Genomic DNA, 72,089 nt, shown 5'->3' with positions numbered 1-72,089 from the left:
TGGGGCTCCTTGGGAAGAAAATGAGGTGAAAAGGTAAGGGAGAAGGTGGAGCAGTGGTTCTCAAACTTTCAAATGCTCTGACCCCTTAATACAGTTCCTCATGTTGTGGTGACCCCCAACCATAAAATTATTTCTGCTGCTATTTCATAACTTTAATTCTGCTACTGTTTTGAATCATCATGTAAATATCTGTGTTTTCTGAGGGTCTGAGGTGACCCCTGTGAAAGGGTTGTTCCACCCCCCAAAGGGGTCATGACACACAGGTTGAGATCCACTGGGGTATGGAGAATAATGAGTGAGAAAATATGACTACAATGCTTTGTATACAAGTAAGAAACATCCCCCCCAAAATGAAAATCTTGTTAAAATTTTAATAATTTTGATTTTTCTGTCTGTAACCTATTTACTTGACTTTAAGTGCATTTAGCTATGCATAAGCTGTTTTGAAGATGTCCTTTTAATAATTTAATGCTTATTAAATTATTTTAATAATTAAATATTTATTTAAGTATTAAATTAATTTAATAATTTAATACTTCACTGTTAGTTGCTCTATAAGAAATCTGTTTGCGCATCACAGATTAATAAAACAAGGCAATTTCTGGTAAGTTGACTTTCAGGATAATGGACTTCTCTAATGAAAGACATGAAATCCAGAGAAAAATATTTAGAAGTTTACACCCTCATATATCTATCCTAATGGCTTATGAAAGTATTGTCCAACTTTGGTTTCTTTTGTTGTGATCAAAACCATAGCTGGAAGTAACTTGGGAAGGAAAGGATTTATTTTAACTTATAGGACACAGTTCACCATCAAGGGGAGTCATGGCAGAAACTAAAGCAGAAGACATCAAGGAAGGCTGCGCTGGGTGCTCCTGGGTTGATGGTCAGCTTCCTTTCTTACACAACCCAGGCACACCTGCCCAGGGGTGGTACCAGTCACAGTGGGCTGCACACGAAAAAGCAATGAAGAAAATGCCCCCACAGACATGCCCACAGGCTGATCTGGTGGAGGCGGTTCCTCAGCAGAGATTTCCTCTTCCCAGGTATGTCATTTTGAGCAGTTACTTTAAGCAGTAAGATCAGCTGTTCCAAATGTAATTTGAATATTGTTTTACCGAGAGTAAATGTATTCCATGTGCTTCATCTCGCAAGTTCTCTGTTCATGCTTCTGAACAGCTTAGGAATCGAACTCCTTTTAATTCATGTGTCAAATGTTATGTATGCTTGAGTCACGGGGTCTCACTGTGATGCTTAGGTTAGCCTTGAACTTACTCTCATGCCCACAGTGTCTGTGAAATTGTGACCACCTGCTTCATCCTCCAGAGTGCCTGGAATTGCGAGTCATGAACAGCCACAAACATCTACATGTTAGGCTTTTTGTTCATTTCATTTTTATTCATTTAGTGATGGTAAAGCTCTCAGAACTTTTTTATTTATTTATTAATTCATTCATTTGTTTATTTATTTATTTATTTATTGGTGTGTGTGAGTGTGTGTGTGTGTGCGTGCATGTGCTTGCATGTGTCACCATTAGTACAAACTAAATAAATGAAAAGGGCAGAAAATACACAACATGAGGTCATCAGTTAACAGGACTTATTATTCCTTATTTAGGTCAAATGATGTTCATTACTTGACCCACTGGACATTGTTGTAAGGCTGTTGCAAATGGATGTGTGTAATTTGCTGTGGGAGCAATCTTCTACCATTAAGTCTTTCTAAACTGATGGAAACAAATTTTTGTGTATTATAATTACACAAAAAAAAGTATCAAAGTAAATCAAATGAAAACTAAGTAAGTGAATAAAATATTGATTAAAATTTTTAAATGAGAGTCCGGATGTCCAGTACCATTATTTCCTTTGGATTGAGTGCATGTTGCATTCTCTGAAATGAATTTTTTTTTTTTTGAAAAAGGTTTTCTATATATCTCCACTACATTGAGATTCCTTCCAGAACACTGTTTTCTTCCTGTGAAAACACGAGAGGAATTAATCAACTCCTGAGAATCAAGGGAGGAACAGAGGAAGGAGCTGGAAGAACCGGGTGGTCGACCTATGAGGGAGGGTAGGTTTGAGTTTGTAATTTAGTTCAAGTAGCTTCAAAACCTAGCTCACAGCAGGAATCCAATCCCCTATGAAAATTTTCTAGACGTAAATGCAACCAAATTTAATTGGAAAAGCCTTGAATTTGGGAGCCAATCTTCTAGAAAATGCCAAATTAAATGGAAAAGTGGTCTGGTTTATCTTGGCGACAGCTTCACGCTTTAGGAAATCGCCTTGAAAGGCCGCTTCCTCCTGAAGAGATAAAGCAACCCGCATGGCTGTAATATCAGGCAATATTGTTATAACCCCACTTACAACAATAAAATATTGCTGCATGCTGTAGCTACAGAAGAAAATATAAAAATGGCTGGAGTAAATGCAATGTGTTTGCTCTCAAATATTGAAGTACAAAATTGTAAGCATTCTTCCATTCCAGAACAGTCACCAACAACACTATGGCTGGATTGTTTTGTTTCTTAATAAAACACCTTTACAAGCTCCAACACATACCATGGATAAATGGGGCATAGGCCATTGCTGAACCATTTTTCATTTTGTGGACACCTAGAAGTTTGTCTTGTCTATGAATTGACTGGCTTCTAAGGAAAGAGTTTTCTTCCTAGTAATAACCGAGGGCTTGTTCTTCCCAGAGCTTTGAGACAGCATGCCTTCTCTGAAGCTATCTTTGGCTGTCTCCACAGAATCTTGTACTTTTTCTCCATTTTAATTCTAAGACCTGTCAATAATGTCTTCATGGCATACATAGCCCATTGTTAAAAGTTAATCTACACTGTCTCTGCAGTGGCTTGACAACACAAATGGGAGCTCTTCATGCCAGGACCGGGTGAAAACACAGCACTGTTTTTGAAGTGACTTTGGACTCCCACATGCACCCTCCCTTCTCCATTCCCCAAATGTCAGTCATGGTTGGAACACAACATTTTTAGCTCCTCCATACTTTCACATATTTGAGAAAAACAAATCAACTTTACAAAAAATTCATCTTAGCTGGGTATAGTGGCTCACACCTTGAATCCCAGCACTTGGGAGGGAGACAGAGGCAGGCAGATCTCTATGAGTTTGAGGCCAGCCTTGTCTACAAAGCAAGTTCCAGGATAGCCAGGGCTGTTACATAGAGAAAACCTGTCTCAAAAATGAACCAACCAACCAAACAAACAAACAAATAATTCATTTTTATCTACCTATGACAATGTAGGAGATGACCCAGGAACGTTATTAGGATATCATAAACTGATGGACATGGCAGATGGAAGTTCTCAAAGGTGAAATAAGAAGGTTTAGCTTCTTCCTATATAGACACAAAGATATCTGAATATTAAGCCAGGGAAGCAAATAAAAAAATTAAATAGAATTTATGGGCTACAGAGATGACTAGTGGGTAAAGGTGCTTGCTACATAGGCCTGGCCCACCTGAGTCTGACTCTTGAAACCCAGTTAGAGGTGGAGAGAAAGAACTGAGTCCACAGCTGTCCCCCAATAACCACTTACATACTGTGGAGTATCCATGCACTCTAATAATGTAAATTGTAATTAAACATATAAAGATTATAAATAAGTAAAATATAGGAAGACAATTTGAAGCAAACAGCGAAGTTATTTATGATATTATGTAACAAAGGGTAAAATACGGAAAGATGTAACAGAAATATCTGCATCTCCTAACTGCTGAGAGACCTGTGAGTTAACCGTTCAGTATAAACACTGAGATGATGACATCTCCTTCTCATTGGAATCCTTATATGATACAGGACTGGTTATGATTGACAGAAGTGAATCATAAACACAAGAAAGTGGGTTTGAGAGACTCAGTTCTTGGCTTCTATCATGATGAAAAGAAGAACTCAGGCCATGATTGGATGCTTGTCATGTCTAAACCAGATACACAGAGCAAATATGCAAGAGTTAAAAAAAAAAGAAAGAAAGAAAAAGAAAAGAAACAAACCTAACAGATAATGGAATGCAAATCATATGTGATGACTTCTTGACTTTGTTAAGAAAATGAGGCAGAAAGTGTAGAATTTCACCAGAGGGCAAAGGGTGCTAGAAGAGAAATCTCAAGGAAATGTTAAAGAATTACAGCGTTGATGTGGAGTGAATCAATACCCAAGCATGCAGCACAAATATCATGATAAACTACATGAGTGACAGTGAAAAATAAGTGGTGCTGAGATTTGATATACATGTCATTTTTGCTCCACAAAATGAATTGCTTGACCAAGATAGAATTGATTTTTGAAAAGAAAATAATTTTAAAAATAAAAAATTTCTGAATAAAATAAACATGAGGCATGGCAGAGACATTAGCTTGCTTTTATTAAGATTATGCTTTTTATCTATCTAGATATTTATCTAGCTAGATAGCTAGTTATAAATAGATAAATATAGATACATATATATATGCATTAGATATCTAATGAATCATATATTATTGTGCTATAATTCATATGTAGTGTGCCATTAGCACTGTAGGCTTAATAATTACATCCTTCTTCAATTCATATGCTACAGGTCTACACCTAATGTTGCTCTATTTGGAGGTAGTGTCTTTAGGACATTAAGGATAAAGTATGTCACAATTCCAAGAAACTAATCTGATCAGAACAGTGTATACACAAGAGGAAAAGGCACCAGTAATCTCTTGTGCATATAGATGGTCTTGAAGACACAGCCAGAGGTCACCTTTTAAAGCCAAGCTGTAACTCTTAGGAAAGGAACTTTTGATCTTCATGTTCCAACTGATAGAAACTATGTTTTTTATATGAAAACGTATTGCTTTTGGGAGAAACATTGTTCCCTGTGTAAGGTAACTCCGATTAAACCCTTTTGTGTAAATACAACTCTCTTTCTCTCTCTCTATGTATATATATATATATATATATATATATATATACACATATATATATATATATATATATATATATATATATATATATATATACATGTATGTGTGATGTATGTATTCATGTATATGTATCCATATGTGTTTTTCAAACATCCTTACCACTAGTTATCAACTCCAACCTCTTCCTCTGCCCTACTCCTTGCCTCTTTTCCTATTCATCTCCCCCTCTCATTTATGGGCCTGCAGACTCTGGAGGACAGTGAGTAGGCTTTCTTTAAAATGTGTGGCTCTAGATAGGTTTATCATGCTCTAGTGGTATACAGACAGCAAGCATTAGCGTCAATAGGTTATTAAATTTTTAAAAAGTAAAGAGGACTAGAGGTGGGAAGGCAGAAATTTGAGATGAATAGGATCAAAAGACAGGGTGTGAAATTCTCAGACTTAATACAGTATTTATTTTAAAAGATAACAATAGGAAAGAACTAAAAATAACTTTAATTAAGCTTGGCATGAGGTAAAATAGATTAATTTACCAAAGAAAATTATCAGTTCCCTGATAAATATTATATTAAACACAGCAGGTTAAAAAGATTTGTAATGTTTTTCAAAGGTATTGCAAGCCAACAATTTATACTGAATGACATCCATTTTGGGAAAAAGTCAACTGCTCAATAGAAATCATTATCAGGAGACTCGCAGAAATAGCATTACAGATTTATCACACAAAAATACCTCAAATGTCCAATTAGCTTTGTAGAATATTGTTACAGAGGCTATATTTGAGACAAGAGTCAAATGATAAAATTTACTTAGAAATGGGAGAATACATTTATGAGATATATCCTGCAAACAGATGACTGTATCTCATAATAACATATCATACCATTGACAAATGCTAAGACAATGAATGTGCATTCCACAAAATATAAACAGATTAGTTCATGTGTATGTTAATTACCTGTTAGAAATTCTATAATGTATGTAACCATACTTCATAAATTTATTTTGAACATAATGAATACATACAATCTTGCCCATTACTGTAGACTAATTCACAAGTTCAAAGTCACCTTACAATCTTGATTAACTTATTATCTGATGTGTTTCTTGAGCATCTTTGTTATAAATCTGTAATTATATGAGTCACCTACCTGTTTATCAATAATATTGACATTTATTTTTGAAGTCTTAACCAGCTATTAAATGGAAAATAAAGGGACTTCAAATATTTTTATTATGAATATCACTAAGCTATATGAAAACATCCATGAATTATTCAAGCTATTAGAAATAACTCATGAACCTGGAATTATTTAAAAATAATGTCTCCTGAATGAATAGTCTGTGTAAGTTTTTTCTATTAGCCAGTTTACTTTGGAAACTGTACATTATTGATCAACCACAAACTATCATTTATTGGACAGTCACTTGGTGTTTAGTGTATCACTTGACTTGGGTTTGTTTACTCATAACTTGAAGAGATCAATGGCCTGAGAACAAAATTGGGGGTAAGAATATCCACATGGGAAGCCAGATTTCAAACATATCATGTAATGAAAACTTGCACAAGACTTTATGTTGGAACTTTAGTGACTCCATCTTGGTCTGACGGGTTAAAAGTGCATACTTGTTTTGCTCAGCTTTGTTGAAACAGGACAAACAGGTTGTTTTGCCAAGAAAACTCCTTGAGAACAGGGAAGTGGTTTGACTGTTCCTTGAAACTGAGGTGCTTTTGGATAAAGAAGTCTGTAGCAATGTAGTATTCTTTGCTGATTCTCCTTTGTCTGTTTCTAAGCTGTATTTAAGTACTAGGCCGAATAAACTCCTCCAGGCTGCAGTATTCACTGACAGCCCTCACAGATTCAACTCTTTTTCTTGTCTCTTTGTTCTAATCCTCACACCCCATTTCAGGTACTGTTCCACAGGTCGGCTGGTTCTGACAACTTTAATAATATCTTTGTAGGACTGGCTTCTTTCAGTACTCCATACAATTCCTATGAGCCAATGGCTGACAACACCTTTCTTTCTGTGTGAAAATAAAAGTTATAGAGGAGCATGCATGGCATTTATTCTCTTTAATATATAGTTCTTATTTAACGACTCAAAAACTAAACTTATGGGTGTTTTTGTTGTTGTTTTGTTTGTTTTATTGCTTTTTTTTTAACTTAGAAAAATGTTAGAACACAGTAGCACAGCTACACTGGCACCTATTTGATGCTTGCAATGGGATAATGCCAGTTTTTTTCTTGGCTTGTCTGGAGCAGCCTTGAGCTCAGACATTCACAGTCTCTGTTTTAGCTGGATCCACAGGATGGTGTTTAATTCTCATCTTATTTTTAGGAACGTGTTTATAGTCTACCAGTAACATTAGTTTTCAGATCATAAAAATGAAATGGAAAGGGTGTGAAAAAAGCATCTTGAAATTTTAAAACCGATCCAGTTTAAACATGCAATTAAATAAGACAGATTGTGTTCACATATGTCAAGTACTGAATGACATATTTTAAGTAATACTGTCACTGTTATCTTTAGTTGTCAGATTGACACAATAAGGAAGAAGGTGCCTCGATGGAATTGCCTACCTTGACTTTTGTGGTCATGTCTTTGGGGCATTGACTTAATTGCCAATTGATACAAGAGCGTCCAGCCTGTAGACCTGGGCTGGATAAGAAAACAAGCTGAGCAAACTTGAAGAAGCAAACTCTAAGAAACAGTCCTCCATGGTCTGTACTTCAGTTCCTGATTCTAGATTCCCACCTTGAGACCCTGCCCTGCTTTCTCCCAATGAGAGACTGTAACCTATAAGGTGACTTAATCTGTTCCTCTCCAGACTACTTTTGGTCATGACATTTATTGCAGTAAGAACAACAACAAAACAAACTAATGAAAATACTGAGTTAAACATAGAATGCAGAAAAAAATGTCTCAATTGTCACTGTTCTTCAGATATGTCTTTCACTATGTGGACTGCTATGTAAATGTTATTTTCTCATCACATCTGCCTATATAACAATTCTATTCAAAGATATTCTGAAATGATCTGCAATTTGGCAGTATATCTGGGAAGAAGTAAGTAATTGGGTAGATACAGTTGCTTACTGATTATCTTTTTCAACCAGTGAACTTGAGAGTTCCTCATTACATTCGGGCCATTTTAGCTTTTCGTCTAGAACCCAATTTCTCTTCTTGCATTTTGAGGGGTAAAAAGAAAAAGGATGTCATGATGCTTGGGAATTTTGTACATCTCTCCCCCAGAAATAAAATGAACAATAACAACAGCAAACACTACCACTGACCCCCTATAATGCTATTGTCCTTCAATCTGGACATTTGGATTTAAGCCAATCAGCTTTTCTTGTGTCTGGACTTGTGGCTAACCTTGTTTATGAATGGCTAGTCCACTGATAGCGATGAGTCTGTGTAGTTAGAGTTTTCCTGCCTGGCCCAGTCAGGACAAATCTCTCTTACCCGCCAGTCCCATGGTTGCTCAGACCCAACCAAGAAAGCATATAGAAACTTATATTGCTTATAAACTGTATGGCAGTGGCAGGCTGTTTGTTATCTACTTCTTCTATCTTAAATTAACCCATTTCTGTTCATCTATACTTTGCCACATGGCTCGTGGCTTACCAGTGTCTTTACATGTTGCTTCTCATGGCGGCGGCTGGCGGTGTCTCCCCAGCCTTCTACTTTCCAGAATTCTCTTCTCTCTTGTCCCGCCTATACTTCCTGCCTGGCCACTGGCCAATCAGAACTTTATTTACACAGAGCGATATCCACAGCACTTCCCCTTTTCTTTTTTTTTAAGGAAGGTTTTAACTTTTACATAGTACAATTACATATAACAAAACAATTATCAAGCAAGAATTACAGTTACAATATTAAAGAAGATATCCTATCTTATATTGATGAGTCTAAGGTTTTATATCTAACTTATCTTGTATCATAACTGAGCAAAATTATAACTATCTAGTCTTCAACCACATCAAAGACCTCAGAAGGATATAATATTACCTGAGAACCAGGAGAAGGATGTAAACATTTTTCAGGAGTCTTGCAGGGTAGACAGAGACAGCTGGCAGCCTGGACAGTCACCTAATGTTCCTTTGTAAAGTTGGGGCATCTGTCTTCAGCCCACAGGGCTAGAGTCTCTTGGTTATTTTTCTCAGTGTCCTGTAGAATGTCTGGCAGTTTCCTCTGTGAAGCAGGAACCTGAAGGACCATTTTTTCAAGCAAAGTTCAGTGGTCACCTTTCTATGGGTCCTGCATGTCCAGTTAATCAAGCAGTCCAGGCAAGAACAGTTTCTTGCCCAAATGGCTATTTTTGCCAAGGTGAAGATAAGATATGAAGTGTCTTCAATGCCCATCGTTGTCTCTGAAGTAAATCGGTGTTGCCAGGAGCAGACATGTCTCACTGTCCAGAAAGTCTAAATTTTAAAAATATTTTAAATGCCGTATTCTGAAGGTCTTTGAAGTATTTGAAGATTACCTATCTATCTGAAATATCTCTATGTATACCTAGAAGACTTAACTAACATGGCTATGAGTATGATTATCACAGCTGATTAATTATTAATCTATTTTTAATTATCCATTACAATTTTAAATGAGCTATACAAACACAATACCTTAAACATGAGTAGAAATATATACATAGTATAACAAAATTAACTTTAACTTTGTATCAATAGACTAAAATCTATACCAATGTAAAACATTTTAAACAAGTTGTTGCTCTTTAGAAATAAGTTCCTTCCTTAATCTACATTTTCATCCTATTATATCTATATCATATCCCCTTTTCTTCTTTAGAAAGAGATCGCATTTATAATCAACCTGCTTTAAAGAAAAATATTGGTTTTTCTCTGTCCCACACCAGAGGACTCTTCTGATTTGGGACACAAGAATCTCTTAACCTTTTCTTTTAGCAATATGTCTGGGTTTAGAGAAGGAGTGAGCCAATTCCATCTCCAAAGCCAGCTTGATAATTTTGGGAATGTGGGCATAGTTTTTCTTACTACTTCCTGCTGGAGGGCGGCGCTACATCTTATGGGGACACAAAGAAAATTTTAGGATTATAGAGTAGTCCATTAGGGTGAACCTCTGAGCCAGTTGCCTTGAAACCATTCTGGATGTCAGATCATCTGGGCCATGGTGTCATCGGAGACCTTTCAGGTGGTCTTGGCTGATCAAACCTGATGTATCTTAATCTGGAACAAATCCACAGCCTCTGGCTTTCTGTGGAAACAAAAGCAGAGACTCTTTTCCAAAGCAACATATCCTTATATCCAAATTTTGAAGTCAAGTTACCTTTAAAATTTACATATTTATCTAACTCAACAGCTTTTACGATCAAATCTTTTTCTGCAGTTAAAAGTCCCAGAGACAAGACAAACCAGATTCTCTGTGTAATATCCATCTTTGTAAGACTGAAATGCCACTGTGGCTGCTGGCTCCGCCCACCTCAGCTTCCCAACCTGGCGGTGGTACAGTTTACCACCAGCTCTGGGTCTGGAGCCATGTGTACCATCAACTGTCAGAAGCAGTTCTATCAAAGCAGTGCATAGCCCAGAAACTTTTTTTTTTTTAAACTAGCAAAGGCTAAATCCACCACACAGCAGAGTAAAGTGCTGCTTGTAGACTCCTCATTCCCGCCACACTGCAGGTCAGACGCACACGCCAGAAGCCCACCATAGTAGCTCAAACCGGCAGGCTGCCGCTAACTTGAGAGAGACAACTAGGAAGCTGTTTTTAGCTCCATTTTAGAATCTTTTTTCTCAGGTTTTAGGTGGAAACTCTTGCAAATACGTTGGGCGCCATTAATCTCAGGGTCGTGGGTTCGAGCCCCACGTTGGGCGCCATTTGTAGTTAGAGTTTTCCTGCCTGGCCCAGTCAGGACAAATCTCTCTTACCCACCAGTCCCATGGTTGCTCAGACCCAACCAAGAAAGCATATAGAAACTTATATTGCTTATAAACTGTATGGCCATGGCAGGCTGTTTGTTATCTACTTTTTCTATCTTAAATTAACCCATTTCTGTTCATCTATACTTTGCCACATGGCTCGTGGCTTACCAGTGTCTTTACATGTTGCTTCTCATGGCGGCGGCTGGCGGTGTCTCCCCAGCCTTCTACTTTCCAGAATTCTCTTCTCTCTTGTCCCGCCTATACTTCCTGCCTGGCCACTGGCCAATCAGAACTTTATTTACACAGAGCGATATCCACAGCAAGTCTGTAACATCTTGATACCCCAAGGACATTGTCTTCTAGTAGCATCTTCTCAGTGCTGGTCTTACTCTGTTAATACTGATTACTTCCTGAGAATATTCAGGAACATGGAAAAATATCTGAACAAATTAAACACAGGCTTTAAGATTTATTTTTATATAAACTCAGAATACATCTTCCCACTGTTATCTTCCTTTAAACTATTGATTTTATTAATTTTATTGTATTATTATCATTTTGAGACTAAGTCTTATGTATTCTAGGCTGGCTTCAGAATAAGTATAAAATCATGAACTCCTAATCCTCTGTGCATTGTCCTCCTAAGTGTTAGAATGCTGAGAACGGACCACCAGGCTCATTTATGCAGTGATGGGGACTGAGTCTTAGCTTTTTGCATGTTATCAACTGACTGGATCTCCAGCTCTACCTTTAAAAGCTTTTATAAAATTGTGCTTCAATTATCAAAGGCAGACATGAAATAGGATTTTGATTTTGAAATGCAGGACTTTAGATCAGTTATATCATTAATACAATGTGGGGACTTAGACACTTTTCATACCTGCATGACAAAAATGATCAAAGTATTGGGAGTATCCTGCTTGTTCTCCCTGTATACTTTTATAGACAGGTTCATGGGCCTCTTGTGATGATAAACTGGGTTTGGGGTATAGAAGCAGAACTAATTAGGAAATTAAATTTATACAAGGTAATTCTTAGAGCTTGATTTTTGTTGTTTTCAGAAGACTACTAAAGATACATTTATTTGCTTATTTATTTATTTTATGTGGGGGGCCACATAAGTTTATGTGCACTGTGTGCATGCAGGTGCCCTCAGAGGTCAGAAGAGGGTATTGGAGCCCCTGAAAGTGGAATTGCCTGCTATGATTGCTGAGAACTCTGGTCCTTTAAAAGAGCAGGGAAAACTCTTCATTGTGAAGTCATCTCTATAGTCCCAAGAGTAATCCTTAACATAAGAGAAAACATGGGAAAACAGATGGCCATATGATTTGGAAAACTTTGGGACATGTGAGGGGAATTAGAGGAATAACTTGTCAAAGGGCAGAATTCAGAACACTTTTCCAATGAACTCTGGCAATTTGTTCTCTGCTTGATCTCAAGAAGGCTCAGCAGAGGCACAAGACTCATTAAAGCTCTTGAATTTGGGAGTGACTTTAATTTGAATTCCATACCCTATGGAGTCTGCACAGATCCAATTTCACTAAAATTAATTTTAGGCCACACTTTTGTAATTTTGCATGTACTTTCCAAGTTGTGCCCTTTATCAGGTACTTACACACATTAATAGGTTTGTGTGTCCCATACTTTTCTTTGATGCTCTGTGATTTAGGAGCATTCATATTCTTGTTACCTCTTGATCAACAGGGATCCAGTCTTTGAACAACAACTTCCTGGCTCAGTCAGTGGTGTTCACTATTTCTGAGAAGTCATCTTTTCCATAGTTCCCTACTTCCTTAGACTCTGATTATCCTATGAGGAAATCCTTACAGCATTGCAGATAATGTCCTTACTTTACTTTGAGAGGTTTATACAATGCCCAATGATTAAGAAGAAATGTTTTCTAACCCCTATTAGTATCACTAGTGTTTTCTTTGTAAATTTTATGCTAATAGCCCCATGTATCTACTCAGGTAGATTATATGCTATATAGCATCAAGAATAAGCCCCAAGGAAAGCTATGGAATTTGGGTTTTAATAGCCTGTCAAGCCTCATAAGTTGTAATAAGTGCCCAGCTGTGGTGAGGTATTTTGGAGCAGCCTGTATTTTAATGGGAGTAATAAGAATAAAAGCAATCACAGTATTTGTCAATTTTGCTATGAACCTAGAGGGTCTTTAAATGATTAATGTATTTTCCATACCTGGCAATATTATAAACTATTTTAATTTGTGTATGCTACTAGATCACATGGCAATTGGTTTGATTAAAGTCTATAAAATATCTTGTTAGTGATTGTCAGTTGTTTTAAAAATTCAGATTCCCAGAATCTGTCAGACAGAAGACATCTCACCATATTATCCCTTTGTTTCTAGAATCCAAATTCTAATTCAACACAGGATGAGCCAACATTCTACATTGCCTAGGACATATTACAATTTTACAGAAGTGATGAAAAACCAAATTTTACTGCATACTATCCACAAAGGTAAGATTACTGGTTTCACAACTAACCACCACCCTGGGTTTCAGTAGTGGGGCACACACAGGAACCATTCTCTGTGAGGGAGTTTTTCCAATGAGTTGACTGAAAGCTTCAAATAAAGTTAGATGATTGTCTACACACATGCTTACACCCAGTCTGAATCAAGTAATGAATCAAGAGTCACAAAAGTGGTCACTTATAACCAAACTTAGTGAGCTATCAAATTCTTCTGGGCCAAATATGAAGAGAAATCACTATACTGAATTTCTTCAGTTTAATAGAGTGGGAAACTTATCAAATCAATAGTCTAGTATTTTAATTCAAAATTCCTCACAGTCCCTTGTTTTATGAATTTGAACCAGTCATCTATGGGCTAGTTCAAGTTTATTAGAAATCCTGAACTTTGTAGGTCAGTGAGTAGAAACTTCCTTATACTAGTTAGACATTTTTTTTTTTAATATAAGTAGTCAGTGTCCTTAGGACTCAGACTTTGCCCCCAAAACAAGTACTACAGTATGCACACACTGCACATTTTCAGGATAACACAAGTGCTATGGCTATGCATGTTTCGTAGAATATTTAACTGTAACAAAAATATGAAAAAAATCTCATTTCACTCATATTTTATTTAGTGTGTATATGCCAGTGTGTGGTTGATGAGTTTGTGATACAAATGTGTGTGAGTGTGTGTTATGGTGTCTGTATTGTGTGGGGTAGTGTGTTGGTGTGTGTATGTGTGTGCATTATGTGGTGGTAGTAGTGTGTGTGTGTGTGTGTGTGTGTGTGTGTGTGTGTGTGTGTGTGTATGTTTTGTATGTGTCACCAGTAAGCCTTTGGGATCTACCTGTGTCCATCTCCCCAATACTAAGATTACAGCTGTGCATCACTCTGTCACCTTCTCATGTGGATTCAGAGGACCTGATAACCGGTCCTCAAGCTTGTGCAACCTCAATGAGCTAATGTGTTGTTCTATCCACTTCAAGGATATGGTGATAGAGCTCAGCAGACAACTTGATGGCATTTAGAATCACCTGGGAGACAGCCCTCTGAGTCTGTGAATGATAAACTTGATTAAGGTAGTAATATTTGCTCGTTATGAGTGGTACCATTCCCTAGGCTGTGATTCTAGACTGTATAAATGGAGGAGAGATGAGCATAAGAACCCATTGGTCTCTGCTTCTTAACAACAGATGTGATGTGACCCACAGTCTTGAGTTCTTTTTGCTGTGAGTTCTCTACCATGAGAGACTGTAATCTATGAACTTCTTCTTCCTCAAGTTGCTTTTGTCAAGGTATCAAAGCAAAGGAAAAATAAACTAATATAAAGGAAGAATAACTGTTTGGTAGTTACATTTTAAAGTTGAAAATGCTTCAATTACTAAGAAAAATAATTCATGGTCAAAACAAATATACATTTATAACACACACACACATATCATCCTTTCAACTAGCAGATTTCTAGAAATGTAAGTTCAGTAGTTATCTACAAATATAGAGTGAATTTAACAGAGGTATAGTTAGCTTCTGATATTCTGGTATATGTGTAGATGCACACAAGTTTATGCATATACATGATTTCTTGAATATCCTCTACTTGCTAGAAAATTTCATTGTGTCTTTCCTACTTCATAACATTGTATCCCTACTGCTATGTGAAACAATGTATAAAACTCCAGGAACTTATTCTGGAGAAAGGCAGTGTGACCCTGCATTGATTAAAACCATAACCATTTCAACATAGAAGAGTTGACTTGATAGTAAGAAATAAAGCCAACACAAAGTTCCTGATGAAGGAAAGTTCTGGACCCCTGTGGTCAGACCTCATATGGACAGACACTGTTTGACCATTGAAAAAAGCAGAGGAAGCATGTTCACCTGCCAAGGTGCCTGAGCAACAGCAATCTCTGAAGTTATTCTGGAAAACCCCAAGGGACTGGTTTTATCTGTCTATGCTGGGACTTAGTTTATGACACCCATCAGGTGCACTTCGCATCAGTAGCATGGTGTGGAATCCCTCAGTCTAGCGTACATAATGAAAACCTGATATCAGTTGCCCCAAGGAATAGAGCTTGGTGCTGGAGGCAAGGGTCCAGAAAGGACCTGGTATCGGGCAAATGGATTAGAAAAGCACAAGTGATCACCAAGATGGATGGAATGTCTTCAGCACAAAACGCTAATCTGCTAGAGACTCTGGTGTGAATGTATCATTTATACCAAATGCAAGCATGAGGAAATTAGCAGAAGAGAATGATCCTGAAATATTCATGGCTGAATCTCTTGCTGTGCTTTATCATTTACTTTGTGAGAGTTAATTTTGTAGACAGTCTTATTTATAAAATCACCTCATGAATAATCAGAAGCATATATATATAATGTGCCATTTCAGTATTGTAGAAGTTATACTTTGATCTGCTTAATTACTTGCAAAGCATTGAGGGAATTATATATATATATATATATGGGCTAATTATTGATACCTGCGATTTTTCACTTAAACTACATATGCCCTTATAACAATGTGGTGATGAACGCTAACAATCTCAGCTCTTTGGAAGCTGAGGCAGAAGGACTTCAGCTATTTCAAGGTAAACCTGGGCTACATACAGAACATGTTTCTAAAACAAACAAATGAAAACAAATAGCAATGCCCCTAGACAGAGATGGACAATATATTGCTTTGCACGCATCATTCAGAAATTAATAGTAAATAATAATGTCAAGTGTTTTTGTTTGTTTTGTTCTTTTTAATAAAGGGAATTAAACCTTTGTTGTTGGTTTTTTGTTTTTGAGTGCTGGGATTAAAGGCGTGTGCCACCAATGCCCGGCCGAAACCTTTGTTATATTTGATAAACAATGTACATCATCCATGCAAATAAGTAGCATAGTCAATCGATTTTTTTCATTCCCACCTCCAGCTTACTATGTTTTATACAAATATAATTACATTCAGTGAAAAGAGGAAAGGCTTTTCTCTTACAACTAAGTAACAACTACCTTTTCAAGATCTTTTACATATATAAATCCAGTAAATAAAGAGATTCAACCCAAACATATTGCTTTTTCTGTCATATTATAAACAAACAGCTGAGTGTATTTAAAATGAATAAATGCTACACTTTTCTCTGTTGTACCTCAATATCTTTAACAAATTCCACTTTGCTAGACTTTTCAGTCATGTCATGCAAACAGATATTCTCCAAGGAATGCTTCTCTGTCTGCTTACGTTTCTTCCTCTCAGGAACAAGGTCTACAGCAGCTGAGACTGGCCTCACACTTGGCTATGGAACAAAGGTTGCCCCTGGATTGAGTTGATTCTTGTACCACTACAACCCAAGTGCTAGGTTTACAGACAGGCCAGTGTACTTTGCCTAGCTCCTGTAAATGTTTTTAAATCAAACTGTGCTTGTAATGGAAATAAAAAATATATATTACATCCACTTTATAATACACCCTCCCTATGGGAAAAAAATTTTCAGAGTTCTCACAATTTTTTTTTTAACAATTTTACAAGGCACACATCAAAATTAAACACCTTCAATCAAAATGTTCCAAACATCCAATATAGTAGATAACCACTTCCTAAATGAAGCTCAAAGGCATTATGTTGCCTAAATAAATCAAAAGAGAATATACTATAAGATTCCAGTTTTATAATACCCCAGATTTGAACAAATTAAAGTGATGAAGAACTGGTACTAGAATTTGTAGTTAGAAGGGGTGGACGACAGAGGAACAGTGTTATTGGTAAAAGTATTAAGGCAACTCCATGTAGTTAAAAGGGAGGTTGATTTGGGAATTTTGCTTACAACAAGTAAAGGGATAGGTTACAGGATCCGGGAGAGGTATAGTGCAGTCCAGCCGTGTTCTCTGGAGAACTCTGCTCAGTCTACCATCCAACATCCAAGATTCCTAGGAACCAAGAGAGCTGGCACATCTGGATCTCAGGTCTTAAGACCTGCCCTCCAGTGCGGGCCATAGGTAGGCATAGCAGTTACTGGAAGCCTCAATGGGGGTAGTACTTCCAGGTCAAAGCTGGAACAACTACCCACTACACTGAATAAGGGAATTTTTGAAAGTGGTGAAACTGTTCTGTGTCCCAGTTGCAGAAAATTATATATTTCTTAAATTCAGAGAAATATAATTCCCCAGAGAAAGGCAAATTTTAGTGCACATTAAACAAAACAAATAATAGCAACAAAAAAAAAACAATAAAATCTAAGTAAACAGTAAAACAAATGTCTTTGACAAAACTGGAGTATTTAAGAAAAGTAACTTTCCAATCTATGCCAACCAAATACTTGCAATGGCCACAGAGTTCTTAATCCTACTGTATTATATGTAATCAGAAAAATACTTAATACTAATTAAGTATTCTCTTGGACATTTAAAATAAATCAATTATAAGGACATTCTATTGGTTCCATGTGAATCTGGGTTATGTTCCAATAACTTGGTGTTCTAGCTATAATCCAAGCACACTGGTTAAACATTAAAAATAAAATAAATCTAAATTAAATTAAATTATTAAAATTAAACATTAAAAATTCTTAGTCATACCTGTTTTTCAAAATTAATAGTGATGGACAACACTATGCTTTCAAATCTATTTTCTTGTCATTCAAACTCATTAAATTCAACATTAAATTATTTATCTAAAAACTACACCTCAGAATGTGCAATTACAGCTGAACAGAGGACCAATACATAATGTTGGAGACAACATAGAATCCCCTAAACTTAGTCACACCACTCACTACTTGGGAAGCATTAGAAATTCAGAATGAACAAGGTGTAGGAAGAACAGAAATGCAAGTTAGAGGTCGGAGGGGCACACTACTGATGCTGCATCTTTACACCCGGGCCTATGAGAATGATGCTGTTTATGCGACAAGTCTGTGATTTGATTACAGCTTGTTCGGCCTTTTGAGATCAGGCCTAGATGGCTTTTCTCCACTGTTTCTGCCACGAACAGAGATTGAGGGCTTTGTGAGAGCAGATTTGTGTTTGAAATCCACATCACAACAATGGCAATTATATGGCCAGTACCCCCCCCCCCCCCCCCCCCCCCCGTGCATGTTCAAGTGGTCTGGAAGTGTGCTCTTAGCAATAAAGGTCTTCAAGCATATGGTTCACTGAAAGGGCCGTGTACCTAGTATACCCATGTGTCCCCGAATAGGCTGGTTGAGAGTTTTCTTGTCTGTAAATGTTTCCCACACTGCAGGCACAAGAACAGTTTACATACCTTACGCTGGAGCAGATAGTTTTCTACAGGAGGAAAGCCTCCCCCTCCCCACGACACCTGGGGTGCTGGTGCCTCAATGAAAAATTCTCATCATTCTGAATCTTATTTACTGTACCATGACTTCCATACCTCAAGATCTGTATCCAAAGACTGACACAAGTCAGTGTGTTGCTTAGTGTTCCTAGGAAGATCAATGTCCAGATGCTTGGACAAAGCTTCTGTGCATTTTCCTACACGTGAACCATGTGGGGGTAACTGGAAAGAGTCAAGTATTTCAAAACCCTGTTCCCTTTCTCTTTAGGTGCTCCCATAAAGCAGAGCAGCAACAGCTTTCTTCCAGCTTCTGCACTCTGCAGACTGGTGATTCTGATGTGTCTTGACCCTGTGAGTAAAAACTGATCCTCACAGAAATAGAGCAAGCAGCCAAAATCACCTCGTGCCCCTGGAACTCAGTGTCGTTAATATAAATTGATACCTCAGAAAATCATTTCTGCTGTCTCAGGAGATTCCTTCTTTGTAAGACCATATCACCTTGCTGATCAAACTGGAAGTGTGGAAGATCAGACTCAGCAGCCTGGTCACCACCAACTCGCAAAACTGGCTTTGAGCCTTCTATGGCAATGGTGGCCCAAGTTGGGCTTTGCCCTGCTTTAAGAAACACTTTCAGTGTCGGGTGTCAAACAGCTTTATGGTTTATGGATACTGTCAGGACACCCTGAGATGCTTTCTTCCTCCCTTTTTTTCACTCAGTAGTCTTGCGGTTGGTACTGAAGGCTTTGCCTTGACTAGCTCCCTCCTGTAGTTTTGTGCAGGCGTCAGCTCCAGAGCTTATTACAAAATGTCAGTCTGATGTCTTGGCCAGCCACAGGGCCTTAGGGGGAGGGTCCCAGGAGGCAGTCCCTGGGGCATTCTGAGACTCCCCACTGCAGATTCGAGAAGGGGAAAGAGGGTAGGGTACAGCCTGGGCTGGTCTACTGGCTCTAGTCCCTTAGGACCTAGACCAGCTCTTTAGCTCCCTTCCCAAGGCTGGTCTTGGACAATCCAGTTTCCCATGATGGTTCCATTTCCAGAGACCCCACACCCCAGCCCGGCTCTCTGAATTTACAAACCTGGAGGCAGGATGGCAAACACCATCTGGATCATGTCAAATGATTTTTATCATTGCAAACATTTCATCTATTTTAGTTGTACAAATATATATTTATGAAAATTTTATCATTATATTTGTAAGAACTTTAGCCAGTAAAGACTAATGTTTTCACAAATTTCTTCTATAAATATATTATATATTATTTTATTGTCCTAATTTTTCAGAGCCTTTTGAGTGGTTGCCTGAACATACATAAGATGTAATATTAAAATTAACTTTGGAAATTTAATTGTTTATAAGTATGAAAAATGAATAAAGAAAAAAATTAAAACCAACTTTTGATTCTTAAACTGTCTCAAATAATAAATCATTTTATGGAATTGTGCATGTTCTATGATTTTTATATTACATGATTTTTAACTCTTTTAAACAAAGTGATCATGTTATTGCTAGATTCCATTATACCATTATACATGGTTATGATCTAAAAATAATTAAAATTTTATATTATATAGAGGAGAAAATTAGAATGGGATCCTTAGATGACAATCAGGGTACAAATGACCTGAACAGGAAAAATGGGAAATGGTGGGGGGTGCTTTAATTGTGAAGGAGTAGGGAAATAAATGAAGGAAAGAGGAGGGTACGATGTCTGACAAAGCCATAAGGAATCATGCTATTCAATATCTACCCGAAGTACCTATAATTTGTGTAAACTGGTGTATACATGTACATGCACAGTTTCAATGACAATTTCTCATCTGCTGACAATGCTTGCTCAAAGAGCCAAAGTCTATTTAACATCAGGCCTGAGAGGCCCCCTTAGGAGTTGTTGGTCAGGGTTTTCCAATAGACTCTCAACACAGCTACTGCCCTTGGTGGTTTCTTCAGTGGTCAAAACCCCTACTGTTGAAGACATGATACACTTCAGATATGGGACCCGGAAGACCAGAGCTTGATCTGACCCAAAAGCCTTCTCCCTGAGGACTAGCTTTCATGGTACCAGAAAGCCTCATACAAGCTTCCAAAGGATGGAAGCAGTCAATACAGTTTTATCTATCTATGATGTCTATGCACCACAAAATAAAAGTAATAAATAAAATGAACTTATGATTCTATAACTATGTCAATACTAAAACATTTCATTGAATCATGCATGTTCTCTGGCTTTATATTTTGCATGCTTTTAAGTATTAAAGTTATTATGCTATTGTTAGATTACATTACACATGGTTATGATCTAAAAAACATAATTAAAACTTTGTATTATAAAGAGGAAAAAATTACAGTGGGGCCCTTAGATGACCATGGTGATTTCTGCTTATTCAGGGTCTGAAGTGGTTAATTTCAAGCTTTGTAAACTGCTAAATGGCTAGTACTTTTTAGAGCCCAGGAACCTTCCTAGTAAAGGTTCTAATCAACTGGATTAATCCTAATCCGTGTCCTAATCCATGGATTAAAGACATGGGACACACAAGTATACATAACCTGATGATGGTGCAAAGAACATTCTGGAGTGGAGAGCTAATAATAGTCCTTTCTAAAGTTCATCTGAGAAAGAAGCTGACATGAGCATGAAGACATTCTTCTCCTACCCAGCCTACCCTCATGTATGTGTGTAAGTGTGTGTGTGTATATGTGTGTGTCTGTGTGAGTGTGTGTGTATATGTGAGTATGTGTGTATGTGTGTGAGTATGTGTGTATATGTGTGTGTATGTGTGAGTGTGTATGTGTGAGTGTGTGTGTGTGTGTGAGTATGTGTGTGTATATGTGTGTGTGTGTGTGTGTGTGTGTGTTACTCGGGCCTTGCACAATCTTGGCAAGTGCTCTACTATTTAGCTATATTCTCAGCCCTTCCTTCTCCATTCCTGTCCTCTCTCCCTCCCTCACTTCCTTCCTTCCCCTTTGCCTTCTAGTTTTTATTTTTATTTTGAGACAAGTTCTCACAAAGTTTCTTAGGTTGACATTGAACTCACTCTACAGTTGAAGTAGGCTGCTAACTTGCAATCTTGGTTGTATCTAGGATTACATGCCTGTTTCAAAAGGCCCAAGGTTGGCCTCTTGTATACTAATTCCTAGTATCCACAGTAAAACAATCAGATATTCTTAAATTCATCAAATTTCATAAAATAATCCGACGATTAAAAAAATCCCTGTAATTTGTGCTTGCATGTGTGTGCTAAGTATAATAGCTATAAAGATTTATTTTTAAATGACAGAATACATATCTAGACCTGAGTAAATCTGAAATTACTTGAAAGATATTTTAAACATTTTAACTGAAAATAAATTTTTATTCAATATATGTTGATTACAGTTTCCCCTCCCCCATCTCCCCAAAGATCCTTTCTACATCCCCATCCATTCAAATCCATGCATTCTTTCTCTCTTAAGAAAACAGACAAATAAAAACAAACTATATAAAAAGTAAAAGCACAAAAACGCAGAAACAAAAACACAAACCAGAAACCACAATATACAAGCAATAGACCAGTAAGACAAAAATTGCCCGAACAAAGCAATATGAGCTAAAAATCTATAGAAATACCACGGATTGTATTTTGTGTTAGCCATTTACTGGTAGGCATGGGGCCTGCCCTTAACGGGGCAGTATACAAACAATAGTTTGTATAACCAGTGAGAATCCATTGGAGAAATGAATTTTTTCTTTGCAGGCAGTTGTCAATTAGAGATAGCATCTTGGTTAGAGATGGGAGCTTGTGTCCACTTCCCAATCTAAGCACTAGGACTCCATGTGGCCTGAACTTGTGTAGGCCCTGTGCGTGCTGCTATATATAGTCTCTGTGAGTTTATTTGTGCATCCGTCCCATTGTGCTATGAAGATACTGTTTCTTAGTATCATCTATCTCCTCTGGCCTCACAATCGTTTTGCTTCCTCTTCCTCATAGATCTTTGAGAAGAAAGTGTTTGATTAAGACATTTCACTTAGGACTTAATATTCCCAAATTTCCCAGTCTTTGCATATTATCCACTTGTGGCTCTCTTCTGTGTTTCTTACTATCTACTGAAGTATCTCTGATGATGGCCACACAAGAAACTGACCTATAGGTATAATGTTAGGAGTCATTTATCACTATGGTCCTTTAGCAGAACAATAGTACTTTTTTTTTTTTCCCCCGAGGTCTAGGGCCTATCTAGTCTCAGGCTCTTGTTCTATCTTATACAGTGAGCTTTACATTCAATCAGAGACTGGTTGGTTACTTCCATGTTTGTGCCACTAATACACCAGGCAGGTCACCATTGTACAATGCAGTTTTGTAGGTACATTGTTGGTTATATTTCTCATCTTTAGCATGTAGAATACCTGCTAGAATTATGAGCACTGGTCAGTATGAGTAAAAACTCTAGTTGGGCAGCAGCTCGACTTCTCTGTGTTCAGTGATGTAGGTAAGTGCTACCTTCATTTACAAGGCCTTGTTATCAGTTTGTGGAGAGCAATCAATTGCCTTGGATATTTGGGGGTTCCCACGGGGCACCTTTGGTCATATTTAAATTAGATGTAACCCTTTCCTGGCACTGGAAATTTCACTTGTTGGCAAATGATGTGCAGGTGATGCATTGTCTCATACATTATTTGTTGGCTCCATTTAGATTTCTTTCATATAGGTGTATATTTTAGTGAGCTTCTACAGTAGTAAGTTTCCATATAATCCCTCAAATGACACTTAGTGTTAGTTATCTCTCCCCATATTCCTTTCTTTACCCCTTTTTCAGCTCCCCTCCCTCTTTCATCCTCCTGTTGTATTCTTGTCCCCTTCCTTGGTATGTCATCCCCTCCCCCAGTATCTTTATATATAAAACCTCTGTGGTTATATGGATGTGGAATAGCTATCAAAATCCTAAAAGCTAACATCCTCATAGAAGAGAATACATATAATATTTGTCCTTTGGGGTCTGAGTTACCTTACTCAGGATGATTTTTCTAGCTCCATTCATTTACCTGTGAATTTCATGATTTCATTTGATTAAACAGCTGAATACTATTCCAATGTTCAAATGTACCACTTTATTTTTAAATCCACTCATCTGTTGATGGACATCTAGACCATTTACAATTTCTGGCTGTTATGAATAGAACAGTAATGACCATAGCAAGAGTCTCTATACTAAGATATAGAGTCTTTTAAGTATATACTCGAGATTGGTATAGCCAGATCTTGAGTTAGATCTATCCCAAGCTCCCTGAGGTAATGCCACACTGATTTCAAAAGTGATTTAAATGATTTCTGAAGATTTCATTTTCTGTGTTTTGGGCTCCCTTTATTACATTTACTTTACTACAATGCAGTCTAGGACTGGTCAGTATTGTGTATTGAGGTATGTGAGTACATACAGGCATAGATAAGTTTGTGGATGTTAACCTGCAGCATATATATATATATAATGAACAACAACAAAACTTTGCAAGTTCTTCCCACTTCTGAGACTTACTACAGAGCAACACAGCTGTGGCATGTTCCTGATTCAAAAATGTCAAGTGCTAGCAGGGCAGTGGCAGCACACACCTTTAATCCCAGCACTCGGGAGGCAGAGGCAGGTGGATCTCTGAGTTCGAGGCCAGCCTGGTCTACAGAGTCAGTTCCAGGAAAGGTGCAAAGTTACACAGAGAAACCCTGTCTCGGAAAAAGAAATGCTAAGTGCTGTGGAATAATCCTGCTGTACATTGTTTGAATATATGTTGCTATGATTGATTTAATAAACAGCCAATGGTTGAACAGGATAAAGTTAGGTGGGAAAGCCCAACTGAGAATGATGGGATGAAGGGCCGAGTCAGAGGAGCAGAGGAGTCACCGGCAGACAGCGCAGAGAGAAGCAAAATAAGCCTTCCTGAGGAAAGTTACCAAGAGAGCATAGATAAGAGATGCAGGTTAATTTAAATGTAAGAGCTAGCTAGTATAAAGCCTGAGCTATTGGCCAAGCATTTATAAGAAATATTATGTCTCAGTGTTGGTTATGTGGGAAATGGCTGCCAGGACAGAAAACTCTACCTGCAGTTAAGCTTCCATTAGTGTGTATAAATAATTTAAAACAAAAGAGCTTTATCTGTCATGAACAAAGATAATTCACACATTTAAGTAGACAGGTGGAGAGTCAGAATCTTATTGGCTTTCAAGGCAAGTCTCAGGTACAGGGTGCCCCACACAGCCGTCTGCTCACAATTTGTTTTTCAACCATGAAATTACCCTTCAGGTGGTCCTTGATTCGGATAAGGAAATAAAACTGAGTTAAGCTAGAATCAAAGTTTTTAAGTTATAAGAACAATTCCCCAATTTTAAAAACATTTATCTTATGTCGGGAACCACACTAGTACATATAAAAGATCTAAATTCCTCATGGGAGGGATCCTATAGTAACCCTTTCCACAGCTGATTAACTTGGGCACAGAGAGGTGAAACAGTTATCTTAAATGCATCATAAATGGGTGATTAAGTATTCAGATCCTCCCAGTCTGATATACTGAAATGGGGAAGTTAATTTGTGTGACTGTAGCCACTGGCCTCAGGTACAGCTACCAAGTGTGAGAAAAGGCACCAGTAAGATTGACCATGCATACAATTGAGATACACCCCAGACTTTGAGTAGAAAATTCTTTTTGGATTACTGAGATACCTGAAAAAATGATACTGTAATGTAAAATAAATGGTGACATTTTGCATACTGATAATGGGACCCATTGCACTTGTGTTCCTACTATGATTACAGCGTTTGTGAAGAATGATATATCTTGAATCCAACTTTTCATGGAAATTCATGTTTCCATGAATCATAGGTGAACAAACTTTTCATGTGGATAAATGCTTGGCACTGACGCCTCTGGGTGGTGTGGGAAAGTGTTTATACAACATTATAAGTGATTCACAGTGCTTCTGAGTGTGTGTAAGTACACACAATTCTTAATATGTTTTCTAACATGACTGTACCTTTTAAATTCTTTCCCTATCAACTTAGTGGCAGTATCCCACTGATCTGGATTCAGAACCACTTCTTGATTAGCTCAGTATGTTTTAGTTTAACCTTTGTAGCTTATTTGCCTTAGAGAGACACACAGGCTTTAGTCTCTATTTGGGTGAAGATTTCTCTCTCCTATATTCGGAGACATGGATGGAATATAGAGATACACTTTTGGGCTTAAAATTCATTGGCTTTGATCTCTGTCCAATTTAAATCAGGTAACATACTACCTTGAATATCCAACTCTAAGCCTTAAACATCAGTTAATGTAAGGTCTTCATTTTTTCTTTCTGTCTACATTGTTTCAGCATGGATGGACTTGGCATCCCCCCCAAAAAAATCTGAAATAAGCTAGACCATTTCTATAAAACACCTGCTACATTTTAACTGAAATTGTATTGAATCTGTAAATTACTTTGGGTTGAGTTGATATCTAAACAACATTAAAAATTAATACAGTATAAGCAAGCCAGACCTTAATATAATTTTAAAGAAGAAAGAGACATGAAGTTGGTTCTAGTAATCAGAGACAATTGCTGGGATATTTCAGTTTTAGAAGTTAGATAAATAATAGATAAAAAAAAACTAAATTAGATATCTGGTTTCCACAGCTAAAATTTGCAGATATTATATATATTAGAATCAATCATGATAGCAAAATTTCAAACAAGGATTTTTTTTTTTTTTATGTCTGTTGATTGGGCATGGTTGCTTAATGGAAAAAGGCTTGCTTACCAAACCCAATGCCAGTGACATTTCACTATCTATAGCCATTTTTTTCTTATTGGATTATGTGTGTGTGTGGAGTGTGTGTGTGTGTGTGTGTGTGTGTGTGTGTGTGTGTGTGTGTGTGTGTGTGTGTGTGTGTGTGTGTGTGTGTGTGTGTGTTGTGCCTGCATTATGTATGGGACAACTTATGTGTTTGGTGCCTGAAGAGGTCAGAAGTGAACATCAGATATCCTGGAACTGGAATTAGATAGTTGAGAGCTGCCGTGTGTGGTGAGAACCAAGCGCTCAGCTGCTGTCATTTGCTTTCTATCTCTTTGTGTTACATTTCAAAGTACTCCAATTATGATATATTAATAAGCATATAAAGAGCTTATGCAAGTGTACTGCAACATATGAGATATGTGGCAATGAACTAGATGTGTCTAATGCTTTGGGTGGTAGCAGGTTATGTAAGTTACAGATTTTACAAATTTGTAAATTATAATTTGTTAAAATTATACATTTTACAAAGTTTCTCTTTCAATCATGCTAGAGGGAACTATTTAATCAAATTAATTTCAATACTTTCTTCATCAGCTAAACTCTGTTTATGCATTGGAAATCTCTTTTTAAAGGAGACAAAGAACATTTTAATGGAATTCACTTGTTACTTATGAATACTGGGAACACAATAAAGTATCAAATAGTTATAACAACAACAACAAAAAAAAAACCTCTCAAGCATTTCACTGGCAGTGAAGAAATATCTGTTACTGTCTAAAATGCTAGACATATGTTATCTAAATAAGCCACAAGAATGTCCACCCCTTGTGACCTTTATTATTTCTGCCTCAGATCATTAAGTTGCCCCAGTGTTTATTCCGTGTTATTTTAAGTTGCTCTGGTACTTTTGAAGTTTATACTTCCTTCCTTTTCTGTCTTATTTCCCATAACTCTATATAGGAAGCATGTAATAACTCCCCTTTATCATGTTTTCTGAGTTACTTGAGCCTTCTCTCTTAATATTACTCTTGCCTTACTTTGGGTTTACTGGATAGAGCAGGAGATTTTATTGCTGTTGTTTTTGTAGTGGATTTTTGTTGGTTTTAATTATTTTTTACACTTCTGTTTTGTTTTTTGATTTGTTTTGTTGAATTTTTATATAGTGTGGGATTTTAATACCACATTTTCTAGAAGCCATCCATGCTTCTTAATTTCTCTCTCTTTTCATTTTCTATCCTCACTCACCTTTACCCTAGGAAAAAAATACTGTTATACATTTTCACTTTCAAAATATGAAACACTGCTCACCTGCCAATATGCTTCACCTTAGAATTATATCAATGATCTTTATACTCACACAGTCCTACATCCAGAACTTGCAACCCAAGAAAATGTTTAGATACTCTTTATTTCTACCCCTTTCTGTATTAAATCCTTCCTGTGAGTGAAGAGTCAAAGCAAGCTACACTCTGATTGAGGGTGGTAATGGGACTGTGATGGGATGTGCTAGGTCAGGCTTTGGGGAGAGCTTCAAAGCCTAACACAGGAAAAAACCCAGGAATACAGAATGAAAGGCACCAATACAACCATTAATCTTTCAAAGGCACTATGATGCCACCGAGTAATAATGCAAATACTTCTGATTCCAGGTAAGATAGAAGGAAAGAAGACAATTCCTGAAAACAGGTTAAAGTTAAAAAACATTTGAGGAACCTCTATCTGTCACTCACATACCTGACCAATAAAATATAAGGAACTCAAAGTTTCATGGCCATGTAAAGATATCCATCATGGGGAAGGTAAGGTGGGGATGGGGGCGGGAGGGGGGAGGACAGGGGGAACCCATGGCTGATGTGTAAAATTAAAACACAAATATAATAATAATAATAATAATAATAATAATAATAATAATAATAATAAAAGAAATAATTAAAAATCAAAAATAACACAAGCCCCCCAAAAAAGAAATATTATAATAGAGATCAAGTAAAAAGAATAGAGCCAAGTTTGATAATATAATTAGTAATGGTATTTCCTCTAAAATGACGACAAATATCCCCTTTCTTGCAACCCACTTCTGTGACAGCTTTACTAGTAACCATGATTGTTAGTTTGTTTGTTTTTTGAGACAGGGTTTCTCTGTGTAGTTTTGGTGCCTGTCCTGGATCTCACTCTGTAGACCAGGCTGGCCTCGAACTCACAGAGATCTGCCTGCCTCTGTCTCCCGAGTGCTGGGATTAAAGGCGTGCGCCACTGCCGCCTGGTGATAATCATAATTTTATTCCAGCCAAAGAAAACAGCACAGGAAGGAGACTCGGGGGGGGGGGGGGGGGGGGGGGGGGGGGGGGAGTTGTCATTTTACATTTCTGTAAAAACATTTCTGATAGTAACTTTCACCATGGAAAAAATCTGTACCTCATCCCATGTCTCATTCCCAACAATAACAAAACACATGGAAAAATATTTTGAAGATGTTACTCAGTTATCATTAGCATCTTTCATATTATAAAACCACAGAAAACATGTAATAGAGTTAATTTAGTCTAAAAGTAAGAGGTAAATTTTTTTCTGGTTAAGTATAATTGATAGGACAAATCTATTTGAAAGGTTAATAAGTATTTTAACACTATTGCATCAAGCAAGAGTGAAGTGCTACTGTAATTATGTATAGGGAAAGGACAGATTCACTTTTATATATTAAAATCCATTTATTCATTATGCAGACAAGAGGTGTGGAAGATTACATTGTAAATATCTAAATTATAGTTTAAAGTTTATTAACTTTTCAAATCCATTTTATGACAAAACAGTATTTATAGAAATTATTTTATGAATATTTTTGAAAAACTCACTTTATAGACTTATCAATTCTAATAAACCCTGTAGGTATCAGTCACTAGTGTCCAAGTCTGTGACCCTGTTCTCAAATGTTCCTAAATCCCTTCAGTGCTAATGACAATGCTTACAAAATCAGTGGTGATGTGGGGGGATGCAGACATATATATTTAAAAACATTTTATTATTAATTATAGAAAAGTCCATCGGGTGCTATGGAAGTTCCCAGAAATCCAAAAGGATGACCCCAGCTTAGAGTTATAGTGGAGAGGGTGCCTGAACTGGCCTGCCCCAGTAATCAGACCAGTGAATACCCTAACTCTCATCATACAGCCTTTCTCCAGTAACTGTGGAAGCAGATGCAGAGATCCATAGCCAAACACCAGGCCAAGCTCCAGGAGTTCAGTCGAAGAGAGAGAAGAGAGATTCTATGAGCAAGGGGCATCAAGATCATGATGGGGAAACCTACAGAGACAACCAAACCAAACTAGTGGGAACTCATGAACTTTAGACCAACAGCTGTGGAGCCTCCATGGGACTTGACTAGGTCTTCTGCATAAGTGAGACAATTATGTAGTTTGATTTGCTTAAGGGGCCCCCTGGCAGTAGTATCAGGATCCATCCCTGATGCATGACCTGGCTTTCTGGAGCACATGACCTATGGTGCTTGCACAACCCGGAGGCAGGGGAGGGGCTTGGACCTGCCTCTACTAAATGTACCAGGCTCTGCTAACTCCACATGGGAGGCTTTACCTTCTTGTAGGAAGGAATAGGGTGTGTGGGTTGCTTGCAGGGGGATGTTGGAGAGGTAGGAGAAGGGAAGAGGGGGATCTGTGATTGGTATGTAAAATGAATAAAAAATTTCTTAATTAAAAAAAAAGAAAAGTCCATACAGAAGTTAAGGCTCATAGATGAAGAGCTATAGGCAATTAATGACTGCTAAAAGAGGGAGTCTTCTTCAGGTGCAAGCCCTGTGATAAGCTATCTAAATGCAAGTGGTTAGCTCTATACATTTGTACATATGAGCAAGAGTACTTGGACTGAGCAGAATGTGGAGTAAAGGAGCCTGACTCAGGTTGAGATTTACCAGGAAGGACTTGGAGGATATTTCTATGATTGAGCATTTAGACACTATGTGGTTTAAAAAAAAAAAAAGTGAAACAGTTGTCTTCAGCCAAACAAGATGAGTAGACAATGAAAGAAAAGGAACTTGGTATATTAGTGAGTTGTGGGCGCTGGAGTATGAATCACAAAACATGTATAAGACTGAGCGAGAATAATACCAGGAGCTGAAAAAAAAAAAAAAAAGACCGACAGAGTTTCCATGTGCATCAAAATAATGGACTTTAAATATGACATCATCAGAAATAACCTATTTTGGGAGACATTTTCTTACAGAGATTATTTTTAGCAAAAACACACATCAACTGCAGCAGTATATATGACATAGCTAGGGAGATTCAAACAAAATATATGAGGTGGTAGAAGTCTCTATCTCCTCTAAAATCTAAGATCTGGGTTGTCACATGTCACTGGCTAGATTACAGTGTCAGGTATGATCTTGATCTTATTGAGCAGGTGTTGAGTCCAATTCGATAGCTGATGGTTTGTACCAATATATGTGTGACACACTGCTCCTTTAAGGATTTCTCGCCATGTTGGTTAGTGTTGTGATTCATAAGTGTCTCACCTGGAAGGACTATTGGTTACTTCCTTCCTTTGGGAGCTTGAACATCAACTTTGGATACCGTGAAAGGTAGTCCTAAAGGAGGAGGCTTTCAAGCCCATTCCAGCTTGAATCCTCTGAGTCTTATGTCTAGAATATGTGCTGTCCTCAGCAAATATGATACAAACCTCTCATGTACTGCAGTTCATTACTTTTCAATTTTCATATTTCTCAGTGGATAAAACATTGTGTGTGTTCTTTCCAATGGTACTTAAGGGCATATGACCATATGAAAGTTTGGTGAAATAAGGTTTAGCATGATGTTTATATGATGACTGGCCTGTAGCAAATTAGGGTTACCAGACATCAAAGTACAGATATTTTCCAATGTGGTGATCTTCCTAAGAGTCAGACACTTCTAATGTGTGTGTGTGTGTGTGGGGGGGGGTCTTCAGACTTCTAACTGCCTCCTGAATCAACACTTCCTTAAGTATACACTGTTCTTTGGCAGTTCAATATGAGAAGGAAGCTCTAGAAAATATCTTCCTAACAACAGTGATGCAAGAAAATCAAAGAAGCAAAGCAATGAGTGAACCCTCCTTGGAACTCTATGCAATAGGGTAAGTTCAACATCTATTGAGTTTGGTCCAGGATGATGTATGTTTAGAAAAATAGACATGGACACATTATTGTGGGAAACATTAGCTTGGTTGAAAAGCAAGTAATTAATATGATATATTCAGAGAAATTAAGGTAAAGAAACGATGCCTGGAGAAAGGAGAGGTACCAGAAAGATTAGATTTAAAGGGAGTCAAGAAAACTAGCTATGGCTTCTGGGATACTGGATGTTCTTATCCAGAGCCTGAGGTCTCTCTCTCTCTCTCTCTCTCTCTCTCTCTCTCTCTCTCTCTCTCTCTCTCTCTCTCTCCAGACAGTGTTTTTGTACCTGTCCTGGTTCTCACTCTGTAGACCAGGCTGACCTTGAATTCACAGAGATCCACCTATCTCTGCCCCTCACCCCAGTGCCGGGATTAAAGGTGTGCACCACCACCACTGCCCAGTGAGGTGTGCCTCTTAAGGCTGTGATGTAAAACAAGCAAAGGTCCTGGGATCTCACAGGTAATAGAAACCCATAGGGGTCAGAATATTCCCTGAGCTGGTCACAGAGTTCTTCAGTAGAATGAATTGATGTCAGAGATGTTCGATGGAAGGAAACATTAGCAAGCAGGACTAGCCCATTCAACAGACAATAACTAAATGGTGCCTTTGTCAATTAAGATGCTCCTGAATTGAACTTTCTCCCTTGAAACTAAAGCTTCTCTCTGAATACACAGAAATCCTGAGGAAGACCTGAATAGGCTTCATTGAATCATGTTTAGATAATTTTAAACTTTACCAAAGAATTCCAGCTGTTGTATGAATTTCTAGTTGCCTTTGGAGAACTATTTTAAAAGTATTTTTATTTATTCCTATAGCTATTACTAAGGCAATATATTAGTAAAGATTACTATTGCTGCGATGAAACACCATGACCTAAAACAAGTTGAAGAGGAAAGAGTTTATTTGACTTACACTTCCATCTCACTGTTCATCACCAAAAGAAGTCAGGACAGGAACTCAAGGGCAGGATCTTGGAGGCAGATGCTGAGGCAGAGACCACTGAGGAGTGCTGCTTACTGATTTGATCAGCCTGCTTTACTATAGAACCCAGGGCTACCAATGTAGTGGTAACACCACCCACAATGGGATGAGACCTCCTACATCAATCACACACTTTTAAAAAATGTCCTATAGGCAGGTCTTATAAAGACATTTTCTCAACTGAAGCTTCCTCCTAACTAAAGACTCTAGCTTGTGTCAAGTTGGTATAAAACTAGCCATCACAAGCATTGATTTGCTTCATTTTTCAATGTTTTAAAATTGTTTCTTGAGAGACCAGCCCCCATCCGGCCCAGAGTTCCCATCCAGACCACAAGTGAATGTCTGGGGTCATATACCCAGGGAGGCCTGTCCCTAGGTCCCATCCCAGGGCACCAGCCTTTCCTAAGAAAGACCTACCCAACTTGGCTCCAGTTTCTAGCTATCCAGAGGGGGCCCCCGCTGGAAGGTTCCCCTTCCCCAAGACTTCCCGGCAGACCCTGCAATCTACACGCGTGCCCCAACACCCCTCCGCCAGAGACCCCTGCCACCTCCTGAGACTTGGTGATCAGCCCCAAGTTCCTATCTGGCCCAGGGCTCCCATCTGATCCAGAGAGCTCCCATCTGGCCCAGAGAGCTCCCATCTGGCCCAGAGAGCTCCCATCTAGCCCAGAGAGCTCCCACCTGGCCCAGAGAAAGAGAGAGCTCTCTTTGGACAAAGAGTCAACTCAGGAGACAGGGAATCTGCCAGCCCTGATTAGACCAAGAGTGGCTTTCTGAGAAGCAGAATCCAACCACCTCTCATTGGATCAAGAGAGGCTTCCTGAAACACCGAATCTGTTAGCTCAGTCTGGACAAGGAGTGCTGGTAAGACCAAGAACGAATCCACAAGATGGGCAGACGTCAAGGAAGAAGTACATACAACAAAATAAAGAGCAATACAGCATCTCCAGAATTAAGCCCTCCTCCAACAGCAAGACCTGAACATCACAAAAATGGAAGAAGCAGAAGAAAGCAACCTTAAGAATAGCATCATGAAGATCCTAGAGGCCGTTAAGGAAAAAAATAAAAAATGAAATGAAAAAGAAAAACAAAAATGTAGAGGAAATCAATAAAGAACATGAAAAGTCAAACAAAAAAAAATGGAAAGAATGCTATAAAAAACTAGAGGAAAAGACACATAAAGCAGAAAGAAAAACAACAACAACAATAAATACATGAAAGAAAACCATGAAAAAGCAATGAAACAGATGAGGGAAACAGTCCAAGACCTGAAAAGGGAAATAGAAAAAAGGAAGAAGCCACAAACAGAGGGAATGCTGAAAATGGAAAATATGAATAAACAAACAGGACACACAGATGCAAGCATAACTAACAGAATATAAGAGATGGAAGAGAGGATCTCTGGTGTAGAGGATACAGTAGAGAAAATGGGTTCATCAGTCAAAGAAAATACCAATGCCAAAAAAATAATAACACAAAATGTCCAAGAAATCTGGGACACCATGAAAAGACCAAACCTATGAATAATAGGGATAGAGGAAGGAGAAGAATACCAACTCAAAGACACAGAAAATATATTCAACAAGATCATAGACAAAAACTTTCCCAACTTAAAGAAAGGAATGCCTATGAAGATACAAGAAGCCTATAGAACACCAGATTAGACCCCCCAAAAATGTCCCCTAGCCAAATAATAATTAAACAACTAAATGTACAGAATAAAGAAAGAATATTAAGAGCAGCAAATGAAAAATACCAAATTACTTACAAAGGCAAACCCTTCAGAATAACACCCAATTTTTCAATGGAGACTTTGAAAGCCAAAAGGACCTGGACAGATGTAATGCAGACACTAAGAGACCATGGATGCCAGCCTAGACTAATATACCCAGCAAAACTTTCAATCATCATAGATGGAGTGAACAAGACATTCTAAGACAAAACCAGATTTAAACAATACTTATCCACAAACCCAGCCCTACAGAAAGCACTAGAAGGAAAATTCTAACCTAAGGAAGTCAGATACACCCTCAAAAACACAGGCAACACATAACACCACAGCAGTAAACCCCAAAGAAGAGAAGTACACACACACTACCACCAAAAAATAACAGGAATGAACAATCACTGGTCATAATATCCCTTAATATCGACGGACCTATAAAAAGACACAGGCTAACAGAATGGATACAAAAGTAGGATCCATCATTCTGCTGCATACAAGAAACATACGTCAAATTCAAAGATAGACACTACCTAAGAATAAAATGCTGGGAAAAGACTTTCCAATCAAATAGTCTTAAGAAGCAAGCTGGTGTAGCCATCCTAATATCCAGCAAAATAGACTTCAAACTAAAATCAATCAAAAGAGATGATGAAGGACATTACATACTCATCGCAGGAAAGATCCACCAGGATGAAGTTTCAATTCTGAACATTTATGCCCCAAACACAAGGGCACCCACATATGTAAAAGAAACATTACTAAAGCTTAAATCACATACAAAACCCCACACATGAATAGTGGGAGACTTCAACACCCCACTTTAATCAAAGGACAGAACTACCAAATCAAACCTTAACAGAGAAAAAAAGGACTTAACTGAAGTTGTGACTCAAATAGACTTAATTGATATTTACAGAAGATTCCATCCTAACAAAAAAGAATATACCTTCTTCTCAGCACCCCATGGAACCTTCTCTAAAATTGACCACATACTTGGCCATAAAGCAAATCTCAACAGATACAAAACAATTGGAATAACCTACTGTGTTCTATCAGACCACCATGGTTTAAAGTTAAATTTCAACAACAACAAAAACTACAGAAATCCTACAATCTCATGGAAACTGAATGATGCTCAACTGAATCACCAATGGGTTAAGGAAGAAATAAAGAAAGAAATTAAAGACTTCCTAGAGATCAATGAAAATGAATATACCACATACCCAAACTTATGGGACACTATGAAATCAGTGCTAAGAGGGAAATTCATAGAACTAAATGGCCACATAATGAAGTTGGAGAAATCTCATACTAGTGACTTGACAGCACACTTGAAAGCTCTTGAACAGGAAGAAGCAAAGTCTCCCAGGAGGAATAGACACCAGGAAATAATCAATTTGAGAGCTGAAATATATAAAATAGAAACAAAGGGAATACAAAAATTAGTGAAACAAAGGGTTGGTTTTTTGAGAAAATCAACAAGATAGACAAGCCCTTATCCAAAATAACCAAAAGACAGAGAGAGAGCATCCAAATTAACAAAATCAGAAATTAAAAGGGAGACATAACAACTAACACTGAGGAAATCCAGAAAATCATCAGGTCATACTTCAAAAACCTCTACTCCACAAAACTGGAAAAATCTAAAAGAAATGGATAATTTTCTGGATAAGTACCACATACCTATGTTAAATCAAGACCAGATAAACTATTTAAATAGTCCAATAATCCCTAACAAAATAAAATCAGTCATTAAAAGTCTCCCAACCAAAAAAAGCCCAGGACCAGATGCTTTCAGGGCAGAATTCTACCAGATCTTCAAAGAAGACTTAATACCAATACTCTTTAAATTGTTCCACACAATAGAAACAGAAGGAACATTACCAAACTCCTTCTATGAAACTACAATTACCCTGATTCCCAAGCCAAACAAAGATGCAACAAAGAAAGGGAACTATAGACCGACCTCCCTCATGAGCATTGATGCAAAAATACTCAATAAAATACTGGTAAACAGACTCCAAGAACACATCAAAACAATTCTCCACCATGATCAAGTAGGCTTCATCCCAGGGATGCAAGGGTGGTTCAACATACGAAAATCTGTCAATGTAATACACCATAATACACAAACTCAAAGAAAAAAACACATGATCATCTCACTAGATGCTGAAAAGGCCTTTGACAAAATTCAACACCCCTTCATGATAAAGGTCCTGGAGAGATCAGGAATACAGGGAATATAACTAAACATAATAAAGGCAATTTACAGCAAGCCAACAGCCAACATCAAATTAAATGGAGAGAAAATCAAAGCAATACCACTAAATTCAGGAACAAGGCAAGGCTGTCCACTCTCCCCATACTTACTCAATATAGTACTTGAAGTTCTAGCCAGAGCAATAAGACAACATAATGAGATTAAGGAGATACAAATTGGAAAGGAAGAAGCCAAGCTTTTGCTATTTGCAGATGACATGATAGTATATATGAGTGACCCCAAAAATTCGACCAAGGAACATAGCAGAATACAAGATCAACTCAAAAAAATCAGTAGCCCTCCTATATATAATTGACAAACAGGCTGAGAAGGAAATCAGAGATACATCACCCATTACAATAGACACAAATGATATAAAATACCTTGGGGGTAACTCTAACTAAGCAAGTGAAGGACCTATATGACAAGAACTTCAAGTCCCTGAAAAAAGAAATTGAAGAAGATGTCAGAAAATAGAAAGATCTCCCATGTTCATAGATAGGCAGGATTAACATAGTAAAAATGGCAATTTTACCAAAGGCAATTTACAGATTCAGTGCAATCCCCATGAAAATACCAATACGATTCTTCACAGACCTCGAAAGAACAATACTCAACTTCCAAACTAGTGGAATACTCAACAATACTCAATAGCCAAACCAGTGGAAACACATGAACTATGAACCAATAGCTAAGGAGCACCCAACTGTATCAGGCCCTTTGGATAAGCGAGACAGTTGATTAACTTGAACGGTTTGGGAGGCCTCCAGGCAATGGGACTGGGACCTGTCCTTAGTGCATGAGCTGGCTGTTTGGAACCTGGGGACTATGCAGGGACACTTTGCTCAGCCTGGGGACTGGACCTGCTTTGATTGAATCTACCAGGCTGAGCTGAATCCCCAGGGGAGTCCTTGCCCTGGAGGAGATGGGAATGGGGGGTGGGCTGGGGGGAGGACAGGGGAATATGTGGCTGATATGTAAAATTAAATTAAATTACAAAATAAATTTTAAAAAATCATTGATAAAAATTTTTTCTTAATGGAAATTTTTTTTCCATACAATATAATTCCAATTATGGTTTCTCCTCCCCCAACTCCTCCCAGAACTTCCTCATCTCCCCACCCATTCAACTCTACATCTTCTTTCTCTTTAGAAAACAAACAAGCAGATCAAAATAGCAAACAAACCAGAATTTTAAAAATGTAACAAAGAGCACAAGAAACATAGGCAGACACACATATAAACACAAAACTCATAAAAACATAAAACCAGAAATTATAATATACACGCAAAAGGCCAGTAAGGCAAAAAAAAAAAAAAAAAAAAAAGCCCAAACAAAGCCATATGAGACAAAATGTCAAGAATTATACTATTGAGTTTGTTTTGTGTTGGACATCTATTGCTGGGGCTGGGCATGGGGCCTACCCTTAGGGTGGTTAATATACCCAGTGAGACTCCTTTAGGGAAAACTAATATTTGCTTTACAGGTAGATGTCAATTTGATATAGCTTCTTGGTTAGTAATGGAAACTTCTGTCTACTTCCTACTCTTATTACTGGGACCTCATATGGCTTGTACCTGTGGAGGACTGTGCATGCTGTCACAGGGTCTGTAACTTCATATATGCATCAGTCCCACTGTATATAGAAGACATGGTTTCCTTGGTGCTCTCTCTCCTGTCTGGCTCTTACAATCTTTCATTATTTTACAAAGGAAGGTGGGATTGTCCAGCAATAACAAAGTTAAGTTGGATACTGCATAGCAGGTTGCCTGGTTTGTAACTTAGGCAGAGAAGTAATTGGAGTATACTCTGTGGAAAGCAGAGGAAGCCCTGAACATGTGAAGCCTTGATAGAATGTGTATTATTGACAAGGACATGAAACAATCTAAGTCTTCAGACCCATGAAAATGACAAAACCTTTCCCCATACGGGTCAGGCTTGGAAGGAAAAAAGCCTGCATGATAGTTTATATGAAAATGGACCCACAACCTCACAGGGAGTGGCACTATTAAGAGATGTGGCCTTGGTAGAGTAGATGTGCCTTTGTGGGAGAACCATGTACCACTGGAGTGAACCTTGAGGTCTCTCAAGCTCATGCCAGGGCTAGTGGCATATTGTCACTTCTTGCAGTCTACTGATCCAGATGTAGAACTCCTAGCTACCTTTCTACCTCCACTTCTGCCTGCATGCCACCATGCTTCCTGCCATGATAATAATGGACTAAACCTCTGAACCTGTAGGCCATTCCCAATTAAATATTTTCTTTGTAAGAGTTGCCATGGTCATGGTATCTCTTCACAGCAATAGAAACACTAAGACAGGTGGCTTTCTCTGGTCCAAGCATGAGCATTTATGGACAATTGATCAACATGTGCAAAATTAGCATCTACATCTTCTCCCTTTAGGATATTTACAGCCTGGAATGAGACTGCTTACCTATAGATACATCCTACTGAAACTAGTTAAGTCCTCCCCCTGAGCTGTACATGTTAAACATGCTAAGGTCCCTAAATCCAGTGGTAATAGATGTAGACCCACCAGCATTCACAGCCAACAACACCAGTTTGTGTGTGTGTGTGTGTGTGTGTGTGTGTGTGTGTGTGTGTGTGTATGTATGTGTGTGTGTGTGTGTTGGTCCTTTATACCCACACTGCCCCTAGTCAGATTAAGTCACCAAGTCATGTGGATACTCAAAATATTCAACCGACAAACAATAATGAATCAAGAGTCCTTGTCCTCTATTGACAACAAAACCATGTGTTGTTATTTGGTCTTTGGTCTTTTGAGGGGCCCTCCACGCAGCTCCCAAATAAATCACATACAGAGGTTTATTTTCACTTATAAATGTCCAGTCTTGGCTTAGCTTGTTTCTAGTCAGCTTTTCTTAACTTTAAATTATCCTGTCTACATTTTGCTTCTGGGCTTTTTCCTTTTCTTACTTTTATAATCTTACTTTCATTCTTACTCTGTGGCTGGCTGTGTAGCTGTGTTTCTGGCCCCAGATGTCCTCCTCCTTCTCTGGCTACTTTTTTCTTCCTCCAAGATTTCTCCTTCTATATATTCTCTCTGCATGCTACCACCACCTACACTTTCTCCTGCCTTTCTATTGGCCATTCAGTTCTTTATTAGACCATCTGATATTTTAGACAGGCACAGTATCACATCTTCACAGAGTTAAACAAATGCAACATGAACAAAAGTAACACACCTTAAAATAATATTCCCCAACAATCATGTAAAGCTTTTTTATGGAATTTTTAAAAATTAGATATTAAACCAGCAAGGTGTTCCATAATTTTCTCTAAGCTGAAAGAATTATTTTATTGCCTCATGAATTTTAAGAGAATTTTGTGTAAATTGCTACCAGTTACTCATTGTTACTATTTACTCAGTGATGCCTATGAATGAGTCTGAGCTACATGTTTGGGATCTTATTAGTTGCCAAATCTAGAGATTGCATAAACTGCCTTGTGAGACACAGAGAAATAATCACACAGGTTTAAGGGGCTGAAAATATTGTAGCCGATGAAGAAGAATGTATTCCTGGAGCAGTGACTAAAATGAGGACTTGGAAGGGCAATCACAGAGAAGATCAATAAAGTTAAGTTGGCACATAAATATTCATAGGAGAAGCTAATAAATGAAAGGAGAACTGCCTGTGGTGTATTCTAAACAGACAGGACAATTCTGCATCCAGCAAGGGTCTTAATCTAAGAACTAGATATCAAAACAAGGTGTATTTCTAACATAGCAGAACCAGGAAGAGGAGCAATCATGAGCATGCAAGGGTAAGTACTATAGATTTGCAGAGTCCTCTAAGCACCATGTATGAGTGGACTGTAGGTGAATAGATAAATCAAAACACACTTCACAGTAACAGCTTCCAGATGTGCCAACCTAAGTGTGGAGGGGTTGGTGATGTAAAAATCCATTGCCTGACCCACAAAGTCAAAGGCTTTGCCATTTTCCCATGTTTCCCAGGGCGTTTTTACTTGTCATAGCTGTGTCCGTGTCAATGATGCATATTCACTCAGGACTTCATTCAAGGCTTCCTACACTCCCTACATAATATCGTCAGTTGGGGCTGGGGTATAGCATAGTTGGTAGAATGCTCATGTAGCATGCACAAAATCCTGGGCCCCATTCTCAGCACCACATAAACTAAACAGGGCATGGGTGTCTCAAGCCAGTAATCCTAGCAATTGCAAGTGGAAGTACAAGGATTAGGAGTCTAAGACTATGTAGCAAATTCTAGTCCAGTCTGGGATACGAAAGATTCAGAGAAGGATGGGAAATCGAGAGGGGCAGGTAGAAGGAAGATCAGGGAGGGGAAGAGAGAAGAAAGGCGAAGCATAACTGGTTGATTATTAGATGTAAAGTACATAATTCATAATGAAATTTATTAATTATAGCTATAAATGGAAGAAAAAAGATTTCAATTGTGTATTGAGGAGTAGAAATGGAAAGATTTGAACCTGGTTCTGAGCAGATAGCCAATCCTGAGAAAGTTAGTATACACCAGAACAGATGGCTTGGAATTAATGATGGCTTGGAATTAATGTGGCATGTCTTTGCCTTGACAGCAAAAGTGTCATCAGGAACTTAGGTTAAGGATATAGCTAAGAGGCCAGAGGCTGAATCCCCACTATCATAAGTGTTACCTTCATAGAGGAATGGGGACTGTTATCAGTTCTATATAACTCAGGGAAAGTATTCATGTTTTCAGAATTTATCGTAGCTGTTAGAGACACAGTTAAATTCTAGGAATGATAGTGATTATTCCAGAAATTATAAAAGGCAGTGATCCAAAGGAACTGGAGGTCTTTATTAGAAGCTGGAACATGGGGCCATGACTTATTGTTGTAGGTGGTGGAGGGAGAGTAGTGATTGGGACTATGGGACTGAACTCAGCTTGAGTCTGAAGAACAAAGGAAGAGGTGGCTCACAGGGAACTGACAGAGAAGACCTGTTTGTGTAGCCCCTCTGTGTGTGGCCTCTGTCTTTAGTGATTCGAGTCCCACCCAAGTGCAAACAAGACACTTGCTTTCTATAATTATATTTCTATAATTTCTAAATCTCAAAAGCAAAAGAAACTCAAAGAGGAAAGGACTTGTCCAGCTTAAATGTCATGAGGACAGTCCATCTCTGGGATCCCAGTAGGAACTCAAGCAGGAACCTGGAGGTGGGAACTGAAGTAGAGGCGTTGAAGGAGGATGGTTTTGTGCTTGCTTCTCAGGGTTTGATCACCCTGCTTTTTTATACAATACAGAACACCTGCCCAGGGGAGTAACTGCTCATAGCAGACTGGGCCTTCCCATATCAATCATCAGTCAAGAAAATGCACCACACACTTGCCCATAGGCCAATCTGCTGGAGGCATTTTCTCAATTAAGATTCCCAATTTTCAAATGACTCTAGTTGTGTCAACTTGACAAAAAAATTAACCAGGACAGAGGTCCAGGAATGTCTCCAGAGGAAACGAAACCAGAGTGGACTGAAGAAGAAATTCATAAAACACAGAGCCCAATGGGGGAATTGAAAGCTGAAGTCATTTGTGATTAGCTACCTAAAATTTTTTGTCTTGCAAGAAAATTGTTAAGAACCTTACAGTGTAAGATTAGATGAGAGGGCAGTGCATACAATGTCTGAGATGAATGGATCTGGGGGAAGACGAGGTATCTGTCCAAATGGCCCTTCCCAAGGATGAAGAGATAATTATTTCAAAATGGATTTGCTATTAGAAAAAAAAGTCCCCTTTTATTCTCAGAAGATACATAGAAGGGATTTGAAAATATTAAATGCCTCAAAAACAAGCCTGTGTTTGAATTTCCAGATTCTTCACTTCAAATGTAAGATAGCCCCCCCCCTCCCTGCCCCCTTGCTTTCCTCTGGGTTGTATTTTCATGCATGTTAGACCTGACATCTTTTTAATCTCATATCATAAAGACTGTGGTAGCTTGTATGATATGATGATGGACATGTGGATTGTTTCCACATTGGACTATTGCAAATATGCACTGGGCATTACATGTATTGGAATCCCCATTTTTGTTCTGTTTTGTTCATTAAATTCTTTTTAAAGAATATCTAGGAATAGGATTGATGGATCAGGGTAACTATGCCTACTCTAGGAAAAACCACACTGCTTTCTACTGTGGCTGAGTAAGTCAACAGTCTCTCTCATGGCCCTGTTCTTATCTATGCATCCTCATGAGGTGTGCTATCCCTTTGCTTATTTTTAATGTAACCACTCTATGAAGTGTGAAGTGGTTTTCTAAATGGTTTTGATTTTAATTTCATTCAGGACTGCTGATGTTCAGTAATTCTACATGATGATTGGCCATTTGAATGCCTCATTTGGAGAAATACCTAGGGCAATTCTGTACCTTTTAGAGAGCTACTTCTTTTTCTGGGTAATAATGTCCTTTGATTACAAAAATTGTAAATTAAGTACAACTTTGAAAAATATTTCTTTGAGTGCATGAGTGTGAACATATGTGTGCATGTTTCTGTGCTATTAGGTGTGTAAATGTGTGTGATTATGTATGCCCATGCATATGTAGTCCAGAGGTCTTCCTCTAGGGATCTCCATGATTTAGTTTCTTGAGGCAGGGTTCTCACTGAACCGGAAACACAAATTGGCTAGGCTACCTAGGAAGCAAACCTCTACAATCTACCTGTTGTCACCCACCTAGGTGAGACTACATTTATGTCAATGCTTTTGATTCATTCTTCTGCCTTCTTCATTTTCATCAGAGATTTTAATCTACTCACATTTAAAGCACTTATGAACCAGGAGAGACTGGATGCCATCATCATTTTTTTTTATCTGCTTTGTGGGGGTCCTAGAACAATCAATCTGATTTCCCTCATCGATGCCTTTATTGGTCTTAAGTTTCTTTTTACAGGGGTGAACTGTTCAGCCCTCCTCCCTTATTTTCTCTTAAATCTTTCACCGGGAACCATATAGATTTAATATAACATCCAAACTACATCACATTCTATACCCTTTGATTTTAGGGAACATTTCTCTTCCTCTGTGAGTACTTGATGTCAAAGCTTTCTGTTCCCCTGGTTTCAGATGAGAAATCTGAGGCTAGTGACACTGGAGTTCCCTTGTGTGTGAGGAGCCACTGTATTCTTGCTGTTTTTGGGAAGCTCAGCTATTAATACCTGTTCAGAACAGTGTGGTGCTCTGCAGCTCAGTGAATGCTGATGAGGGGATTCACACTGCTCATCAGATTTGGCAGCTAAGTGATCACTATTTATTAGATATCCCCTCACCTTGCTCCTCTCTTCTGGCAGCCTCTCCAATGGAAAGGACCCTGTGTTTCATGCTGATCCAGGAGTCTTCAAAGCTCATTTATGTCACTGTATTTTTCATCCTGCCCTGCAGACTCAGTTGTACTGGTCTCATCCTCAAATTTCTGGTTCTTCAGCCTGTTCATTCTACTATTGAAGCCATATGGATTTAAAATATTTGGCTTAACTCGTGAGTGATTTTTCTGCTTTCATTCAGCTGTACCTTTTGAGGATTGAAATCTTATTTGGTTTCAAACTTTTTGCTCATGTCACTCTTTGCCGACTCTTTACCTTATGACACTTCATATGTTTTTAATTTGATGATCACATGACATATTTACATGCACTCACATAAACTGTCATGCCATGATTGGGCTCCTAACTGACCTGCACATCTCCTGCTTAAGACAAGTCACCTCTCTTTGTCTTCCTTGATGTTGTGGAGACAATGTAGCCTCACTGTAAGGGTTCCTACTGATGAACAGGCTCCAGAAAACAGGAAATGTTATTCATGACTTTGTTGACTAACCGTGGGTCAAGAAATGGTTGACAGAGTAATCAGTGAAGTTCAGATTTGGGATCAGTCTAAAGAAAAGAAAGTGTCTGAGTATATTTTAAAAACCTGCATCCCGCCAGTTGTTGGTGGCGCACGCCTTTAATGCCAGCACTCAGGAGACAGAGCCAGGCGGATCTCTGTGAGTTCGAGGCTAGCCTGGGCTACCAAGTGAGTTCTAGGAAAGGCGCAAAGCTACACAGAGAAACCCTGTCTCGAAAAACAAACAAAAAACAACAACAAAAAAAAAAAACCCTGTATCCCCTAGTACAAAGAGAAGAATCTGACAAATAAAAGCCATTAAAATTGCATGAGAATAAGCAAAATACCATCCACAACAATCTTTTCTCATTATTTCTTGCATCAAGATACCAGATGCAATTCTCATACTGAACAGATTGCTTTTCCTTACCAATTATATATATACAATCTATTTATGCCGAAGTGTACTTGGATAATTATTTCAATACCTTTTTGTTTGAAAATAATAAACACATGAGCATCAAACAAACAAACAAAAAAAAACCTTCCTTCAAAAACAGACAGAAATGAGATGGACCCAGCACATGTAAAAGAGATGGCAGAAAACATGGGAGTCTTTTCATTTAATTTTATTTTAAATTATGGGAGCTCATATGCTCAGGCTTTGCTAAATGCCCTTTGCATGCTTCTCTCAAGCTGCTGTCTTACCGGGAGCCCTGCTCATTCCCCTCTTACATTCATCCTGCTCTAAACTCACCCTCACAGCACCTGCTGTTCGTTCTGGGCTTTTCTTGTTCCTTACTTTCTAAATGAATAAATACATATGTAATAAATGCTACATGAATATAATTTTATGGTCCACATTTTCTCTCTCCTTAGGCCCTTTGCCTTTGTGTGACTCACATAACCAGAAGCACCTCAGGACACATAAACTTTTCTTGATGACAACTTTTACTTGTTAGTTGTACATGCAATGAGCTCTCATAATTTAAAATAAAAACAAGATTTTTTAAAAAATGATGTTTTCTGCTAAACTTTTTTCTCAGAGATAATCTATGGTTAATAAACAATACAAGCTTCGGCAAGCATGGCAGTCAGCATGCTATTTTACATTAGTAAGAGATAGTTACACATCAGAAAGAGAAAAAAGGGTTGAGAACCGCCATCCACCAGACACATGTATGACTTATTTTTGAGTCTACTGGAAGATGCAGTGAGGTTGGAAGAAAATGGATTGTATGTGTGCGAACTATAGACACACCCAATGCATTAGTTAGGATTATTATAGCTGTGATGAAACACTATGACTGAAGCAACTTGGGGAGGAAAGGGTTTATTTGGTTTACACTTCCACAACACTGTTTGTCATTGCAGGAATTCAGGACAACAACTCAAAAAGGGCAAGAACCTGGAGGCAGGAGCTAATGCAGAGACCATGTATGGATGCTGCTACTGGCTTGCTCAGCCTGCATTCTTATAAAACCCAGGACCATCAGCCAAGGGATGGCACAACCCATAATGGACTGGACCCTCCCTCATCAATCACTAATTAAGAAAATGTCCTACAGGCTTACCTACAATGTGATTTTCTGGAGGCATTTTCTTAATTAAGGTTCCCTCTCCTCAGATGACTCTAGCTTGCTTCAAGTTGACACAAGACTACCCAGCAAAACTGATCTCTTGTCTACTTGACACAGCACATCATAGTTCAGTCACTTTTGCTTTCCTGTTTATCCCTGAGATTACATATTAATATAAACATCACAATATAAATCATTTTACACACTTAAAATGTCCCACATAATTTACAAATTCAAACATTTTAAAATACACTCACTTTAAAAATCCAAAGGTTGAGCTGGGTGGTGGATATAGCCAGCATGGAGACACACACCTTTTATCTCAATACCAACCATAGAAAACCTGGAGGTCTTTATAGATAGGCAGTGACGAGGAAGTCATGTGGTTGGGTTTACAACCAATGAGAAGGCAGAACAGAAAGTCAATAAAAAGACAGAACCACAGGAAGTAGGTCTCTTACTGAGGGGAAGGACAGCAGCAGCAGGAAGGGTAAGAAGGTGGTTTTAAGCTACTGCTCTGACCTCTTGGGCTTTTAACTCCACATTTGGCTCTGTGTTTCTTATTTAATAAGACTGTTCATCTACATTAGCATCTCCAAAATGCTGGGGTCTCTTGTATAACTGGGCTGCATGTTCACCAATAGCCTTTCCTAGACTCTCTTCAGGGATTCCAAGCCTGCAACACAGTGCCAAGCTAAGCTGCTTTCCAAGACCCCTTCAAGTCTTCAAAATCAATACCACCTGAGTGACTCTTACATAGTATCCAGTTCAACTGCCTGTGCAAGATACAACATTGGCCACCTCTGGATCACAGCTTCTGTGTGCTGACTCTGGAAACACTTCCCATAAGATTTCACCTCAGTGATGCTGATCTCTTCTTAATCAACACTAATTTCTTGGCTCCTGCTGACCAGCATCAATGGCCCTGGTAAAGCAAAGGTTTTACTTCAGTTATTCTGGTCTCTTATTAATCACAGCTGATTCTACAACTCCAGCTAATTTGGAAGTGCAAAGTCTCAACCCAAAACAGCAAATGTCTCTGATAGAGTCTTTAAGTGAATCTTACTTTCCTATGGAAGTTCACAAGCCAGGCCTCCAGTGTTGAAATTGTTTTCAAAATTCTTATTTCCCAAGCTCCCACAGGACAGCCCTCCAATCTTTGAAGACTCAATGATTTTTCTAGCCCAAACTTCTAAAATCTTTCCACACTCCTCTCCAAAGTCACCTGGTCCAGTCTGTCATAGCAATACTCCATGATCCCAATACTGGTTTGTCTTAGTTAGGATTACTATTGCCATAATGAAACACCATGACCAAAAGCAACTTGGAGAGGAAACGGACTCAAACAGACCAGGAATTTGGAGGCATAAGCTAGGAGAGAGACCATAAAGGGGTGCTGCTTACTGGCTTGCTCAGCCTGCTTTCTTATAGAACCCAGGACTATCAGCCCAGGGGGAGCCTTACCCACAATGGGCTGGGGCTTCCCACATCAATCACTAATTACAAAATGCCCTGTAGGCTCACCACAGCCTGATCTTTTGTTGTTGTTTTGAGATGGGGTTCTCTGTGTAGTTGTGGTGCTTGTTCTGGATCTTGCTCTGTAGACCAGGCTGGCCCCAAACTCATGAAGATCCGCCTGGCTCTGCCTCTTGAGTGCTGGGATTAAAGGTATGAACCACTACCGCCTGGCTCACAGCCTCATCTTAGGGAGGCACTTTCTCAACAGAAGTTCCTTTGTTTCAGATGACTTGGGAGTGTGTCAAGTTGACATTAAACTACCCAGCACACCCACTTTAATTGTCCCTGTCTATGATTAATGTTTAAACCATCATATGCTTGACTCTGAGAAAGAAGAATGTGATAACTCAAGCACCTATTTATAGGGTCTTTTAGTCTGCACTTTGTCAAGTCCTACCTACATTAAAGTAAAATAGGAGGCAATGTCTAGATCAATATAAACAATCTGTATTGAAATCAATCTTCCAGAATACCTAGAGATTTTCATTCTCTTCTTCCCAGGATCCTCCTGTGACCAAGGAAACATGTTTTTGGGTATGCAATGCTGGTTGGCTTTAGCCAACACTTCAAAAATTCAAAAGCATCTCTTAAGTACTACATATTCATGAGTGCAATGTTGAAGATAAAGATAAATGTAGAGGCTGTGGCTCTAATTGGGCAGTAGATTCTGCATTTGTGAGGTTACTATTTTTAATCTTTAATTTGTCCTACAGAGCTTTTCTATAGCATGTCAGGATTTTGTGAATTTGTTGAGTGTAGAGGCTATTAGAAAATAATGAAGCAGAAAGCAGACTTATTCAAGGCTACTTTGCATATTCCTTCTCCAGAGAAATTTCTTTTCATAAACATCCCATGAATCAAAATGATTCTTGCCTTACCAAGAGTGTATCCACTGTGACAAGAATTCAAGACAGTGATAGAGCAATGAATTGTGATGAGGGAGAGTGAAAATGCATTGTCCATCTAGAAGGGAAGATGAAATCTTTGAAGTCTAGTATAGCATGAATCTTAAGTGTTCTTATTAATGAAACTCAAACCCGAGGCCAGTTATTGGGGCGCTTGCTGGAAGATCAGAGACACAGAACAAGCCACAGCTATCTCTCCTCAGGTGATCCTTTTTCCTCAGGCTGGAAGCTTCTGAGTCCTCCACCACATGAATCTCAGCTGAACTGTGTTGTTCCATAGCCTGAATGCTTAACCAACCAAATGCTTAACTAAATACATGCTTTACTCCTCTAGTTCCTGGTCCTCACGCCTTATATACCTTTCTCTTTCTGCCCCCCACTCCCTGGGATTAAAGTTTGGGTTTCTGGGATTAAAGGCATGGGTCACCATGCTTAGCTGTTTCTAAAGTGGCCTTGAACTCAGAGATCTGGCTAGCTCTGCCTCCCAAGTGCTGGGATTAAAGGCGTGCACCACCACCGACCAACTTCTGTTATGGATTACTCTTCCCATTTTCTAGCCACCATTTTTGGCTTTGTTCTAGTGGCTGTCTGTTCTCTGACCCCAGGTATGTTTATTTCGGGGAACACACAATATTTCAGGGAACACAATACCCACCACAGTCTAGCATAGAAAGGGAAAGTTTATTTCAATAGCACACAGTGTCACCATCACAGTCCAAGGAATTCAGGCCTGGACACAAACTTGAATCCACATTCAGCAAAATGTAGCAGTACACTGCAGCATAGCCATATGCCCCTTCCTAGAAAACTGTGTAGCTACATTCTGTCTTCATGTAAGTCTTTGTCACAGAATATTTTTATTAATTCTTTGAAGTATTCATACACTGCATTTAATGTATATTGATCATATCTACCCCTCACACACTTCATCTAAATTCTGCCCCCAGTAATCCTCATCACACCTACCTCCTGATTTCATGTTCTCCCCTTATAATTATGTGGGGGTTTTGTTTGTTTATCTATTTATTGGTTTGAGTCCATGGGTCTAATTAATGTTGCCTTTATTTACATGGGCACGGGGTCATCCAGTGAGATAAGAACAACTTTCCAATGGCCACGCTCCTGAGGAAAATGACTTTCTCTCCTTCAGCAGCTATCAACTGCCAATAGCTCCTCACTTAGGGGTGGATACCCATCAGCCCCTCCACCCTCTATGATTGAGTTTCTTACTGGTTTGGTCTTGTTTAGCTAGTCACAACTGCTGTGAGTGCAGAAGTTCTGTTGTAAACAGAGGACAGTATTTTATAATGTCCCTCTCCACCCTCCAGTTCTCACATTCTTCCCTCTGTTTCTTCATAGATGTTCCCTGAACTTTCTGTGTGTGTGTGTGTGTGTGTGTGTGTGTGTGTGTGTGTGTGTGTGTGTGTTTGGGGGTGGTCCTCTGTAACCAACAACTCCTAGTGTTAATAAACAATAATATCAGTAACATTATATTGATAATATACAATAATAAATCCCTTTCCTATAACCAGAATTTTCTCTGGTCTCACCCATCCCCAAGGTCTCACAGCAGCTTATTAAATAATCATTCAGAACCTTAATATTAATTACCAATTGCATGGCCTATGGCAGGCTTCTTGCTAGGTATCTCTTATAACTTGACACATTTCTATTAAGCTATAAGTTGCCATGTGGCTGTGGCTTAGCAGGGATTTTATATCTTGCTTCTTCTGGTGGTGGCTGGCATCTCCCTCCCCTCTCCTTTCTCCTTTCTGTCTCTCTCTTCAATTTCCTACCCACCTCTAAGCTGCCTTGCCATAGGCCAAACAGCTTTATTTATCAACCAATCAGAGCAACATAAATTCACAGCATACAGAAAGGCATCCCACAGTACTCTCCTTGGGTTTTCATGAATATAAATAATCCATGTCATATGGAAGCTGCATGGTTCACTAACGTCAAGTAATCTGTTAAAATTCCTTTAAAGTACATTTTAATTATCTGGCAAGCTAGTGGGCTACAATAAGGCTTCTTTACCATCCTTAGGTTATGTTCATTCACTTTACCTCTCCTTTCTCTTCCCACTGTCCCCATCCCTACATAAACCTTTTGTTTCCAGTATTCTTCCTTCCTATGTTCTTCCACAGCACATACACACATTCTACTATCCTCATTTATTGCCCACCCTCACTGGATTGTAAGATCTGTGATAGCTTGTTCAGGCATACTTCATTTGGATAAACCTTCCCTTGGCCTCTCATTTTCCCATTTCTATTATTTCACTGCCGTCTTGAATTCCTCTGATCCCAGGCTTACCAGTCTCTAGTTTCATTTTACCTATATTCTACTAGTTCCACTCCCCAAATGGACCCACCACGGCCTGTTTGAAGTTTCCTTGCTTCCACATGTATTTCATGTTAAGCATACACACAAAAGGACCTGAAGAAAGGCCCCCATGTAGGCAAAAGAATATGCGGTGTTTGTTTCTTTTGAGCCTGGTAACATCATTCAATATAACTTTCCAGGTATATCCATTGTCTTGCAAATTCCATTCTTCTTTAGGTCTGTGTATATATTCCACTGTTTATATATACCACAGTTTCATTATGTGCTTACCAGCTGATGGGAATCTAGGTTGATCCATGCCTTGGCTATTGCAACTAAAACACAGCAGTGAACATGGATGTGTAGGCTTCTCTGCAGTATGATACAAAATCTCTCGGGATGTCCAGCCATAGTATGGCTGGGTCCCATGTTTGGTTTATTTCTTATTGCTTAAGAAACCTCCAAACTGATATCCAGAGTGGCTGCATCAGTTCACACTCCACCATACAGTGTATAAGGGTTTCCCTCTCCACATATCTGCACCAGCATTTGTTGTCAGGATAATGACCATTCTGACTACTCATTGCTCATGCAGACTGCACAAGGGTGCCTTAGAGCTTAATGTACTTTTTCCTTCCCAGATGCATTCTTCTTACCCTAGGGGATTCTGTACTAGATTTGCATATTTAAAACTTGGTACTCAAGAACCTGCACTGGTCGGCCTCATGACAAAGTGCGTTCCAATTCAGGTTTCCATAGCTATCTAAAGTTTGTGGACACCCAGGCATGTTATCTCATATACTGTGGGCAGTAGAAGAACAGGGTGAAAATGCAATTTATGTTACAGAGAAAGAAACTGAGTAAAGAAAAGCATGCAGTTTGCTTTCCCAAAATGAACCAAACACTCAGAAAGAACTGCTCATGCCCCTGTAATGACCTGTCAAGCATTTGAAGCAGACAATGTTTGGAACATCTATGTTACAGGAGGAATATTTTTCTTAAATGTTGAGAATAACCAATCAAGATCCATAAACTGCACTAAATTGAAATATTTACTAGGTTTTTACTAAAAGATGCCAGATACATCATTTGTCTCCAGACATCAGAAATCTTTATATCTGCAACAAAATGACAGATCTGTTTCATGGTTTGTGCCACCTCTCTCCACATAATTTTCTTAATCATTTGATTTACACATAGTGCTAATTCTATCTACTTAAAAATACCCAGAAAACTAGTGTTCAGTATTTACATTCAAGATGTTTAGGGAGAAAAGCATTTCTCAGATAACTCATACACAGAATTTTGAAACTCTGAGCATAATAGGTGAGAAGATTTTCTTCCTATTCCACTGTGAGCCTTGTTCTTTAGCACAAGCTCCTTAATGACAAACCTGATTTTAAAAATATCTAGGCACATACTGCCTGTCACACTTCAGCATGTTATATTTAAGTTTAATTTAAATAATGATACTCAAGTGATCTGACCTTAAATATGCTAACAATTGAACTTATAAAATGCAATTGAACTTGTAGAAAACACTAATCTAGAAAGAGTCATAATATCTATGCAGATTTTTGCTACCTATTATTTTTATCAAAGGAGTAAAATATGGTTTTCATGCAAGATTGAAATATCTTCCTACACTTAAAATTGGCTTTAATTTGCTAGAAGTATGGCTATGACTCACAGATAAAGTCACCAGGGATTGTGTCTATAGCAAAATGAAGCTTTCTCAAACAGTTAAGAAGGATGTGTGAGACTCCCAATGGAAATCTGAAGATATTGAATCTCTTTTCTTAAATGGAAAATTATGAGTGAAGATGTTACTCATTCCATGACAGGATTGTCACTTTGGGTCTTCCTAACCAAGATGGCACTAAGTATTTAACACATATTTGGATGAAATCAAAACTTCCTCAGCAGCAATATCACTCTGACACTCTGTTATTGAGTACACTAGATTCTCCATTATCTAAACTCTAGTGGAGACTCCTCACTGGAAAGGGAAAGTGTTAGAATCAAGACTCAAACGTCACTTGCATCCCCAGGGAAAGAAGAGACTTCCCTGCATGCGGACTAGGTAAGTCCTTGGCCAGAAAACCCATCCTTGTCTGATCTTTGAACCTTCCCTGCAGCTGTCCTCAACAGACCTCATTGCATGATGTCTATCCTGGAGGCAGCATCTTTGCTAAAGGAAGATGCAATCTCCTCAGGTTTTTCCTGGCTGTATCAATGTCAGCATCCCAGACATGGTCTGAAGAATTAAAACTCCACAAACTCTTCCAGCAGTTATCATGGTTTCTTGGACAAAACACCTTCCTGGAAGCATAGTAAATGCCTTGCTCACTTGACTTTGGCTAATTCCTTCAATTAATAACCACAGATAAATATGTTGTCTAGGTAATGTCTCTTTTCCCACCTGAAAACTCAACTTCACTAGCTCTTAAGTACATGGATATTCCCTTGAGAAATTAAAAATGACAGTTTCTGGTTGGAGAAGCATCATCCTATTTTATTGTAACTGGGACGTTCTACAAACAGCAACATCTCAGCAGGTAGCGCTATCGAAGGACTTCTCACCAATTTAATGTGTCTCATTATAGCTGTTTATAACAACTTCTCTTTGAGTTCACAGGCCACATTTCCAGAACCAAGAAAGTTCACAAATATTAGGAAGTAGGTTGAGTTTTACTGCACACTGAAGCCTGAGCATTTAACAACTATCTCCTCTATTCTCTCCACAGCAATGGGCTCCCATCTCATGTTAGTTTCTGTTTTAGGAAACACCTGGATGAAATCAATTTAATGAAAGGAAGAAAGCAATTCTGATAGACTTTTCTTTTTTTCTCTTCTAAGATTCCTACTCAATTGTCCTGGAGACTGGAGCACAAAGATCAGCATCCAAGTTCTTGGCAGAGTTAGAAACTGTACGTGTACCCAAAAGCTCACCAGCAGAGTTCACAAATGACAGCAGCTGAATTGCCTAAAGACTTAGGACTCCACAGTTTAAATTCTCTTACATGCCAAGTATCTTTCTGGGTAATCAGTTCTGTGTTTTTTACAAATGTATTTGATACAAGAAATGGTCAGTTTGCTTATTGCTTTCATTGCTTGCCTTTTAACATCTCCTGTATAGTCAAGTGCTAGCTGTGGAGAGCTGTGTGCTCACTAAAAGGTTCCTAGGTCTGACATTGCTTCTGGTCCAGAGTTCTCACTAAGTGATTTATTCCCAGCCCTTATGTTATTGATATTGTGAGTTATCTGTAACCAGGGTCTAGAGGATATTAATCAACATTTAACTCTAATACCTGAGTTTAATTCTCAGGATCCAAGTACTAGGAACTTTCTCCCAAAACATGTCCTCTAAGTCCACATGCACTCTATGGCATGTGTATTTACAATCATGTGCACACGGCCATGTGCCCACACACACATACACACACTATAATAAATAAAATAGGGCAATGGAGAGATGGCTCAGAGGTTATGAGCACTAGCTGCTCTTCCAAAGGTCCTTAGTTCAATTCTCAACAGTCACATGGTAGCTCATAACAATGTATAATGAGATGTGGTGCCATTTTCTGGCATTGAGGCCATACTATACATAATAAATAAATAAATATTTTTTAAAAAAGCAAAGACAAAAACCTCATCATACACATACACACACACACACACACACACACACACACACACACACACACACACATACCAAGACCTTTCAGAAAAAAATAATAAAGTAAAATTGCAAAAAGGATCTATGACTAGAGATTTGGGAGTTAATTGAGCAGTGAGTGCTTCTCATTGAAGCATGATTTGATACATGGGTTTGAACACACACACACACACACACACACACACACAGAGAGAGAGAGAGAGAGAGAGAACCAGAAATTTGACAGGGTTATATGCAGATGACTACCAACACAGAAGAAATAATAGAGTTAATTTCTATCAATATCCAACAAGTCCCAAGTGGTCAATATATGGATTATATAATCTTTAAAATTTGCTAATATTTTATATTCCCACTAGTCCAGTACTATCATTTTGATAATGAGAATATTACACAATATAGTTATCACTTCCAGTCATAAGTGGAGTTTAGAAGTGTGTCTCACAGTAGATTCCACTGTGGCATCTACTTTTAAAAGTTTTCTGGTGTTACTCTTTCAAAAATGCACAATTCCTGTCATATATATACATGCATATATATATATATTTTTTTTTCCCTTCGAGACAGAGTCTCACTAGGTAAGCCCTAGCTGTTCTGGCACATTCTACATAACAAGGCTGTCCTCAGACTCATAGAGACCCACCTGCCTTTGCCTCCCAGTGCTAAAAGTAAAGGTGTTCACCACCACACCCAGCTGTCTACTCTTTTATATGTCATATCTTTGGGGTTCAAACAATCAAAGTTATCTAAAAACTGTCTGATACACAGAGCTATGACTCTGTTGATAGTGACTTGTTCACTAATTATTTCATTATATATCATCAGAATATTAAGCTGTGGAGTGAAACACAAGACTAAGGTCCAAGCACATTTCATAGTTAAAGGCATCTACACAAGGAAAGATAGAATTTGCCAACATCATGTGAACTCCTCAACCTTTCACTTCAGCATAAGACTAGTGATGATGAACAGAAAAATATTGAGATCTTCATACATTTGAAATAAGGCTCCTCACTAGGAATGATAATTTTTTTATTAATGCTTTTCCTCAGGTCACTTATACATTGCTATAGGATGAGATACAGCTGACTAGACCATGGTTTCACAGATATTTATATTAATAAAGTTGCCCGCAGCAACCTTCTCCTCAGTTTGCAGTACATCTCCTGTGGGCAAGCCACGCTGTTGTCTTTTGTATATTTTATGCCACACTGGTTCTCACTGAAAGTGCCAGAGTGATGCACAATGTGCTCTGGTTGATGTCCTCCTGTCATGAGCCTCAGAACTCCAGCTGGAGTTTGAGTAGTGTTAATGTTGCTAACATCCTCAGATTACCTGGGGGTCAGCTTATGAGATGGGGCAAGATAAGGAGAAGCTTGCAGTGTCATTCATAATTCAATGCTGTTCCCTAATTGTCAGGACCTGCTAGACCCACTGTCAGAGCATCCCGTTGATTAACAATGATGGTGTTCCTCTGACTGAGAACCCCAGAGGTTGGTTGCGTTCTAGGCTCTATTCATCTCCATTCTCTAGATATCATTGCTGTGGTATTCTCTGCTCTGGATTTAAAGCTTCACTTTTAAAATAAAGAAAAACTAAAGAAGCCAGAAAGAATATGACATGAGTGTTAGCAAGTACACACACACACACACACACACACACACACACACACACACACACACCACATCACATCACATCACATCACATCACATCACATCACATGCACATACATACACACAATCCTCTAGCCCTGTACCAACACAAACAACTCATCCCTCTACACTGATACAAACATAAACTCCTCTACATATCAATACCACATAGGGGACGGACACACACACACACACACACACACACACACACACACACACACACACTGAGAGATTTGGAATTTCAGGATGAGGAAATTGTAAGTGTTGTAGTAGAAGTTAAAGCAAAGCAAATGTCTTGAGTAGAAGCCATTTGTTTTCTGACATTGAGCAGCAGAATGATCCTTCCTGGTGTGAGGCTTCAGCACTAACAGAAGAGCTCCATGAGATGCCACCACTCAAATTCCATGAATAAAAACAATTATCTAAAGAGTGAGCACCCAGTTGGGTGGTAGAGGTGCACATCTTTAATCCCAGCACTCAGGGAGGCAGAGGCAAACAGATCTCAATGAGTTTGAGGCCAGCCTGTTCTGCATAGTGAGTTTCAGGACAGCCAGAGTTACAAAGGAAAATCCTGTTTCAACAAAGAAGTGGGGACCATGGTGTGAGCATTCACCTTAGAGCCAAGGCTGGAGAGCAAGATGAACTTGACTCACACCTGCCAAATGATAGAATACTTCAGGGCTGGAATCATATGCGTGGATGTGCTCTATATTTTTGTGACTCAAGGCATGGATCTATGTGGGGAGATAAGTGATGCCATTTGTCCCCGAGATAGACTGTTCTCTCTCTCTCTCTCTCTCTCTCTCTCTCTCTCTCTCTCTCTCGTGTGTGTGTGTGTGTGTGTGTGTACATGTGTGCCATGGTGTGTCATGGGAGGTCAGAGGATAATGTGGGGGAGTTGGTTATCTCCTTCCACCATGTTTGTCCTGGGGATTGAATTTAGGTTATCAGTTTTGGTAACAAGCATCTTTACCCCTGAACTATCTCATCCACCCTCAAAACGTCAACGTCTTCATGTTAAATGCATCTGAGGATCTCTCCTAATGCTCCTCACTTCCACAGTCATCATCCTTCCTGTCTTCTGCCTTGAAAATTGATGGGACTTCTAGCTGTATAAACTATATGTATAAAACCTGGACTTCAACCTAGAGCTCCACACACATGAACTGAGTACTCTGTACAGCCTTCTCCTTATTCCACAGCTTTAATGTGTAAGCACTGAACAAAATTTTCCTCAGGAATACACTTTATCTGAACATTCTTATTAATACTCTGAAACAAAGCTTTTTCCCAGCATCAGTGTTTTTTAAGCATTAAGTCATTACCATACATTAGGAAATGTAAATCCTAGGTCTTTATTCAATAAAGCAATAATAGCAAGGGTTATAAAATCTCAGATATTTAATACACAGGCTTATGAAACCAACCCCAGAGGACCTTCACAGCATAATTACTATTAATATTTCCCAATTGGCAACATAAAGTGAACATTAACAGCATAAAAGTGGGACTGGAGAGATGGCTCAGTGGTGGAGCGCCTAATGCTCTTCTAGATGACCTGAATTTGGCTCACTAAGCCCATTCATGTTGGTGGCCCACAACTACTTGTAACTTCAGTTGCATAATATCCTACATCTCCTTCTGACCTTTGGAGGTGCCTGTCCATGTGCATGTATGCACACACATACACACAGACAAGCATGAGTGTGCACTCCCCATACATATAAATAAATCATAAAGCATAAACATTCAGCATTCATCTCAATCCCCTCTGACATGGTGTGTACACTGTGTCCCATGAATATTTTCAATCAATCACACCACACATGAAGTTCCATCTTTGGAAGATTTAGTGCAAAATAAAAAACAATTTAGGGACATGACTTCTGAACACCAAGCTTTTATTTTTAATGCCCCAAAACACATCTATTTAAATTAAAATGTTTCTTTTAATCTTTTGCAAAATAGTCTTTTGAGGATAATTATCCTAATGTCAGAAAAATCTAAGAGCTTATTTTTTTGCCTGGTAGGGGATGATTTTGTTAGTATTTTATATTCACTTGGAATTTTTTCTCCAGTTACTTACAGCAGCTAACAAAATGAGCACTGTTATTTATGGTTACAGCAAAGTACAGGGATTTATTTGTTGTGTCTCCTGGGATTTAAGGATAATCTGACTTCTGTACTTTCTAAAGGAAAAGCAACTTTGATCAGGTTGGCATATAACCAGCAGATTTGGGGTACTAGTATAATCTTTCCACACAAAAGTATTTTCCTTATTCTATTAGTTTTGTTGTTTATTGTTTGGTTTTTTTTGGGGGGGCACTACCCAGCTCCCAAATAAATCACACATGGTGGCTTATTCTCAATTATGAATGCCCGGCCCTAGCTTAGCTTATTTCTAGTCAGCTTTCCTTAACTTAAATTATCCCATCTACCTTTTGCCTCTGGGCTTTTCCCATTCTCGTACTTCTGTAAATCTTACTCTTACTTTGTGGCTTGCTGTGGAGCTGGGTGGCTGACACCTGGAGGAGTCCTCTTCCTTCTCTGGCTACTTCTTCCCTTTCTCTCCTCCCAGATTTCTCCTTCTGTATATTCTCTCTGCCTGCCAGCCCTACCTAGCCTTTCTCCTGCCTCACTGTTGGCCGTTCAGCTCTTTATTAGACCATCAGATGTTTTAGACAGGCAAAGCAACATAGCTTCACAGAGTTAAACAAAGGCAACATAAAAGTACGACACCTTAAAATAATATTCTACAACATATCAGTGTCTGAGGTGAGTCAGAAACACTAAATTGCAACAGACAATCAGACAGGGAATATTTAATGCAAGGCATTTGGCATTTATCTTTCTTGTAAAAAATTATGACTTAAGCCAGGACATGCCTTTAATCCCAGTACTCCAGAGGCAGAGCCAGGTGGATCTCTGTGAGTTCAAGGGCCAGTCTGGTCTATAGAGCAAGATCCAGGACAGGCACCAAAACTACACAGAGAAAGCCTGTCTCGAAAAACAGGAACAAACAAACAAAAAATTTTATGACTTTATTTATTTATTACATGGGGCATATACCAGACTAAGAAGGCAACTTGTGGGAGTGGATTCTTTGATTTCATCATGTGGATCCTGGGGCTCAAGTCAGAGTATCAGGCTTGGTGACCACAAACTTTATCCACTGAGCCATCTCACCAGCCCAAAAGTGATGGTTACCACTTTAAGATACCGAAGGGACTCTAATTCAGTACTGCCTCAGATTCAAGATGTGCCCAAATCCAGTTAGGAAAAAACATGCATATCTTGATGTTAGCGAGATACATCATATATTGTTACACAGCAAGAGAAAAATGGACATGCTATCTGAAAGGCTGAGGACGCAAACTCAGCGAGATGGCTATTAACGCCTGACGATTTGTCCTGGTGTTTCTCAGGATAGAAACTGACAATGATGAGAGATGAGACCTGGGGCTTTCCCTACAGCAACTGAGATGGGTGCAAAATTTCTATCAACAATGTTTCAGCTACTATCCACTCACTGGAAGGCTAAAATTTCTTCTGTCAGATCAATCCAGGATGTTGTGCTTCCTTGATCCGTTTCTCTTCTCATACTGCCCCTGGCCTGATGTTCTCATGATGTGCCTCCCACACTTTTTAATTGCTGCCTCACCCCACCACCCTTTTCATCTGTGTGAACAAATACTGGTCATGGGAAGCTTAAGGACTCCCTTCTAAAGGCTCATGGCTTAAGAGGAGTCTGTGCACCCATGCATTGTTTGGAGCCTGAGGTGAAGCAGAACATTATGGCAGTGGGGACACATGACAAACAGGTGGTAGAGAAACACTCAAGAAAGAGCCACAGAAAGATTCCACCGCCTAGACACCCCCAGACGCCCACCTATTTCCTCCAGCTAGGTCCCAGCTACCAATGTATCCACTACTTCTGCAAACAATTTCCCACCTCCACAAATAGGACCCCCACTTCTGCAAATAATAGCACCCTCACTTCTAATTCCCAACATACCTCCCCACTAGGGTGCAAGTTTTTAACACAGAAGGCTTCAGGGGGCTGCAAGAAGTTGCAGGGGGTTGCAGGAAGCTGCAGAGGGTTGCAGGAAGTTGCAGACAGCTTTGGATGGCTGCAGGAAGCTGCAGGAGGCTGCAGGAGGCTCTCCATTTCAAATGACAGCACTTCACACTGTCAAAGAACTGACAGTTTTGTATCCTCAGTCCCCTTTTACAGTACCTCGCTATGACTTCACTTCAGGGACATTGTCCAGCTGCACTCTTTTCTTCATGTGTCCAGTTAGTTTTGCTTTGTGTCCGTCTTCAACTGTTCTTTCCCAAGCTTCGTTTTAATAAAATAAACTGCTGGTGATGTTCTTGGTCCTGCATTAATATTTTTCGAGAACATATTAATGGAAAGCTATGTGATTTTTGTCACTACCTGTAGGTATATACAAACACAAAAATATCCATCAACAAGGGCTCAGAGACTGGTGCACAATGCTTCAGTTTTACTGTAGAATCATATAAAGCATAATCTAACAGACTTAGAAAGTCATCTAGAGTGTTCAGAAAATACTTCCCCTCCAGCTACAGCTTGAAATGCGAAAAAGAAGGGTAGGAGAGGGCTATGAGCTGGCATCAGGGATTCGCGCACAGTACCCATTGGCTCATTTCCTTACTTGGAGCCTTTAGTATTTTATTGCAATTCCTCTGCCTCCACTCCTCCTCTCTTCCTCTTCCCCTCTCTGTTCTTCTTCCTCTCCTCTGATTTATCAACTCTGGATGAGATACAAACTCAAGCTACCTCTGGATGCCAAGTCTAAACTGTTCTTTATTCTTGTTTGATGAGGAAGCTAGTGATAGAATATAAGAAATAGGGCAAAACCGCTTGCTTGCTTCCTTGAAAATTCATAATTTTTACTCACAGGAATGTTTAAGAAAAATGATTTTCACCAAGTTCTACTGAAAATCTTGTTTCCAACCCCGTTCCAAACTCAGGAACCCTCTGACAGAAGCTGATATATCCTGATTTTCTGTTCTTTTCTGTCCCTACCCTTTTCTTGGAACACAATATGTGTATGTGCCGTGCCCTCAAGAGACACTTACTGGAATAAAGTCTAACTGAATGGCATGGTGTTTTCAAAACACAATAGAGTAATTTGGCCCAAAGCACTTGAAACTTTTGATGCAAAAACTTCTAAATCCACAGGCAGATCAATGTACATTGTAATAATCTCAGCAAGTTAAATATCACTGCCCAATAATGGTCTATATTAGGAAAGGATGATTTCATATGCCTACCTAGTTCTAGATGTTGCTTTCATTCTTTCCCTTTATTGTGTAGAATATAATTAATTTCAATGGCCATATGAAGTCATTGCACAGCCATTATTTGTTTCTCAGAGAATCTGGTAAAATTTGGATGATTATTTTTAAAGACTATTATCTCACATTGAGGATGAGGATGGCCCACAGCACCCCACCCCCTGCCTCTGCCTCCAAATGCTGAGATTACACATATGGACTGCCTCCTTTGCCTCATTTTATTAATCTTCCTAATTGGAGACTTTTCAGGTCTCTTACATTAGTACAATGAAGATGAGATGGAAAGGAGAGAATTAAGGAGGCACAACAGACTTTTAGACACATATTTCAGCTGTTCACCCAGTGTTCCTTTTGTTGGCATTGTTGTTGTTACATGTTTCTGAGTATTTTTCCAATTTCAGTATAAATAGAAAGAATCTTGAAAGCAAACCCAGAAGGCATGTATAATTAATGCACATCTTCCAGAGAAGCTGTCTGTTGCAGCAGGGAGGAGAGTGTGCATACTTGTCCCAGAAATCCCTTACAATCATCACTTGTTGGAAAGAGAGATTTAGCCAAAGAAATGAAGCCCAAGGACATGGGGAACTGCTTCTCAAGATGAGACAAGTGTAGACTGTGCTAACTCAGACAATGGGTCTCCATAGGAGACTCTTCAGAAGGAATGTACCAGTCCTACGGATTATCTGGAAGATGAAACTGCATTCTAATTTCCAACCACAAAACAGTACCACTTGGGTTAAATTATAAAGTTTACAGCTATGTGCAGAACCTAAATTTAATTTATGAATGAGAACAAGGCAAAGGAAAGTTGTTGCCCGTGAATTTAGAAATTGGTTAATTGTAATATAGGCAGAGGAAAAATCAGCATGGAAAGTCAGTCAAGACAGGAGAAAATAAATTGTCTCCAACTTTGTTAACCTACTCAATTGAAAAGCACTCAGCAAATCTGTTGTGCTTTTCCTAGTACAGACAATTTAGAGCCAGCCCTAGTGGTGCACACTTATAATAGCATACTCAGGAGGCAGAGTCAGGGCAATCTGGAGTTCAAGTCCAGCCTAAGCTACCTAGGAAGATCCTGCTTAGAAAACTAAAACAACAGAAAAGTAATATATCCCTATGTGCTGTGAGATTGAGCCACTACAGGTCAACTTTTAATGCCTTTTTTGGTTTGTTATTCAGTGATACTCCATAGGTATTATAAAGGTGTTATTGCTAATGATTGTTTCCCTTGCTTCCTCCTCATCTGATTAGTCAAAACAACCAATATTCCATGTAGAAAATAATATTCCTCTCAAACTATTTTAAAATAAATAGATGTTGAGAATAACTACACACCTTTCAGAATCATCAAAGACATTTATAAAGTTGAAATACTTTAATTAAAATTCTCAATAACAATTTTTACAAAAGAAGTGACTTTGATGTGTCTGTGTGCATGCATGTGTGTGTGTGTGTGTGTGTGTGTGTATGTGCACAAGAATGCAGATGTGTAAAGGTGTATTCCAAATACTAACAATAAACTGACAAAACAGATAAAGATTTCTCCCCTCAAAGCAACTTTTCTTTATAGGATCTACTGGAAATAGGCAGAGAGTAATAACAGAATGAGTGAGCTCTACAGTGCCTTGGGGGTTTTATACAGTGTTCATTTTGTAGGCTATGCTACAGATTTTTTTCAGCCATTTTAAGGTGGCATTTTCTTTCTTATTTCCATCATCTCTGAAAATTCTTTTTGTTTTCAACTATTATCCTTTTTCAAGTAAAATGAAAGATCACCTTTCCTCTAGCTATAGTTTTAAGTTTGTCTTTGAGTTTTCAGCAACTAGACTATAGTGTTTACTTGTATGACATATTGGGGTCTGTCTAGGGAGGAGGGCAGAGGATGGCTTGTAATGCAGCCTGATAAGGTTTTTCATCAGTTGTGAGTTTTATTTTCTACTTCCTGGCAGCATCTTCTCAATCAATATTTAGTCACCTTTGTAGATGTAACCATCTTGTTAAATAAGAAACACAGAGCCAATTGCAGAGTTAAAAGCCAAGAAGTCAGAGCAATAGCTGAGAGCTGAAAAACCTTACCCTTCACTGCTTCTGTTGTCTTTCCTCTCTGCTCCAGCCTACTTCCTGTGTCCTGTCTTTTATATAGACTTTCTGTTCTGTCTTCTCATTGGTTGTAAACCCAGCCACATGACCTCCTCATCACTGCCTGTCTGTACAGACCTCCAGGTCTTCTATGGCTGTATCCTTGAACACACAGAGATCCGCCTCCCAAGTGCTGGGATTAAAGGTGTGCAACCACCACAGCTCCACTTCTGCTCTGACTTGCTCTGACCCTAAGGCAACTTTATTAATATACAAATAAAATCACATTTCAGTACAAATAAAATATCACCATACACCTTCTCCCTAGTCCTATCCTCCAGTTCACGAATGATCTGGGTCTTAGAATTTTAAACTATTTCCTTGGTCACTTTTAATCTATTTTGAGCATCAGGTCACTGACAGGTTTTCTCTCCATATTTTAAATTGAAAACTCTGCACCTTATTTTAAGGTCACCAGTGTTACATGTTGCTCTGTCTAAAAATCTATCCAAAAGGTACACTATTTTAAATATATCCATATTCTTGGATGGATTCTTGTGACTTTTCTGAAATTTATGGCTTCCATAAAGGTTATTTGTTAGTTTGTTTCTGAGGTACTGGGGAGCAACCCAGGACTCTACATTTGCCAGAGAAGCATTTTGCCTTGTATCACTGAGCTATGCTCCCAAGCTATTTATCATGTTTTAATATCTTAGCTGCTGGACAGTTACTGATCACTTTGAAAGTGCGTCTCCATGTTATAATTATTTGTTTCTCCCTGTCTCTCTGACTATCTCTTTTCCTAGACTCTCTCTCTCTCTCTCTCTCTCTCTCTCTCTCTCTCTCTCTCTCTCTCTCTCTCTCTGTGTGTGTGTGTGTGTGTGTGTGTGTGTGTGTGTGTTTACATGCTATTATAATTGATTTTTATCAGGAATTTATTTATGCATAGATCATAGGTAACTTGAATTAGATCCACTTATTATAACACTATTCTGTATGTCTGGGGTCCTCAAATCATGGTCTGGTTGGGTGGAGACCACAAACTCTTGATAGGCTCTGAATTCCTGTTGGTGTTTTTCCCACAAAATCAAAACCAAAGTTCAAGTGTCTTCAAAAATATTTTCTGTTTGCTTTCCTTGGTTGTTCCATTGTGCAAGAATCAGGAGACTCCTTACAAATAGAGCTTTGTGTCAATGAAAGTTCAATTAATTTCATATCCTCATTTAAAATAAACTCAAATACTGCAGCTAAAAGAAAACATTAATTTCTTACCTCAAACTTTCTTTGGGTCAGTGTGAGCATGTTTATCTGGTTTCCTGGCTCAATGTTCCACAGTTGATCCTGCAGTTTGGACAGACTTTGTTAGATATTGAAAGGCTACACTTCCCAACTCAAGCAAGTTGTTCAAAGGAACCTTTGCTAACAATGCTAGGACTATTTTTGTTTATATACACGGCGTTGTTTATACACACTGTCAGACAGACACAGGCAGCCCTTCAGTCTTCAAGAAAGCCTGGTAGTCCACTTGGAGATTTCCAACTGCAGTTAGTTGTATCTACAGTCTTTTTGCCTTAGTTCTTATACATAGAGGTTATGAAGATCAGGACAAGCTTAAACCTCCAATTCCTGGCAAGAATTAGATACAGGTATTGAATCAGGAGTACTTCACTTAGTTGTTTATCTCCGAGTTGCTTGAATTTTCAATGTATTATACTAGAAAGGCTCCCAATCAAGTCTTTACTACTGTTGTAACATTTATACATGCTAATTGGATGTTTTCTCTGAGTTTTGATCCATGCAGTAAGTTGAAAAAAAAACCTTATGGGGGGATTATTTTCTCCCTCAAATTCTGATGTTTGGTTTTTCTCTTTACTAGAAAGATTACTCTTTTGTATTTAATCTCATTATATGTTATAGGCTTTTTTTTTCTTTCCAGTTGTTTGTTCTGGTTGACCAGGAAGGTGGGGACTTATCGTCACAATAGGCAGAAGCATGGTTGTAAACAAAGGAGACAAATGTAGATTAAAAGGTCACTTTGCACCAGTCTTCTCTCTGCTCCTCACACTTAAGACTCTCAGCTTCAGTGCTGAGCCATCCTTTCCTGAAACACAGTGAAGCATCTCTACTAATCTCTTCCTGACCAGAAAGTAGATAACTTCTCCATCATATTAAAAGGGGGCTCCTGCCCAACTTTTGTGATCCTGCTAGTCCAACAATGGCTGTCTACCAACGGAAGATCCAAGAACAGTCATTGTTCGGCCAACAAAGATGGACACCTCAGATGGTCTTCAGTATACATCAGAATCTCAAAGGAGTAGGCACTCTTTGCCAGCTCTTGGCTACTGATCCAGCACCATGCATGCTACCATGTTCCTACTGGAATGGCCCATTAAGCCCCAATTGTAGCATTCAACTGCTTTCCTGATCCAAATTCTCAGAGCCTACATTCCACCAACAAGCAGCAGGGTAGGATTTTCACACGAATACCCCACTCTGTCTTAGTAACCATTCTACTGATGTGAAGAGACAGCATGACCAAGGCAACATTTACAAGAGAAAACATTTAATTGGGGGGCTTGCTTACAGTGTCAGAGGCTTAGTCTATTATTAACATGGCAGGGAATATGGCAGCCTGTAGGCAGTCATGGTGCTGGAGGAGGCATATCCTGATTTGCAGGCAGAGAGAGAGAGACAGAGACAGACGGACACACAGACAGACACATAGACACACAGAAAGACAGAGACTGAGATGGACTCTGGGCTTAACATAGGTTTTTAAAACCTCAAAGCTCACCCCCCATTGATACACGTCCTCCAACAAGGCTCCACTTCCTTTCTAGTCCTTCTAATCCTTTCAAATAGTGCCTCTCCGTGGTGACTAAACATTAAATTATATGAGCCTCTGGGGGGCCATTCTTATTCTAACCACCACATCCTTCCTGTAGGAACTTCAGTTGTTCTCACCAGTCATCATGGTAATACAAGTTGTCTGATCCAACTTCCTTAGGAAGCTTGACAGTACAGAGAACTTTTGGTGCCTGAAGGCTCAATGCCTTCAAGTGAAAGTAACTTGTCAATAACACATATGAAAACTAAAATCTGTGAAGATGTTAAGGTTCCAGTTAATGAAACCTGTGGCATTAACAACATGTATTTACATCACTGGAGAAAAAATAATGTAAAGTTGTCACAGAGAAAGATGGACCTGCCCCAGTGTTTGAAGAGGTTGTTTTAATATTTAATGTTTGGCTATTACCATAAGAATTTTATAATAATATCAAGATGAAGCATGTGGCTCTTAGCAACTATTGCTAATAAAAATGTGTGACAGCATGCTGTAAGATATATATGTCTTTCCAAGTCCTGTCTTCAGATAGGGCTAGAAGTTTTCATTTCCTCCAGTTCAAGTCAAAAGGTAAAAAACATTTATATTCCTAAAGGGAGTGAGAAAACTGTAGCTTGAGCTACATAACTACACCATCTTTCCAAAGAACACTAGCAGAAGGCATCAGTAATCAGAAAGTCATGTCAATATCCAATTATACCATAAATAAGATTGAGAAAACCTGACAGTTTACTGAGGTGAGATGGTATCATTGAACCTAAAGTTTCTTATGAAGCAGTGGTTCTCAACCTTCCTGATGCTGTGACCCTTGAATACAGTTCCTCTTATTGTAGCAACTCCTAACCATAAAATTAGTTTATTGTTACTTCAGAACTGTAACTCTGCTACTGATACAAATAGTAATGTAAATATCTGATATGTAGGATATCTGAAATGTTATCAAAAAGTGGTCATGACCCACACGTTAAGAACTGCTGCAATGGAAGTTCATGTGTTAAAATTTAGGTGCAGTGGATCAGCTTTCATGAAGTGATTAGATATGAGGACTCTGCTTTTATCAATGAACATATTCATTGATGGCTTCATAAATTCGCATCATTTAGATGAAAATGTGACATTAGAAGGTGGCCTCGCTGGTGAAAGCAGGCCACTGGGGGAATGAAAGGCTGTATTATATCTCCAGCCCCCTCTATATCTCCCTGTCCTAAGGTAACACCATTGGCTTTTCCAGAGAATCACCACTATGGTGAGTTTGGCCAGCAACTCCACAGTCCCAACTAGGCCTTCCCTTCTATGATACACTGCACCTTCCTCTTAAACAGTTAACAATATGTCCTTCTTTACATAAACTGTTTCTTGTCCAGTATCTGTTCTAACTAGTAAGTCACTAATATGGGGACTGACACACTAGGGTAAGGAGAGACTACACATCCCATACATGGAGGAAGTCAGCATCTGTGCAGTCTTGAAATTCTTGCTTTAAGGGCATCTCATTGGCCTGTAGGAAAACCTTAGTAGCCTGAGATACTATGATGCTGTGAGCAGGCACATTCTGGCCACAGAGAGGACAGGCTAACCCAGAGGTGCCCAGACAGGGTCCCTCTTTCCCTTCTGATCAAATTCTGGTACTAATTATGTAATCAGTTATAGTACCATAGGACGGATACCTTGTAAGGGACCCCAACTTGGGGATGGAATCATATACCCATGGGCTTGTTCATAGAGAATAATTGTTCTACCTCTCTCAGTACTCACCAAGTGCCTGTAGCTCTCTATCTAAGGGGTGGTGCCCTGTGAGATTAAGCCCATCCACACTGGCATGTGAACTGGTGTTGTCATTGTGCAGGTCTTGTTTAGGCAGCCATATTGTTGGGAGTTTATGAGCTCAGCTTCCCTGTCATATTCAGAAGACACTATCTCACAGCAGACATCCTGGTCCACTGGCTCTCACAAACTTTCTACCTCTTCTGTAATATTCCCTGAGAAATGGGTATGAGGTGGTGTTGCACATGTATCAGTTGGGGTTGGCCACCCCTGGGTCATTTTTTTCTCTGCATTTCAATTAGGGAATGAGCTTTATTTTTAGCTGGGGAGAAGTCCCAAAGTGGGGGAAAAGAATGAAGTTTTGAGTCATTACTCATGATTGATATGAGCATGGCCATATCAAGGACTCTAATACCCCAAGCTCACAGGAATGCCCAAACTTTCTTCGGGTCATTCTCAGAGAAATGGCAAATCTTCACCTGGTCCGTGTATGAATGAAGATAGGGTGTATAGAACATGTCCAGTGCGGCTTCCTCTTCCTAGATGTTTACAGCCAGAGAGTGCTCCTCTACAGAGACTCCTTTACCGAAATTAGCTAAACTCACCTCCTCCATGCAACTGCATACAATCAACCTGCCTCCTTCGTTCAGATTAATAAAACAAAAGCACTGAATTTCCTGGGTCCTGGTGCATCTCCATCAGAGTGCACAGCCCAGCCCAGCCAACCCCAGCTTTTCTGTACTTGTGTCTGGGTGTCTGTCCTTTCTTCATTAGTCATTATCCTAGTTAGATCAGTTTGGTCAGTCCATAAGCTGTGCAGGTTTTGGCACTAAGTGAAATGAAACATGACTGTATAAATAAGCACATGATTTTGCAATGCCTGCTTTGCTAAGAAACCAAAATATTTGAGAAAATACAATGATTACATTTCTAACTGAACATTAAATAATAGAATGAAAATATGTGTTAGAAAGGCTCCATTGTCTAAGAGAGGCTTCAAAACAAAACTAGAATGGAGAAGACACTTATTTTACTTTCTGGAAACAACAGGCAGTTGCTGAACACATCAAGGGACTCCAGCTAAATGGAGCTGTTGTTAGTATAAAGAGTTTCGTAATAGATTAAGAGATGAGGACAGACGGTGGTGGCGCACGCCTTTAATCCCAGCACTCGGGAGGCAGAGTTAGGCGGATCTCTGTGAGTTCAAGGCCAGCCTGGGCTACAAAGTGAGTTCCAGGAAAGGCACAAAGCTACACAGAGAAACCCTGTCTCGAAAAACCAAAAAAAAAAAGAGAGAGGGAGGGAGAGATGACAGATGACAGTAAACATATGTCACATAAAACAAAGATGTTTTCCAAGTTTCTCAGCAAGTCAAAACAGAAACTGCATCGAAATCGATGTTGCATTGCTCTCCCTTTGGGAGACTCATTAGTCTCTCTGGTAAGGAAGGCAGAAAAGTGACTTAAGCAGGAAGCATCACCACAAGGCTCATCTGCAAGGAGGGTTTTTAATAAAGACCTAGAACTTGGGTAGGATTTGCTTACATGTTTGGCACAGCAGCCTGGCTACATGACTCAACACAGAAAGCCAGCTCTGTGGATGCCATCAAATGTGCCCAATTTGATGCTCAACCCGCTTCCAGTGGCCTTCCTCATTCGCAAAAGCATCCAGTCAGTGTGAAGATTTGGTGCTTACACAAACATAAATTTTACAAAGTAGTGCTTTGGAACATACTGTCGGTAACTCTTAGAGAAGACCTCTTCTGTGATAAGATACATGATTTAGGTCTTGTGCTCATACACAGCTACAATCTCATCAGTCTTATGTAGATTACCCCAAGTTCAAGGCCAGCTTGTTTCCCATAGCAAGTTCCGGGCCAAGAAGAACTCCATAATGAAACTCCATAGTCTTAAAGCAGTAATAAAAATTTATAAATTTCATGTTTTCACAACTGAAAATAAAATAAAAGCTAGGTACCTTCAAAAGTTGATAAAATCTTATATATGGCTTTATCAAAATGAAATAAATAGCAACATAAAAATAAATTAACTCTAAAGTTTAAGTCACAGATTTTGATATGCTAACATTTGTATTTGTTTTTCAAATTTTGATATATATTTAAAAGGATATATATATATATGTGTGTATGTATATGTATATATTCTCAGAAGCCCAAGATTTTATTTTTGTTTTAATTATATCTTTGTATGATCTGGATATAGGTAATTTATTCTTTAACAAGATGTTTACAAATAATTTTAACAACAAATGTTTATAAATATTTTATTACATTTATGCATTTGGTGTAGGTGTATGCATACATTAGATTTTATAGCTTTTTTTGACAACCTAAGGATTTCTATTATATAAATTCAAGTTAACAGTCAAGAAAAAAATGTTCAATATGCAAACCAACTTAAGAAGCAGAATAATGTTCTCACAGGAAGAAGTTATACTTTTAAATTTAATATTCAAATTCAATAAATACTTTAATTTTAAAATTTAAACCATCTTGCTTGAATGTGAATACATGTATTTAATTATCAAAGGTTTATTAAATTTCTAGCATACATATTCTTTATGCATAGCAAACCTCCTATGGATGTTCAGGCTGATGGTAGGATCAACTGCTGCACCTAAATTTTATGTACAGACTGCAAACACTATGATTTTACAATTCATTTAAATCCTAAACTTCATTACAGATTCTCATTATTAGATTGGGCCATGGTGAAATCAAGTCCTATGGCCTACTGATGGGAGTCTATTACGCATGTGAATGGCCTTGAATCCCTGTGATGTGATGTTCCTAGAAGTAATTTATTCAGATTTTTTTTCCAGCTTTACATCTTACTAGTACTTGCCAGCTTTTTAGCAAGGGGCTGGCTGTGAGCAGCTTCTGTCTGCTCTTAAAAAATAAAATAAAAAATTAAAAATAATGGGTGTTTACTTCTCCCCATGAGTCTTTCACTCTTATGTAATAACTATATTTTTTGATGACTGTGCATTAGCATAAATTTTCGCACTCCCAAGACCTCTCTTCTGTGTACTGTTCTATGGTGATACAGTATTCTGAAACACAAAGCCATCTGTTATTCTGGATAAATGATGCATTACTGTTCTTTTACCTTAAACTGTGGTTCTTCTGAAATAAAACCTAGCAGAAAAGACTTTAAATTTGAAATTATAAATTCAGATTGACATATCCAGATTAAATAAAGGTGGAGGTTGAAGAAAATGTGCCCTGAATCTTAAATGAAACACGAAACGATACACTAACAATATAAATCTGCAGTGTCTTATGATTATGGCTATATCTAAGGAGTCGTGAGATTACAAGAAAAACAAAAGTACTGTGTAAGAGAGTCCACCTTTGAATCAGAGATGTTGTGCTTATTGACATGTCCTCTCTTTTCAACACAGTTGCCTTTCAATAGACAGAGGGAATATTTTGCAGGACCAGAGAGAGATGGCTCAGTATGTAAAGGTGTTTGGTGCCAAGCCTGAAACTGGATTGAGTTCCTCCTGGGGACTCACATACTGGAAAGGGAGAACATAAACCTCAAGTTACTCTCTCACCTCCACAAGCACACTATGCCATTTATGTGATCACATACATGCATACAAATACATTAATAAAATATAGTAACAGTTTTTAAAAGGAGCACTTTGGTGGTTTATTAAGGTGAATAAAAATAGCTAAAAATAAAACTTGAAATGTTCAAGTAAGTAATGGATTTCTTTAATATGGTTTAGGTTGGGAAATACAGGAATTTAGCAGATTTTTGTTTGAATTCAGAATTATATTCTGGTGGCAAGGGCTGGGGACTACAGCTCCTTGCTTATAGTAAGACTTGTATGATATGAGCCCAGAAAAATTTACTTGTCATTGTCATCATGAGGTTTGCAAGCAAATGGATGGATCTAGAAAAAAATCATCCTGAGTGAGGTAACCCAGACTCAGAAAGACAAACATGGTATGTACTGACTCATAGTAGGATACTAGATGTAAAACAAAGATGACTAGACTGCTACACAACTCCAGGGAGGCTACCTAGAAAGCAGGACCCTAGGAAAGACACAGGGATCACCCAACGACAGAGAAATGGATGAGATCTACATGAACAACCTGGACAA

General features: G+C 38.6%; 1 pseudogene; it reads right to left on the bottom strand.

The window, feature by feature from the left end:
- Positions 1–18,202: 18,202 nt before the first annotated feature.
- On the bottom strand, positions 18,203–60,107 carry LOC118569419 (annotated as a pseudogene).
- Positions 60,108–72,089: the final 11,982 nt, after the last annotated feature.

This window comes from Onychomys torridus, chromosome 18 (genome assembly GCF_903995425.1).
Source record: "Onychomys torridus chromosome 18, mOncTor1.1, whole genome shotgun sequence".
In the NCBI taxonomy this organism is placed as follows: Eukaryota; Metazoa; Chordata; class Mammalia; order Rodentia; family Cricetidae; genus Onychomys; species Onychomys torridus.
The sequence above is the reverse complement of the archived record's forward strand: the minus strand, read 5'-3'. Positions and strand labels throughout refer to the sequence as shown.